Source organism: Physcomitrium patens, chromosome 4 (genome assembly GCF_059467195.1).
Source record: "Physcomitrium patens ecotype Gransden chromosome 4, ASM5946719v1, whole genome shotgun sequence".
NCBI classification, from domain to species: domain Eukaryota; kingdom Viridiplantae; phylum Streptophyta; class Bryopsida; order Funariales; family Funariaceae; genus Physcomitrium; species Physcomitrium patens.
Genome location: NC_143413.1, coordinates 12,016,760 through 12,084,619, shown reverse-complemented (window position 1 = coordinate 12,084,619; position 67,860 = coordinate 12,016,760). Strand labels below are relative to the sequence as shown.

The 67,860-nt window shown below is 37.0% G+C and overlaps 8 protein-coding genes and 1 long non-coding RNA gene across 37 annotated transcripts; 5 read left to right on the top strand and 4 right to left on the bottom strand.

The window, feature by feature from the left end:
• The first annotated feature begins 14,164 nt into the window (after positions 1–14,164).
• On the top strand, positions 14,165–18,297 carry LOC112281781 (protein NCA1). 6 transcript variants are annotated; one of them, XM_024518657.2, is made up of 8 exons: positions 14,165–14,298; positions 15,249–15,805; positions 16,256–16,484; positions 16,673–16,818; positions 17,039–17,126; positions 17,307–17,453; positions 17,690–17,845; positions 18,048–18,297. In XM_024518657.2, the coding sequence occupies exons 2-8, from the start codon at positions 15,306–15,308 to the stop codon at positions 18,099–18,101; spliced, it is 1,320 nt and encodes a 439-aa protein (XP_024374425.1). In that variant the 5' UTR covers positions 14,165–14,298; positions 15,249–15,305; the 3' UTR covers positions 18,102–18,297. The 6 variants fall into 6 exon arrangements, with proteins under 6 accessions (XP_024374425.1, XP_024374430.1, XP_024374426.1 ...); XM_024518662.3 differs by having other exon boundaries at positions 14,199–14,270; XM_024518658.3 differs by lacking the exon at positions 14,165–14,298 and adding an exon at positions 14,435–14,557.
• A 3,122-nt stretch (positions 18,298–21,419) lies between these two features.
• On the top strand, positions 21,420–26,500 carry LOC112281847 (uncharacterized). 6 transcript variants are annotated; one of them, XM_024518792.3, is made up of 14 exons: positions 21,420–21,641; positions 21,877–22,131; positions 22,399–22,618; positions 22,815–22,891; positions 23,057–23,266; positions 23,382–23,606; positions 23,768–23,850; positions 24,048–24,148; positions 24,295–24,418; positions 24,584–24,738; positions 24,887–25,293; positions 25,505–25,729; positions 25,915–26,142; positions 26,295–26,500. In XM_024518792.3, exons 2-14 carry the CDS (start codon positions 21,967–21,969, stop codon positions 26,403–26,405), a joined length of 2,331 nt encoding a protein of 776 aa, XP_024374560.1. In that variant the 5' UTR covers positions 21,420–21,641; positions 21,877–21,966; the 3' UTR covers positions 26,406–26,500. The 6 variants fall into 6 exon arrangements, with proteins under 6 accessions (XP_024374560.1, XP_090105899.1, XP_090105900.1 ...); XM_024518793.3 differs by having other exon boundaries at positions 21,424–22,131; positions 24,887–25,023; positions 25,123–25,293; XM_090249773.1 differs by having other exon boundaries at positions 21,420–22,131.
• Positions 26,501–29,918: 3,418 nt separating this feature from the next.
• LOC112281126 (chlorophyll a-b binding protein, chloroplastic) lies at positions 29,919–31,174 on the top strand. The gene is made up of 2 exons (XM_024517327.3): positions 29,919–30,126; positions 30,379–31,174. The coding sequence occupies exons 1-2, from the start codon at positions 29,975–29,977 to the stop codon at positions 31,028–31,030; spliced, it is 804 nt and encodes a 267-aa protein (XP_024373095.1). The 5' UTR covers positions 29,919–29,974; the 3' UTR covers positions 31,031–31,174.
• A 1,599-nt stretch (positions 31,175–32,773) lies between these two features.
• LOC112281124 (transcription factor SRM1) lies at positions 32,774–35,176 on the bottom strand. 4 transcript variants are annotated; one of them, XM_024517324.2, is made up of 4 exons: positions 34,885–35,176; positions 34,040–34,581; positions 33,011–33,462; positions 32,774–32,897 (listed from the first exon to the last, which is right to left on the bottom strand). In XM_024517324.2, exons 2-4 carry the CDS (start codon positions 34,492–34,494, stop codon positions 32,881–32,883), a joined length of 924 nt encoding a protein of 307 aa, XP_024373092.1. In that variant the 5' UTR covers positions 34,495–34,581; positions 34,885–35,176; the 3' UTR covers positions 32,774–32,880. The 4 variants fall into 4 exon arrangements, with proteins under 4 accessions (XP_024373092.1, XP_090105909.1, XP_024373094.1 ...); XM_090249783.1 differs by having other exon boundaries at positions 32,774–32,894; XM_024517326.3 differs by having other exon boundaries at positions 32,774–32,894; positions 34,040–34,557; positions 34,885–35,122.
• Positions 35,177–36,821: 1,645 nt separating this feature from the next.
• LOC112281123 (uncharacterized) lies at positions 36,822–39,772 on the top strand. 2 transcript variants are annotated; one of them, XM_024517322.3, is made up of 3 exons: positions 36,822–37,081; positions 37,434–38,433; positions 39,077–39,772. In XM_024517322.3, the coding sequence occupies exons 2-3, from the start codon at positions 37,528–37,530 to the stop codon at positions 39,359–39,361; spliced, it is 1,191 nt and encodes a 396-aa protein (XP_024373090.1). In that variant the 5' UTR covers positions 36,822–37,081; positions 37,434–37,527; the 3' UTR covers positions 39,362–39,772. The 2 variants fall into 2 exon arrangements, with proteins under 2 accessions (XP_024373090.1, XP_024373089.1); XM_024517321.3 differs by having other exon boundaries at positions 38,912–39,772.
• Positions 39,773–39,994: 222 nt separating this feature from the next.
• Positions 39,995–46,356, bottom strand: LOC112281121 (uncharacterized). Of its 3 annotated transcripts, none has more exons than XM_024517320.3 (7): positions 46,217–46,356; positions 42,876–44,973; positions 42,523–42,742; positions 41,835–42,413; positions 40,967–41,687; positions 40,763–40,844; positions 39,995–40,648 (listed from the first exon to the last, which is right to left on the bottom strand). In XM_024517320.3, the coding sequence occupies exons 2-7, from the start codon at positions 44,955–44,957 to the stop codon at positions 40,517–40,519; spliced, it is 3,816 nt and encodes a 1,271-aa protein (XP_024373088.1). In that variant the 5' UTR covers positions 44,958–44,973; positions 46,217–46,356; the 3' UTR covers positions 39,995–40,516. The 3 variants fall into 3 exon arrangements, with proteins under 3 accessions (XP_024373088.1, XP_024373086.1, XP_024373087.1); XM_024517318.3 differs by having other exon boundaries at positions 46,094–46,234; XM_024517319.3 differs by lacking the exon at positions 46,217–46,356 and adding an exon at positions 45,414–45,554.
• A 2,704-nt stretch (positions 46,357–49,060) lies between these two features.
• LOC112281243 (UDP-N-acetylglucosamine pyrophosphorylase) lies at positions 49,061–53,125 on the bottom strand. 4 transcript variants are annotated; one of them, XM_073533175.2, is made up of 7 exons: positions 53,014–53,125; positions 51,945–52,168; positions 51,352–51,661; positions 50,975–51,094; positions 50,650–50,829; positions 49,907–50,371; positions 49,061–49,738 (listed from the first exon to the last, which is right to left on the bottom strand). In XM_073533175.2, the coding sequence occupies exons 2-7, from the start codon at positions 52,133–52,135 to the stop codon at positions 49,499–49,501; spliced, it is 1,506 nt and encodes a 501-aa protein (XP_073389276.1). In that variant the 5' UTR covers positions 52,136–52,168; positions 53,014–53,125; the 3' UTR covers positions 49,061–49,498. The 4 variants fall into 4 exon arrangements, with proteins under 4 accessions (XP_073389276.1, XP_024373295.1, XP_024373293.1 ...); XM_024517527.3 differs by lacking the exon at positions 53,014–53,125 and adding an exon at positions 52,361–52,693; XM_024517525.3 differs by lacking the exon at positions 53,014–53,125 and adding an exon at positions 52,382–52,565.
• On the top strand, positions 52,982–57,160 carry LOC112281244 (CAAX prenyl protease 2). Of its 6 annotated transcripts, none has more exons than XR_016502623.1 (10): positions 53,136–53,271; positions 53,624–53,847; positions 54,018–54,086; positions 54,372–54,572; positions 54,767–54,878; positions 55,153–55,224; positions 55,548–55,610; positions 55,773–55,865; positions 56,013–56,435; positions 56,594–57,160. XR_016502623.1 is itself a non-coding variant. In XM_024517533.2 (9 exons), exons 1-9 carry the CDS (start codon positions 53,092–53,094, stop codon positions 56,102–56,104), a joined length of 975 nt encoding a protein of 324 aa, XP_024373301.1. In that variant the 5' UTR covers positions 52,982–53,091; the 3' UTR covers positions 56,105–56,448. The 6 variants fall into 6 exon arrangements, 4 of the variants coding, with proteins under 4 accessions (XP_024373301.1, XP_024373300.1, XP_024373297.1 ...); XR_002969565.3 differs by having other exon boundaries at positions 53,143–53,271; positions 55,989–56,435; XM_024517533.2 differs by lacking the exons at positions 53,136–53,271; positions 56,594–57,160 and adding an exon at positions 52,982–53,122 and having other exon boundaries at positions 54,378–54,572; positions 55,989–56,448.
• A 2,645-nt stretch (positions 57,161–59,805) lies between these two features.
• Positions 59,806–62,594, bottom strand: LOC149989400 (uncharacterized). 5 transcript variants are annotated; one of them, XR_016502625.1, is made up of 3 exons: positions 62,269–62,594; positions 60,652–60,750; positions 59,806–60,415 (listed from the first exon to the last, which is right to left on the bottom strand). It is a non-coding gene; the product is annotated as an uncharacterized LOC149989400 (long non-coding RNA). The 5 variants fall into 5 exon arrangements; XR_016502628.1 differs by having other exon boundaries at positions 62,352–62,594; XR_016502624.1 differs by having other exon boundaries at positions 60,232–60,415; positions 60,728–60,750.
• Positions 62,595–67,860: the final 5,266 nt, after the last annotated feature.

Here is a 67,860-nt window from a genome sequence, read left to right as displayed (position 1 = left end):
TTATATTTGTGGTAGTAGATCATTTTATCAAGATGGCTTATTTTGTATCATGTACAAAATCTATCACATGTGAAGAAACAGCTAAGTTTTTTCTTAACAATATCTATCGGTATCAGAGATTACTTAAAGTTATTATATCAAAGAGGAGAACTCAATTTGTATTAAGATTTTAGAGAATCCTTTTCAAGATTTTAAAGGTGGATATAAAGCTCTTTTTAATTTTTTATCCTCAAAGTAATAGGCAAATAGAACAGATGAATCAAGTTTTGGAGCAATACTTGAAGTGTACTATTCATTATTATGAAGATAATTGTACAACTCTTTTACTATTAACAAAGTTTGCATACAATAATTTGATATATTCTTTCACTTAACAAACACCTTTCTTTGCCAAATATGATTATCATCTATGACTTGATACTTTTGACTTTTTAAAAGTTAATAATCTTCTAGCAGAAGATTTGTCAAATTATTTGTCAAAGCTACATGCAAAAATGAAGGCGTAGTTAAAAAAAGCTCAAAAACAATAAAAAAATTAATGTAGATGCCTATCCCAAGAAACAACCACAATTCAATGTAGGTGATAAGGTATAATTAGTTTCTTATAATATCAAGACTACTTATCATTGTGACAAGTTAGACTATACTAAACTTGGACCTTTTCCTATTACTCAATAAGTCAATCTTATTGCTTATTGATTATATCTACCAAAGTTTATGAAGATCCACCTTGTATTTTACATATCTCTTCTTGAGCCATATAAGATAGTGAATATCTCAGAAAAAAGGCAAATGCTACTTCTTCCTATAGAAGTGGATAATAATCAAGAGTTCGAAGTAGAAGAAGTCTTAGATTCAAGGTGGTATCAAAATAGGTCAGAATATCTTGTTCATTAGCATGGATATGATATTAGTAAATGTACATGGAAGTTAGCAATGAATCTTACAAATGCAGCAAAGAGAATAAAAGCTTTTAATCAACAACATTAATTAAAACCAAGATAGAAAATAATAAATCTTTTCTATAAAAAAAATAAGATCAAAGGAAGATAATACTATGCCTTCTATCTTTCTTTGTAGCTTCTTTGTATTTAAAGAGATGGAAAACAAACAAGTAGCAAATTCAACTCAAGAGCTTTCATTTGCGGACTTACAAGACGAGATATTATGATTGTCACAACCTTCAAGGTGATAAAATTAAGATAAAGATTCTTAAGAATAATATATCCTTCTTTATATAAATAGTGAGATACATCATGTTTAATATCATAACCTTAGAAGAGACTCTTGATATTTGGTGATTTTATTACAGATAGAAACAACTGTTGACAGTGTTCTAAATATTTTAATTGAAGGAAGTTACGAAGGCCTCAATAACAATCAAATAACAAGGTGGTCTTCTCATCCTAATGTAAGATATTATTGATGTTTGAGAGGGCCTATCAATTATCTTTGAAGAGAATAAAGATCAGAGTATGTGGCAAATACAATTTATTGCATCTTGAATTTCTTTAACATATGAAGACCGCTCCTTGTAGAACTCATCTCTAGAAGAGGAGATAATGTCATAGAGATACATAGGTATTCTAATAAATATCTATATGATTAAGTAGGAGTGGATAAAAATAGATAAAAATAGGTTAATTTCATAAGACCTTTTAGAGAAGCTTTCTAAAAGCTTCATAGATGTTGTTTTGACTTTATATATATTTGTAGTTGATTGATAAGTTAGAAACTTAGTCAACAAGTTAACCATGTATTGATAGCTTGCAAAATAAGTTAACTATGTGGCGCACAAATAGAAAACTTAACTTGCAAGTTAACATACGTATCTTGCAAAGTCAACATATTTTAGAGGTCCTATAGGATATCACTACGTAGCTCTTAGTTAAGAGTATATATGAAGGAAAGAGTGAAGCCTTCTTTACTCTTGTCAATGTTTTTTGAGTCCTAAGTCTTGTTTTAAGATTTTCTAAACTTCTTGTTTTTGGCAATAGTCATTTTAGTTCAATATTATATCATCTTTCAGTGACTTTTTAGTTTCTTTCAGTGACATAAGAGTATATTGAGGATTTTATTTCTTTAAGATTCACATCTTTAATAATCTATGTGTCAAATTTTTCACATATATCTGTCTATTTTACTCTTAATAAGTACAATTCTCAATGATTATGGTTTTTTATATATATTTTATTTTTATTTTTATTTTTGTTTTTGTTTTTATTTTTATTTTATTTTATTTTTTACTAGGTTATGTAATAGGACATCTACTTTACTATATGAGCATTTGTCCACTCTACCACTCATTGTCAAATATAAAAGTATTTTATTTCTAAATACAAAACTATTGAGAATTTATTTTTTGTGCCACATTTGAATGGACAATCTATGGATTGTCTACAAATTTGAATATAAAACTATAATATCAATAGGCATATTTTGATATTTTATAGTATAGATTATCTAAATAAGAGGATAACAAATGAGTTGTTGAAAACTTTTCATATTTCGAATTATGATTGCTAAAAAGATCAAAGAAGTAATTCCAAAAACTTTTAGACAAGATTTGGATATTCTAATACTTATCATAGATGTGACATAGAAGCAAGAATGAAAAAATGGAGGAGCAACGCAAGGTCAAGAAAGAAGTAAGATTCTCTTCAATTTATGAGCTGCTAATGTTCTAATAAGATTTAATTTGTTCAAAATGACTCAAAAATAGTTCACTTTTGATGAAAAATTGGAATCAAAGTTTTGAGGTGGGAAGAGAAGAAGTGGAATCTATTTATGAATAACTGTTTGTATCTTTATTATGTGGTGATTTATGTAGGGAGTTGAGGTCTTTTTTAAACTCTATGATAATCTCAATAATTAATTTATATTTGGAGTACTAAATTAGAAGATCTCATCTAGTTTTGTATTTTAAGAATTAAAAAAGTTACAAAGAATTAAATATCAAATTTAAGGATTGTGATAAGAAAACACAAGCATAAGTATTTGCTATAAAAGATAGTATTTATAGTAATTAAAGATAATATTTGTAATATTTTTAGTATTTTTATAATTTTATATTTATAGTTTTATAAAAAATAGAATTTTATAAGAAATAAAATTATTTTATTATATTAATATTTTTATTTTTATAATTAAATTTTTAATTTTTATATTTTTTATATTATATTTTTTATATCATTTTTCATATTGTATCTTCATAGTAAATAAAATTCTTATACAGCAAAGTTTTATTGGAATTTTGAAAGTATTGTCAACTGCAATAAGAATTGCTATATAAAAATTTAATTGTAAGAATTTCATTTCCTACTTTTAAGTGAAATTTTTTATATTCAACTTCATATGTATAAATATATATGTATATTTATTTTTATATATAATAAAAAATATTAATATATTTTTTAATAATATAAAATTAAATATTTATCATTTTATTCATTCATTTTGGTTTGTAGAATATAATATTTTGAAAAAATTGAGCTTTTTGTTGTAACAAATTATTATAAAAATACATATAATCATGATTAATAGAGATGCATAGATGTAGAATATTTTTATTTAAACATAATGGCATTATAATTTGACTAATTAAATTATATGCATACATTTTTATTTTACATGTATTATATGATTTTACTAAAATACTTGAATAACAAGGTTTTATTGTAATTTTATGGAAGTACAATTTTGATGCTTATAAGCTCTTTTCAATTGTCTGGTGGAACATGTGCTATTGTAAATGGTCCAACTTTAATAATGAATTAAAGAAAAATTACTCAACAATAACGCGAGTAATATAAGATAGTACAAAGAAAAGATAAAATAATTACAAGTGTTGAAGCTATACATAATCTAAGCAAAATAAATATTTTGTGTCATCATTGTAATGCATTGCATTGGTGTGACAAATGTTTAGTTCAATCACAAAGAAAATTTCCATTATTTGGACAATATTGTTGTCAAAAAAATATTTCTCTACCATCTCTATCTTCTCCATTTTAGCTTTTGAGATGCTTATTTGAGGATCAAGATGCACAAATAAAAGAATTTTGAAAAAATATCCATTAATATAATGTTGTACATGCATTTATATCCTTATGTTCCAATATTAATTGATTAGTGCTTAAGAAAAATGCTCTATATGATTTTAGAATAAATAGAGAGTTACACCATTTGGTGAGAGCATTATTGCAAGGATGTATCAACCTAACTTATATATAATTCTATATCCATGACATATCATATGTACAAGATATAAGAATGAAACATACAAGAATAATTGTAGTTTATCAAGTGAATGAAATGGACCAGACAAACTCAAAAATCTTAGATCTTTCTAATCCAAAACAACATAAATTCCATCACAATATAGGTTGGAGAAAAATACAACTAAAAATAAAAATGAAATGGAGCTGAATAGTAAAATTTACTAAAAAAAAGATTCCAAAGTCATGTATGACTAGATGTCCAAATAGCCCTACCAGTCCTGTTTATATTTTTTTCAATTAACTTGGAACTTTCTACAATGTTCTTAATAGTGGATCACATCTAGATAATTGTCTTAAGTCCTTTTTAGAATGTTCTATAGTAGGTCCTACCTAGATAAGTGCCTTAAGCTCTTTTAGAATGTTCTATGGTAGATTCTACATAGTCCTTTAATCTAGCCTCAATTCTAAAACTTCTATAAACTTTTCAAATATAGCTCCAATTATCTATTTCTATATTTCAATAATACAATTAACTTATTTATATCATGTTATAGTCAAATTATATAAAAAATAGAAAATTTTTTGAAAAAAAAAAATTTACTTATTGGATTATATAAAAAAATACATAAAATACTATCTCAAGCATGGAATAAAGGAGCAGAGGAAGTGAATCTTGTAATTTCTTTGTACTTCATAAATAAAAAGAATAAATATAAATATAATCTTTTTACTACTTTTAAAGAAACTGCTATTATATTATCTAGAGATGGATTTCAATCTAATGGACTTCTTGATATTATTATTTGCCTATGTAATAATAGACTATTGGAAAGGATTTATCAAGTTTATCCTACTTATTTGCCTCATCAATATATTTTCTTTTTCTATATAAAATCTTTGGATGGCATCTTGGCTTGAGGATGTAAAATGTAATGATAGATATTATTGAAGAAAGAAAAGGTGCTAAATAAGAAGATTGGAGAAGCAAAAATCTTACATAAATGGATTATTTATCTTATTGATGTTTTTTAAGCCCAATCAATTATTTTACAATTTTACATAGAAGAAAGCTATTGCAAGAATTTAAAATTAAAAGATGTGTAGCAATTAAGTAATCAAGTTTGAGATATTTATATTATAATCAAAAAAATCTATGTACTAATTTATATCAAAGATTAGTAGATGCTATCTACCAATCTTTAATACAAATTAAGCATCATCAAAATATTTGGATTAAAAAAAGAAGATATGAATTGAATAATTTATGATGCAGAAACTTACTTCCATTATCACATATTGGAAGTATAAGACATATGATAGAAATACTTCAAGATTCTATGGAAATTATAAGGTTTTATTAGCATCTTGATATTTTTATGACAATGACAATAAATCTGAGATGGTCCAAAATCCAAAATGAATTACTTTTGGAACAACAAGTAAGTGATCAATTAGATTTAGTCCTCATATATTTGAGCTAAAGAGACATATAATTATGGAAGATGTAAAGAAAGGAGTTGTCTTTAGTTATATTGCACATATTTATACCATTGAATTTAAAAAGAGAAGTCTATTTCATGTACATATTTTAATTTTTTTTATAGAGAAAACAAAATTAGATTCATTGGAAATGTGGATTGTATGATTTTTACATCAAAATTGGATAAAAACAACAATCAAGAGTTATTTGATGTTATTCTATAATATATAGAATATAAAATCCTAAAATACCTTGTATAAAAGATGATTATTGTATAAAGAGATATCTAAAGATATTTGTGGCAAAAATAACAATGGATGTTGATGGACATCTTCAACATTAACAAAAAAAAATGATAGAAGAATATTTGAGGTTTGAAGAATGATTATTGACAATAGGGATGTTATTCTATTTTGTCCAAAATTATCTTGAATGTACAATCATTATATAAATGTTGAGGTATGTGCATCTATTTGTGTTGTCAAGTATTTCTACAAATATATCTATAAGGGCTATAATTACATTACAATGCAATTCAAAAATTAATAAGATAAGATCAAATAATACTTGAATACAAGATACATTAAAGCTCCAGAGGTGGCTTGGAGATTTTTTGGCATGCAGATCCATGAAGAAATGCCAAATATTATTTGTTTGGCTGTTTATCTTCCAAAAATATATCAAGTGATATACAATCCAAATGACAAGGTAGTTGCAATTTTACAACATACCTTAAGACAAAACAAAATATTAACTTTATTTTTTGATGTAAGTACAACAATAGTAGTGGTAAGACAAAATATATATCAACAATTTTTACAACATTTTATTTGCCATAAGACAAAGAAGACATAGACATTAAAAAATACAGATTTGCTATTGAAAGATTATATTTTGCAAATCCGCCAATGAGAGAAAGATATTACTTCAAGCTTTTGATAATCCATGTTAGAGGTGTACAATCATTTGAGCATTTAAAGATTATTCTTCAAATTTTCCATCCAACATTTAAAAGTGCATATAAAGCTTTAAGATTACTTGAAGATGATGGAGAGTGGCAACAAGCTTTGGAGGAGGCATCACGAATATAAACTAGATCTCAATTTAGGGCATTGTTTGTTGTTCTATTACTACATAAAAAATTTCTAAATCTATTAAAGCTATAAAAAAATATTTTAAAAAAAATCTTTGATGAATTCAATGTCTATTTGTAACAAAAATATGAAATTAGCAATCCAATGTAAGAACATATTAAGAATTTTGGACTTTTCTTATTAGATAAGTTTTTGCAAGACTCTAATAAAATGATTATATACCTTCTTCTAATACCATTACTAAGAAATAATTGAAATACAACAGTTAATGAAAACTAGTTTATTTTTGAAGAAAGAGCATAGAACATTGAATAATTAAAAGTAAATTTAGAGTAGAATATTCTACAATTGAATCTTGAACAAAAAAAGGCACATGATGATATTATAGCCTCTATAATAAAAGAATATAGATGTATGTTTTTTCTAAATAGACTTGCAAGTATTCATAAGACATTTGTTTATATCTCTTTAGCAATTAAAATTTGATTGATGCAAAAGATTGTCATATGTATTGTATCACCAGAAATTATTTTACTAATACTTAAGAAAAGAAGGACCATCCATTCTATATTTAAGATTCTATTCAATTATAATAAAGACTCTTTTAGTTCAATTACTAAATTTTTTGACCATATTGAGTTTATTTGCCAAATTTTGTATATTATTTGAGATGAACTTTTGATCCAACATTGTTATTGTCTTAAGATAGGTGATTATTTATTTAAAAAATTCGTGATATTATTTACTTATTTTAAGGAGCTACAATAGTCTTTTATTATAAAAAGAATTCAAGAAGAAATTATAGGAGCATCTTTTCAATGTTTTCAAATAAAAATCCATATATTTAAAATAAATAAATAAATAAATAAATAATGATGTTGAATTTATGAATACTTTAAATAGTTATCAAGTTTATTAATTGACTTCTTCAAGTATAAAATACACATACAAGTTGTACATAATAATGGTGGTACATTTGAATTCTTTATGATTACATTATTATTGACTAATATTTCTATTTACTATTTGACAGATTAGATAGAATATAGACTTATTATCCAATAATATAGTTATGTTTTTTGATCATATGATTATTAATCAATAATTAATATCTTTAATTGATGTTATTTATCTAAGGCTTCTAAGAGATGATGTAGCAAATAATGTCTTTTTAAGAGATATCATCATTTTTTTCATATGGAATAAAAATGTAAAAGATGTTAATGAAAATATTTTGGCCATATTTCTTGAAGAAGAATAAAAATATCTAAGTTCTAATAAAATTGTTGTCAAAGATGGTATCGACAATAATAATATTTATCTAGCTAAATTCATCGAGTCATTTAATCTATCTAAAATAGCTAAATCAAAGCTTTGTCTTAAGACTAAGACTCCAATGATGCTATTAAAAAATATTCTTCCTTACTAAGAACTTTTGAATAGAATCCAATTGGTCATTACATAACTAATCAATTTAGTTTGTGAAGCAAGAATTCTTGAAGGCTAATTTGCAGAAAACTTAGTATTAATTCTACAAATTATATTAACTTCTACAACAAAAAAAACTTTTGTTTATTCTAAAAAGAAAGAAAATTTTTATATGACTTGAATTTGTAATATAAATAAATAAATTTTAAAAATAAAATCAATGAATCATATTGGTTTGGATCTACAATAATTTTTTTTTTTCATGGCCAATTTTATATAGTATTTTCTTGATGCACTTCTTTTAGTTCTACCAAGATTTTTTTTTCAAAAAAAAAATAATTTAAATTCTACATTGAATGTTTTTTCAAATTTTTTAATTAATTTGATATTAATAATTTATTTTTTGAATTTTTTTATTTTATTTATCCATAATTCCAAAATTTGACTTCAGTACATCTTTCAATATCTCAATATCTATGCTTTTTTAATATAACTTATTATTTTTTTATATTTTTATAAGTAATTTCTTGAGCAAATTAATTAATTTTTTGCATATTATTTCTAACAACAATATAAGTTTAGCCATCTCACTTTGTGGCTAAAATTTTGATTGTGTATATTATTTATTTTTTTAAAAAAAAATAGAATTTATTTTTTATTTCACAAATATATCTTTTAAAAAAATCTTTATTTGAATCACACTTTTCATAACAATGACATAGATTCATCTTGTCCATTATATAAGATTTTTCAAGAGATAAACATCTAAGACAAAATATGGTTTTTATTTGTTTCATGCATCCTTCTTTGATTTCATCAAAAAAATTAACTTTGTCTAGAATTCAAAGACATTTTATTGTTGATAGTATCAAAAGATTTTATTGTCTTAAATTGTTGGTGACAATATCAAAGAAATAAGAAGAAAATTAAACAAGAAAAAAGTACAATAATATTTTGATTTATTTTCAATGTCAAGTGTATTGTATGTTACAATTTAGATGAGAGTTTATATGCAATTTGATTACTGGTAGGTGATGATGAATCTATGCTTTAATATTACTTATTAAGAATTTGCCTATATGATTGCTTATTATATATTTTATATGTGGGATTTCAGAGGCACAAAAATAAAAGTATTTAAAAAGTGCCAAAGAAAATGGTTGTATACAAAAGTAACAGCTAGTGATACAAATTAAGTGCAAAATCAATTTGATGTTCATTGATTTGTTGCAAAAACCAAGTTGGTAATTATAGAGACCTATCACTTAAATTTAGAATAATTATAAGGTAGCCAAAAGTTTTATGTTGTTTTTGTGTTGTAATACAACTATATGGTGTAAGATAATAATATGGATCTTATTATTGAAGAGCCAAGTTAAAAGATAAAGTAAAAAAAATATGGATAAAAGATAGGAAGGTAATAAAACTTTAGTAGTAATGCTGTCTTTTTAAAAAAGTGACTTATACTTACTTTGTAAGGCCATAAATAAGCCAAAATAAGATAGATTAGAAAAATAAAAGATATATGCATATGTAAGAAGAAGTTAAGAGTTGGTTTTAAAAAAATATTACCTAGAAAAAAATAGATATTGATACCTAGAGAAGGCCAGTTGTGAACCTAGGCTGAAAACAGACCTTGAGGCACAAAACTGAGTCCCAACGATGATTCAAGGGTTCTTTTATTGATTGAAGAGTAACATTTGAGAGGAGACTTGATAAGGTCTCTACAAGCATTGATTTGGAGGGTTTTGAGTAGATAATGACTTTATAAGAGCTTTGCAAAGTCGATGTTGTTTTCAATAACTTTGATTTTTGGAAAATAAAATAGGGTTGATATTTTGAGCAATTTCAAAAGTTTGGTATTAGATCTACAAGTGAAATTTTTTTGGGTTTGTGGATGTAGTTGTGCTTAATATGTGCTATGAATTTGGGTTTGATTGAATAGTTAGATTGAAATGCATGAAGGTTTTTGTGGATTATGGTCTCAAAATTTAAGGTTTTGAGGACCAGTAAGGTTTTTTTAGATATTTGTCAATCCACTAGTTGGATTAGAGTAAAATTTGTTTATAAAAGTAGTAGAATATATTTTCTATACATATAAGAAATTTGAAAATAATCGAATATTTTGAAAGGGAGATTTTGGCACTAGGATTTCATCATTTAGATTTGAGTAGGAGGATAGTTGATACTTCAGCAGATTTTAGGATTGATCTTCTTTTTAGTGAGTTCAATCTTCTTCAAAAAAATTTGTATTTATTGTCAACTTAATTATTAAGATTTGGTTTAAGGTTAGAATTAGGGTTTTAGATTTGATTTAAGGTTTAATTTGGATTAGAGTTTGATTTAGGTTAGGATTTGATTAGGTTTGTTTAGGATTTGATTAGAGTTTGGTTAAGATTTGTTTAAGATTTGATTAGGATTTGATTAGGATTTGATTAGGGTTAACTCAAGTTTGTCTAGGATTTGAATAGGATTTATTTAGGATTTGATTAGAATTTTTTAAGAGTTGATTAAGATTTGACCAAGGTTTGATTAAGTTTTGATTAAGATTTAATTAAGATTTTTTATTTTAATTTTTTATTAAGATTTCTATTTTAGTATATATATTTTTTGAATTTCTATATTATTTCTTTATAATTTCTTTAAAGGATCTTTAAGAATTTTTTGTGTTTCTTGTATAATTCTTTTGAAATTTTAATTAAATTTGATTGATGTTTGATTATATTTATTAATCTTTAATTATAATTTATTTAAAAATCTATTAGAGTTGTTAGGACTTGTTGTTACAATTTTCCTTTTATCTTCCACAATTAAGTGCTCGATACATTCTCAAGTCAAACTACATGTAATACAATATTGCTTACTAAATTGCTTGCAATTTTACAAAAATTTTGCTTTTCATTACTTGATATTATTTAATATTTTTTTATTTGATATTTATTTTTTATAAACCTTTAACCTTAAATTGTAACTTTCATATACAAAGAATTTTGAGAACAATTTATAGAAGATAATATAATTGCTATTATATTTGTTAATCGAAATCGAGAGAACTCATAGGCTTTGCTACTTTCAATTTCAATTACTCATCTTAAGATTCTTCATCCCATTTATCACACCAATGCCTTGATCTTTTATGACTTTTGTCATTTGAACACTATTGAAGAATAAAAATTTGTGGATTTGAATGACACTTTGAACATTATGGATTTTATTTTCAACTTGTATAATAGAAGTTTTTGGTATAAATTATTTGATGACTTTGCATTTAATCACTCGATTGCTTAATATTTAATCACAATAGGTTGGATCTTTTGATTTATTTTTTATGTCTTGCAATAATTTCATGGTTTTAATATTGATTTGTATAGTTATCTAGTTCTACTTTGTTTTATAAGTTTTATCATTAACTTTGTATTTATAAAGAATTATTGTGTAAAGCCATATATCTCTCAAGTTTATTCTAAACATATGGATTATAGCTAAATCTATTTTTTCCTACATATTTCTTTTATCAAGTCCTATGTAGTTCCTACATATTATAAAAAGTGCTTGCACCAAGTATTTTGAGGTAATGTGAAAGTCACACCACTTTCTTTTGATTTTTATCTGATTACAAGTTGCAAAAGTATTCTGTTGCAAAGTACATTTAAGATTTAGAATTTGAATAATCAAGAATTGTATTAGAAAAGATGTATTTGCTGTTGTTTTGGTTGAAGAATAGTGACAATTTGTGAATATAGCTTTGTACTCACCATTATTTTTCTCAAGATCAATTGGAGTCAACTAAAGTTAAATTATAATAGATTTATGGTCATAATTTGTGATTGTTAAAATCTAGCATAATAAGATTTAGTGAATATGGAAGAGGAGCTCAATAGAGGCACTAAATTAGAAATTAGTACAAGAGATCTTAGAGAAGTTTATTAAATCTTTGTACTAGTAAGATGGTATGATGGTTGTAGATATTTTTTTTTTATAAATGAGAAGTTGAATGCAATAAGCGCTTATTGTAGAAATGTTGATCTATTGTGCCTAGGTAAGACATTAAGCAAAGAAGAGAAATCAAAAAAGACACAATAGTTGGTTTTTCTGAGGATTTGACATTAAAATTGAGAAAGATGATAATTTGAGCTTTTAATCGATGCTTTCTTTTGATTTGACATTCATGAGCAATTTTATATAATTTTATATTCATTTACATTTTAGCAAATTAACAACTAGCATATTAGCATAGCTATTTTTTTGTTTTTTTTCTTTCTTTCTTATTTCTAAAATGAGTAATTTTTTAAAGTTAAAATACTTCTTTTAAGTCAAATTTTTTGTGACAATGGTACATATTAAGCTAGTTTTTTTATATAAAACAACTCAAGGAATAAACCAATGGAATAAACTAAAAGAAACAAAAAAATATCTTTGATTGGTTGCATAGCTCACTATTTTATCAAAAATAAAGAAAAAGTGAAGTAATAATTTAATTTTTGATCAATCAAAGATCAAAATTTGCATATTATTGCTACAAATTGCTAAATATAGCATTGCAAGATTACTGGGTATGGAGTTCATGAGCTCCCAATCAAGGTTGTGAAAAGTAGTGCTATCTTTTAGAACTATTATATAAAATTATATTTTATATTTTAAATATTTGATTTTTTATGTAGCCAATAACATGAGCTATTTGATGTATATTTAAAATATAAGGATATGATGTATAAATTTGATCCTTTTTGTAACCAATGGCATAGGTTTGTACTAATATAGTAAGTATAGAAAGAGTAATGGTCTTATAACTAAAACCATTTGAATTCTTCTATTTTTTTTTATTATTTTATTATTTTTTTGAAAAAAATATTAGATTTTATTATTGATGGTTATGGTCGTAACATGTGTTGTCAAGAACAAAATGCTTAACATGGTTTTTTAATCATATATAAAAATTTTTATAAAAGAAATACTTTGACATTATAATAATTTGATTACAAATGATGTGATTTAGTACATACTTTATCTACTAAAGTTTAAATATCATGTATTACATAAATGCAAAAAAACTATTCTTTGATTTTGAATGATTTATGTAAGTATTTATTTAACTCATTATTGAACTAATACATGATTTTTTTATGAATTATATATATAAAACAAGTTATATAACTATTGTATTATATTTAAAATATATATATATTTTTTATTAAAATGTAAAATTTTATTCATCTTAAGAATTAACATCTTACAGTAAATATTTATATATATATATATATATATATATATATAAAATACTTTCATAAAAAGCAAAAATGTATAAAATGTCATAATCTTCATTTATATTTATACACTATAAATAATTAATATTGGAATTAATTAATTAATTATTAATGATTTTTAATATGACTATTACTACAACTAAAAAAAATATTTCAACATTCACTCATGATTTATAAGGTTACAACAAGTTATAGAAGAATTATAAAGAAATTAGTATTATGTGTGTATGTTTACATATATATGTATATGTATGTATAGGAGAATGTTAAATAGACTCATACTTTTACTAAATTGACCCAACTATCATAAATAAATAAAATGACCTCTAAATTCAATTCTCCACTATTGTATCCAAAACCAATGAAAACCAACCACATTCATCATGATTATTTTATGCTTCATCATGGGTAGGTTGATTTAGTAAAAAATTGGGTCTATTTAACATTCCCCACTATGGATATATATATATATATAACACCCAAATATACTATTCCCATGAATGAGAAATAAGGCAAGTAGTGAAAGAAGAAGAAGTGACTAACTATTCCGGTGTGAGTGGGTGAAACTGAAGCCCAACTACTTCGGGTCAAGATGCTTCCAGACACTCACTGCACTGACTGACAATGCACACGACACACTACTGACGCCGTCAGACGCTGGCTCACCATCCCCTTCCCGTCAGCGTCAGCGTCAGCGTCTCCCTCGCCCCTCTCCTCTCGCCATACCCACCGACGTCTCTCACTTGTGACTGAGTTTGCAGTCTCTCATTATCTATCCACACATGTCTGTCTCCCCTCAACCCCAATATCTGGTGCGCAGATTTTTTTTTGTTTATTGTTATTATTATTATTATTTTACAAAATTCCTTGAAATTTTTCTCTTCGATGCTTGTGATGATTTCCTTATATCTTGCGGTGAGGTGAAGACTTGGAAGTCATTCGCGATTCACGCCAAATGCACTTTGCGCCGCATCTGTAGTGTGTTCGTAGTTTTCGTTCCCTTGACAGTGAATCCAGGTCGTTTTGCGGTCCGCGAGTCGTTTGATGCCGGAATTTGAAACAGTTGGATTGGTGCGGGTACTGCCTAGCCCTGGTTGTGCGTAGGAGCATTTGGTGCGCTTGTTTGCTCGCTTGAAAGTCTGTGAGTTGTGTTTTCCTGGGGCTTGTCGAATTTTAAGTTACTGCTTTGCGGTTTGAATGTTTTGTACAACCTGTCGGAAGGCTTAGCTTTGCCAGTTGGTGTAAACGACATTCCTTCTCGCTCTGGTTGTGTGCCAGTTTGTGAGCATTTTGCTTTTTAAATATTTCTGCGAGACAGAATATTGAAGTTGTTGGAATTGAATTGAAATGTTGGGAAGCATTTTTTTGAGTATGTCTGTCACAATCGTTTTTGAGTGTGATGGAAGGTATAGGGTGGTTATTAGAACGGGCCGTTTGTATTTATTTGCCTATAGGCTTTTGAGTTATGCAAAGTGCGGGGAATCTTTTTCTGAAGATTGGCAATATGGAAGGAATTTTTTAAAAAAATGAGAGATTAAAGTAAAGGATAAAATCATGTAGATCGGATTTGGGCTTGTGGTGGTTGTGTGTTTGCGACGTTGGTTTAAAGTGTATTTCGAACAAGGGGGAAATGAATCTTGGTGTCGTGTAGTAAATAATAGTGAAGCTGCTCCTCTGCAGTATTGATGGTTCTATTGACGTGATGTTAGAGACCAGATAATTGTATAGAGGTTCTTATGCTGTGGGGTTTCGAATTGTCAAGGTTTTAGCGTCCAACTTGTGAAGACTTCATAGAGCGGCTTCTCTCGAGACAGTAGACATGGCCTGTCCTTTCGCGATATTAAGCATCAATGGCGAAGGATCAAAATGTCCTGTAGGCAAGGTGGGGGAGAAACCTAAGGAAGAAGTGACTGCTAAGTCTGTAGACGAGACTGCTGGTGAGCAATGCGAACGTAAGAACGGAGGTGAGAAAACTGGTGGAGGCAAATGTCCTTTCGGGTTCGACAAGAAAGCTTCAACGATGGAAGTTTGTGAGGCGAAAGGTGATGCCCATGCTGAAGCAAAGAAGAGCGATAATATATCAGGGCAGTGTCCCTTTGGCTATGGAAAATCAGAAGGAAGCAAGGAAAGCCATGAAAATGGAGTTGATGAACAGGGAAAGGAAAGGAAAGATGAGAATACTGAGGCGTCAGCTGGGGGTAAATGCCCCCTTGGTTATGATTCTGTCTCTTTTAAAATTGGACCCTTCAGCTGCGTATTATGCCGAGCTCTTCTGCATGATAGTAGCCGGTGTGTTCCATGCCGTCATATCTTCTGCAGGTTTGTGGCATTACTTTGCTCTTATATCTCTCTCTTCTTCTTTCTGCATCTTCCCCATTTTGTCATGCTTCTGTAATATTTTAAGTTGATAGATCCGTTGGTTGTAAGTGTTTCCACGAACTCTTGCCTTTTCTTTTTCAGTGTAAAAAGCTTATGACGTCTTATTTGATGCCTCACCTTGATGATGCCTTTGCACAATTTTGGGTAGATTGAAAATTGTTTAAGCTTGATCAGACTATGATGTTGATGAATATGAGACCCGGTGCTTTGAAAAGATAGTGAGCAAGTTTCAGAGTTTGCAGCATTTTAGACGTTAGTGTTTGTATCATACTTCTGAGTAATGACTCAGCGATCCCCTTCAGACGGGTATTGAGACGTTGTAAGATGTATATTGCTGTAGCTAGGCATTTCACTAATTTTTCATTCAATTTGCTCTTTACTGTGTTGCAGAGGATGTATATCACGCTTTCAGGACTGTCCCTTGTGCGGGCTTGACATAGAAAATATTGAGTCTGATCCTGAAATGCAAGGGTTAGTTGATCGTTTTATTGAGGGACATGCACGAATAAAAAGGCCCACTGTCCAGTCTGGTGCAGAAGAGGCATCTGCTGGAAGGGACATCAAGTATGAGGATATTTCAGTAGAACGGGGAAGTTTCCTAGTACAACAAGCCATGAGGGTGAGGGTCTCATTCTCAGTTTCAGGATTATGGTTTGTTTCTGTCTTCATTCTTTATTCTTTTTGATATCATTACTCAGCTTAGGATTGATTACCTATGTAGCTCATGATGAGTATTTCAGAACATGCAATTAATTGCTTTTTTTCTGTTTAGAGAAACGTATGAATCGCAAATGTTATTGTATGCAGGCATTCCAGGGGAATAATTTGGAGAGTGCGAAGGCAAGGCTGGGTTTATGTATAGAGGATAGTCGTGAGGAGATGTCACGGTCTGGTGCTACGTCTACAAATTGCTCTCAATTGGGTGCATTACTTGGAATGCTGGGTGACTGCTGGTAATTGCTGTGCTTGATTTTTTGCTCTCTCGAAGTTTAGCTTTTCTGGTTTTGTCTCTAGTTTTTTCTAAAATGTATGCTGTTCAAAATATCCAAGCACATTAACGAAATATTTATTTACACGTTGTAGGCTCTAGCAACTGTGAATGTCCTACGAATTTCCTTGGTTCCTTCTTCTGGAAAGTTGAACAAAACTCTGATTTCAATGCTGGATGTGCAGCGGGGCCATGAAAGATGTCGATGGAGCTATTGCAAGTTATGAGGAAAGTGTTGAGCTTCTGACGAAGCTGCCTGACAGGGACATTGAGGTACTTATATTAATAACTACTTTGTATTGCCAACTTTGTCCTTCGTTAGGCAGGGTTAATGCTAGACAATCTTCTATTGGGATTCCAGACCCTCCAATGTTAAGAATAATAGACATGAAGCGCTGTTTATACCTATGATTGACATTTATTCTAAGTCGAGCGTGAGAAACTTGGGCTCAGGTGGTGCATGCACTATCGGTCTCACTGAATAAACTGGGCGACCTGAAGTATTACGCGCAAGAATTGAAAGCTGCTCGAGCTTTCTATGCACGGGCCCTCAATGTTCGACTCGAAGCCACCTCAGATTTCACTACTCTGTCTTCACAGGCAAGACCTCAGAGCTCCTCTTGTTAGCATTTATGATAAGCTTCTATTGCCGGATTATTTTGTTGTTTTGACACATGTGTTTTTTACTATTCTTCAGAGTGACCTGGTTCAGTCATTCATAATATCCTCTATGGTACGTTCAAGTGGGTTCTTTTGTGGGAGTTTGCAAGCTGACTAGATGTGTAGTTTTAGTTGAGCAGCGAATAACCTTTTGTTTGTTTTCTTTTGTGCACTAGGTTCTGGATGTGGCCGTTTCGTTAGCTAAAGTTGCAGATGTGGATGTTGCATTGGGCAATGAAAGTGCTGCATCAGAGGGCTTTCAAGACGCTCTTAAAAAGCTCCAAAATCTATTGCCTCCTAAAACCGCTGACGCTGCTTCGCTTGAGAAAAAGGTGTGTTTCTTTCTTCTTCTTTTTTTTCCTAATATCACTTATTTGCTAGTAGTTGTGTATTCAGTTTATTTACATCTTTATTTATTGCCAATACATGTCGGGTTGATCATAATGTCTACAGTCAACAGGGGACCATCGTGTGACTACTTCAGTGACTCTTATTGACTACCCATTTTAATATTTTACGTTTTGCAATTTGCAGCGATTGTCAGTGATGACCTTTCTTCAGAATCAGCTCACCGACTCTGCATCATAGTTGACATTAACGTAGACATGTAAGCTGCATTGAAGGTGGCAAATCTCTACATTTTCCTTTTGTAAGACAGCGGATGGTACAGGTTGCGGAAGTTACCGACTGTCGTGGCGTTGTAGAAGCATGTTCATGTTATTGAGACGCACACTGTATTAAATGTAAATTTCGACGTTGGATTTTTTGAAGTTTTTTCAACCTACATTAATTGCAATGGCGACTATATCAACTGCCATTGGGATGGTGCACCTGAATCAAATCCTTTTGTTGTAAATAATGCAACAAATATATGCCTGTAGAAATTTGAGAAAGACATACTTTTTTTCAAATTAACTTAGGAATGCACGTCGAAAACAATGTCCCTCAAAGCAATTCACATTCAAGTAAGAGTTTCTCAAGGATTTGAAATTTGAACGTGTGAGTGTGGCTATTAATGACAAGCCTTTTGTTTTCTCAACTTTCTTCAAGCTCCATTGCAAATTCATTCTTCAATGATTATGAGGTTTGATTGTAGGTAGTTTCTTAATATAATGATTTGGATATTTATTTCTTAACAAAATGTCTTAGACAAGTTTATAAATGTGTTCATTATATGTATGTAAATCAATTATTAATTTATTTAACTTCAATCAATTACATTTTGAAACAACTACACACTTTGAATACAATTATATTTTTGCTAAAAGGCTTCAAATTTTACAATAAAATAATGTCATGTATATAGTTATTGTACATAATTTATAAGAATTGCAAAGTGTAAAAATTTGTATTATTTGCATGTCACAAATGTATTGCATACATATTTGCATATTGCATTCTAAAATTTGTAATATTTGCATTTTAAAAGATTTTATTTGCATTCTAAATTTTTATCTTATAATTATATTTTAAAGTTTGTTAATATTTCTTATTAGATGGTGAAAAATTACAAAATATAGAAGAAAAAAATTAAAATTTTTAATTTTAATTTTTTTTGACAATAGTATATGTATGCATTTTATTATTACTTAACAATCATAACTGAAACTTTATCTTATTTTTAAAAAAAGTTTGCTATGTTTATCTATTATTATCATTTTAAGTACTTTACTTTGTTGTGTAAATAGTTACTAAGCATTTAGATTTTTTTTTTTTTTAAATAGGAGAGAAAGTGATTTTTTTCTTTAAATTTAAAATTTTATTATATCTAAAAATAATAAAATAAATCCTGTCAAATTTTATTAGGTGTAATAGAGATGTTATTGCAAGGACTTAAATGAACAATTTTCACAATACTATTTCTTTTTCTTTTTCTTTTTCTTGTTTCATAAAATAAGCTTATTTCAAAGATAAAAGATATATTTTTTATGTATTTAAAATTAAAATGCATCAATAGGAATTAACAATCATGACTAAAATTTTGCCAATCCTTATATTTGTATAGCACACTATCGAGTGGCTATTGACATGATGAAATTTTATCACTATATTTAGTTTAATAAAATAATATGTATTAAAAATTTAAAACAAAGATAATCCTAAGGAAACTAATGAAAGTTTTAATTTGCCCGTGTGTTGAGTGCACTTTAAAAAATAAATTCATAGACATGAATTCAAGATTGTATGCATTTCACGAGGACTTTTGCATGTATATGTAAGAGATTTTTCTGTGCAAACGTAATCTACCATGAAATCTTTACAATGCCAATAATTTTTCAATGTAAAAGAAGACTTTGTTTGCTTAATAGCTTAATAATAAACATACAGATAATGTCCTTTGAACTCATAGAGAAAGTTATATAATTGATATTTATATTGGATATTAAAAGATGGTGTTAAAAAAAATTGATCATGACAAAAATAATTGTTAAATATATTATGAAGGATCAATAAATAATTTTGGCATTTTTTTATTCAAATCAAGCTTCTTTAGGCTCTTTGGATTAACAAATAAAATTGAGTTGTTTATATGCATTTTTAGAGAAAAAAAATCCTGTAGTTTCAAATTTAAAGGTATTATTATTTTTATTTTTATTTTTTTGTAACAATGTACTCATACATTGTATATTTATTATCAAATTTATATGTCACAGCTATGTCTTCTGTTTAATACAATCCAACTCAAAAATGCAAATGGATTGACATAGGTGAGAACAAACATTAAACAAATTGGCTTCAATAAGTAATAGAATTTTAAGGCCAATCAATCTTTTGAAGTAAAGATTTTGTATTTTACAAAATCGATTAAAATATGCATATTTTTTGATAATTAAAGAATATGGTTGTACAATATATTTAAATCAATTTAAAATTTGAGCTTCCAAATTTTCTTATTAATTGTGTCTTTAATTGGATTTTTATAATAAATTTTAAATTTTAAATTACAAATCAAATTTATTTAAATACTATATATATTATACATAAATAGAAAAAGATATAAAGATATTTAAGTTTTAAAGCATAAATCAAAATAATTATTACAAAAATTAAAATTAAAATAACATAATTTTATTTTCTTTGTTTGTTTTAAAATAGCTATTTGACTATCTTAGTAGATTTAACATATTATATCATTGTCATAATTTACTAATTTTTTGTCCAAAGATAAGTATTTATATTATTATGTCATGTTGTGTTTTATTAATAGAACAATTGGATAACCCCTTTATAGGCATAACTTATTGTTCATCAAGACTTAAAGTATATCCATGCACATAAACCAATGTGTTTGCATACAAAGTTATAAAACTTATTTGTTGCAAAGTTCTATTATTTAAATCCTATTTCATAACAATGTAAGTTTTTTATTTATTTATTTTTATAATGGATAATAAACAAAATGATTGTTTTTCTAATACACTATTAAATCTTAAAATTAAGATACACATGATTTTAATGATCTTAAAATAAAATAAAATAAAAATTGTCACAAATTCATGTTGCATTTAGACTTGTAGTAAGAAAATTGCTTGATACATTTCATGCCTTCTTCTCCGTTTTTGTAAGAATTTCTTTCTTAACCAAGTGAAAAACCTGATATAATGTTTATACCAAGCACATAAAAACTTTTATTTCTATATGTATGTATATATAAATATATATTCACATAGAAACCCCTACAGTGCTCCTTCTAAACTTGTGACAACAAGCATTTTCCACCATCACAACCATTTACCAAAGGTATCGTTCTGTGTGACCTTGATTTGATTTGCAACTCTGAAAGAGGTTGCTTGGTGCGTGGGATCATCTCCATATATGTGTGTTATTGCACGTGAACTTCGCAATGCAACAACGACAAAGCTAAAAAGAGCTTGTCAGACGAGCTGCCACAGAAAGTATAAACAAGTTATTAGGGGATTGGTGGTGCAGGTTTCGGGTCGTGACAAGCTGCGAAACCGCGCCGACATTAGGCACGTTTATTGGATGTGTGCTTGCTGATGAGCGTCGTCGTCGTTGTCGTCTCGGAGAGTGTGTGAGGATGGATCCATCCTCAGCTGTGAGTGAGTGAGTGAGTGCTGAGATGCCGCAAGAGAAGGAATAATAAAGCCTCGGCATGGGAATCCAGAGGTTGTTGTTGTCAACGCTCTTTTCTAACTAGTGGGATCTCACATCCGCCGCATCCCTCTTGTCCACACCTCTTCATTCCAGTCACTGGACGAAACCAGGGAGCTTGGGATTGTCTGTTTGGTGTTGTCTACTTTAGCCGATGTTTTTTCGTGAGTTGCCCAATTGTGGGTGTCGGTAGCTTTGATCGAGATTGTGAGTTCCAGGTCAAGTGAAGACATTGCGGCGTTGTGTGCAGTGCCCACAAGCGCTACTTTCGCAGACGAGAGTCAAAGGTGGGATCCGAATCGGTTGTTCCCGAGAGGAAGACAGAGAAGTCAAGGGTACAATGCTGTGTTGTCTGAGCAGAAGCTCGGTTACGCGGGTGGCAGTCCTGCTTGTGATCGTGGTTTGTGGTGGTGGCGGCGTTGCAGCTGGAGCTTCAGAAACTGGTGGGCAACCGGTCATTTATTACAATGACGTTGCCTCCCTTGTGGCCTCCAGACCTGAGCTGGTAGTGCCCTGTCAGACCTTGATGAAAAAGGACTAGTCTTTCTGATCATTTATTTTTCGAAAAAAGTACTGTCTATTGCAATTCCTCAGGTCAGGGTACGTGGACAATTGTCATCTAACATTGCCAGAATGTTGTCTAAATTTCAGTATTTCACTGCTTTCGTTTAGGAGAAAGATAAAAACCGCCATGGCCTTTGTTGGGTGATTAGGGTTCCATCATCTCTTCAAATTCTTAGAATCTATTACATTTGAAACATGGCATGAGCAGTCTATTTTCAACTCAGCTCTTGGGAAGGCAGAGCTCAAGAAGACGTTGGGCCAAAGAAACAAATCATTCACAGTTTTTGCACCAAGTAACAAAGCTGTTGAGAAAGCTCTTAAGAACCGTTGCTTGATATGCGTGAATGATGATCTTGAAGCAAAGTTTTGCACCTCTATCACTGATCTTCTGTCCTCTGCAAATCTGCAAACTATTCTCCTGAATTCTAGTAAGTCTCTTTCGGGGCATGTACAGTCCACTTGACATGCCCTCTTTGAAAGATAAACATAATACCCTCTATTTTCTTTTCTGAAGTGTTCTATAAGTCATATCTACTCCTATTGTTAATAACATCACTCTTCTAGTTGTACAGATGTTAAGACAGTATTAGCAGTAATTTGATCACGTTGGTTGTGGTGGCATAGTGGTCAAGGGGTTATTCCGGGCAGAAGACTTAAATGATGGAGAGATGCTTCATTTCCCTGGCAGCTTAGTGAAGGAGGTAACATCAAATCATGTCTTGTTCTGAATCTATTTCAAGAACCTCGCTTGAACTTTGCCTTGGGGCGGTTCAGATGATTTCCTTTGAGCTCTTAGAGCGTAATTTCATCTCTACACACTTCCCTCTCATCTCCAGATTAGGGTACATTCATTTGTGAAATTGCAGGTACACAAGACTGAAACCAGGACTTACATTGGTAGTGCTTTCGTGTCTACTGCGGACATTTTAGCTGGAAATGGGGTTGTACACATAGTTGACAACATGCTGGGCGGCACAGATTTTCAGAAGGTGAATGGATCTGTTGTTTCAATCAATGCCACAACAATTCGTCTCGCCACCCAAGCTATTGGTGCCGATTTTTTCGATGAAGACCAGGTACGTACTTCTACTTGGAAAAAACACGTAACCTTTTATCCAAGTAGTTGCTGAATATGCCTACCTCACCTATTTCCTTACTTGTGATTTTGTTGTTTACCGACCTACATTGCAGCTCGAGGAGATGGCGATTGGCGTCAAAACACTAAATATTCCAGGGTTTAATGCCATTAGAGAGTTGGTGGCCACCTCTAATGGGGGTCTGAGGCATCATGTGCCACTCGTGTTTGATTCAGATTTTAGCAGAGAAGAGACGAGCAAGCCAGATGAAAAATTCAAGTACCCAGCCCTGGAGGATGTGCAGCGTCCCAAGAGCGATGAAGACCTCGCTTTCATGAGTGTAAGATGCTGCAAGATGTTATGGTTTTGGTAATATTTGAAAGTATGCTTGTGCAAACAGCCAGTTCATCCAAGGCCCCTGGATCGATGACATATGTTAAGTGTGTTGTCACAGCCGCTATATGATGAGATTGGGCGCTAATCTGCTGATTTACACTACAGGTGCTTCAACTGGGTTCTTTGATTAAATCAAAAAAAGTTACATCGGTGGAGCTTGTAAAGCTTTACATTGCACGACTGAAGAAGTAAAGACAATTACTTGTTTATGGCATGTGCCCTTAAATCCACCAGCTGCATTATTGGTGTCGCAGTTAGATTTTCCTCCAGATTATTTTCTTACATGTACTGAGAATAAACAATAGGTTTTATCATAGTTTTCTCCTCAATGGACTGATCGAAATGTCATCTCAATTGCGAATAATCTTTTGGTTTTCTTCTGCAGGGTGGATTATGTCTTGAAAGCAGTGGTGACCTTTACGGAGGAGCTTGCCCTTGAACAAGCTGTTGCAGCTGATAGACTACTCACCAAAGGGGTTTATTTAGGTGATCTGTCTTTATCCCATCTAAGAAGTCCCGTGCATTTGATGGCGAATTATCAGACAGGCGTCACTTTACTTCTTTACCGTTCTTTGATTGCTGTTGCTGGTCTAAAGCTGTAACGTGTATATATAATTTTGAACTGTTTACAGGACCATTGCACGGAATACCATATGGGCTGAAGGACCTCTTTGCTGTTCCTGGCTACAGAACCACATGGGGTTCTAATCTTTTCAAGAATCAAGTAATCAACAAGGAAAGTTGGGTGTACCAGAAGTAAGTAAGCTTAACATTGATTGAGAAGATATCTTGCAGTCGAGATCTCTTTTCTATCGCACTTTCGTTCGAATCAGTGTGTAATTGCTTTTACAAGCTCAGAACTTAATTGATGAAGTTACTACCGTAGCCTGTTGTTGATACCAGTACTCCTGTGCATGGTAGGCTGAAAGCGGCTGGTGCAGTATTGATAGCGAAGCTTGCTGCGGGGTCGTTGGCCTGGGATGATGTCTGGTTCGGAGGCCAAACAAAGAATCCATGGAATATTTATGAAGGCAGCACTGGATCTTCTGCAGGGCCAGCTGCTAGCACATGCGCAGGTCTGTGCAAGGTCAAAATGTTGCGACGCCCATACGAGCTGCATCGCATATGGCGATTCTAAATATCATAATCATGCTGAAATGGCTGACCATGTTACTCGTAGGGTAATTTTCACTTAATAGAGTATGGATCTGTTGATTGTTACAGGAAACGTTCCTTTTGCAATTGGGACCGAGACAGTAGGATCTATCACGCTTCCATCTTCTCGCACGGGCATCACTGGGTTGCGCCCTACATTCGGGATGGTGGGAAGGTCGTGGGCTATGAGCTTATCGGAGAGCCTGGTACTTGCATTACTGAACTGTTGTCGTTGTTTAATTTGTTGTAGATTTAATTTCCAAACCCGAGACATGACATGTTTAGCCTTGTCTCAATTGTCACAGGATAAAGTCGGCCCCCTCTGCCGATATGCAGCCGATTGCGCTTTAGTGCTGGATGCAATCAGGGGCAAAGATCCAAGGGACTGGTCATCAAAGAATATTCATCTGGAAGACCCGTTCTCTGTTGATATCACCAAACTGACGGTGGGGTACCTCCCGGATGCAGATATGGGGGTAAATCCCTTGACTGTTGACCTCTGTTGCAACTAGCAAGATTTTCTGGTCTTAAAAGTTTGGGTTATGGTCATAATGTATTGAAAATTCAGTGTTTTTAAAATTATGATTGGAGGGCTCAGGAATATCACGGACTATAGTTGCAGTTTGAGTAAGCAGCTTGAGTTTTCATATGTAACTGAACTTGGGTTCGTGTTGTTACAACATGAAGGTGGTGAAAGCTTTGGCAGGCCTAAAGGTCAAGATGGTACCGTTCAAGCTGAACTATACTGTACCCTCAGCAGAGTTCATAATGAACGTTACAATGGGCGTAGACGTATTGTCACATTTCGACAATTGGCAACGAGCAGGTCTAGATGTTGGATACGAGGATCAGACTGCTTGGCCGGTTGAGCTGCGGCGTGCACGCCTGATTTCAGCTGTGGACTATGTTCAAGTTACATCTCTGGAAAATCTGCACTCGTTAAATTTAGAGTTAGATTGCAAGTTTAGTTACGTTGATATGATGTAATTTATTTATTTGAGCAGGCACAATACATGCAGAGGTCAGCAGTTCTGTAGAAGTACATAAAATGTGTGCATGCTGACCATTATGCGACTATTGCTGTTTGGAACAAGCAGGCACAACGAGCTCGTGGGTTATTGGCCACGGAAGTGAGGCACGTCATCGAGAGTCAGAAAGTAGATGCATTTATTGGGAATTCTACAGATTGGGAGAGAGTCTGTGTGGGCAATCTCGTGGGTATGCCAGTGATTGTGATCCCTACTGGCTTTAAGAAGATCAATGGTACTCGGCGATGTACTACTGTCCAAACTGGCATTTACGCTGCTCCTTATCAGGATGGAACGGTGTGCACATCTCTTCAGAACAGAACCTGGCTAGTATTTTTATATTCTCTATTTTCTTCATAAGGACGCTACTCGTTCTCTTCAGCAGAAAGCATCGTTGTAGCCGGGGATACAAAAATGAGGCTTAACAGTTTGGTTTGTTGTGGCAACAGGTATTAGCTCTGGCAATGGCCTATCAGGCGGTTACTAGTCACCATCTTCAGCGTCCTCCTGTTGACAACCTTGGCCCTGACGAAGACTCCTCTCTCAAACAATTTTTTTAATTACATATGATTACTAGTTATCAGTGGGTTTGAAGTGAACTCTTTCATTCCTGGTCATCACTGCAAATTCAATGAAAAAACCACTTGATAGACCACCATCCTTGAGCTTGACACCACTTTGCTTTTTGCTGTTATACCAACCAGAATTCAACTGAGCAAACTGGTATCTTCTTCCACTTTTGTTTCTCATGATTTCCAGTGATACCTAGCATAACCTCGATATAAAGCGAAGATCAGCTCTTGTACGTTATGACCCTGCAGCAATATGTGCCAATGCGACCCACGTTGATTGCTATTGCGTACTGAGTGGAGAGCAATATTTCTGCAGAGGTGATCATTTTGGTTTGCTATGAATATTTCCACGTTGGATGACTCAGCTTAAACGTCACCTTCACCACCACGTTAATTATAGAAATTAACACGAGGCCTTGGAGGTCTCTATCCTATTCTATCCTGCGTCGTTCTCCAATTCACTGTGAGTCCGAAATCCCTCCAGCAGCTGCAGTATGTGCATTACTTTGCATTTAGAACTTAGGAATGACTCGCTGCATTCCAGACATTTACGCTCTGATGAAAGTCTATGACAGCCATAAATCTTCCTGTTCAGAATATAATATTCACTTTCTTCAGCTCCCTGACTCCCACTGTGACTGCTCACGCGATGAAACTGTCATGTCAGCTTTTTGTGTTGTGGCCACATGCAGTGGATTGCATGCAGATAGAAACAATCATAGTATTCTAGGAATGCTTCATGTAACCAGACCACTGAATTAGGTCACAACAAAAAAGGTAGTACCTTGGGTAATTGATCACTTTTGGTGTACTAAAGAATTAAGTATGATCACAACCCAATTAATGATCAATCTATCTTGCCACATAGATGTATCAATTTATCGATTTATTGATTGCTTAACTTATTTATTATTAATGTAATTTATCAATTGTTTGATTAATGAATAGATTGGTTAGCTTTATCTTATTTTGCAATTTTAAAGATATCAAAGTTATATCACTCTTGTTCCAAAGTTACCTACATTATATGTAGTCATAGTTTGATTGCAATATGCTTTTTTGTTCAATTAAATCTTTGTAAGAATTTCTAGTTCTTGGATCGAGCAGAAGCATAATTTTATTGGATTGGTTCTTCTTATTGGAGTGGTACTTTTCTAGCGTTAATGTCATTATCTTTTTTACAATCTTTACTGTGAGTAGAGAAATTTCAGTACTTTTATTTTTTACAAGCACTACAAATATTTGCACTATATGCTAAGATTGTTGATAAATCAACAAACTCATAGATACTAAAATATACAATTGCTTTTTAGCCAATATTTTATAATTATGTGAATTATGGAATATATATTTTTGGAATTTTTAATTTTTTAAAACCATATAAGTTATATTTAGAATAGTTAGTCAATCATGATTTCTATGTGATTATAAAGAGCATCATTTACATGTTTGAACTACAAAAAAATATCAATTTTAAAAATATTAAATTTTATTAAATTGTAATATTATAAATAGTATGCTTGGATGATTTGGAATATTTCTTTGCATAATTGCAAACTTGAAAAAATTCTCCTATATTCCAACAAATCTAAAAGTTTATTTATTTAATTAATTTTTATTATTGATGTCTCTTTTTTGTTTGGAACTTTTGCATCAATAATATTGTACTGGATTATGTGGCAAATGTAGTAAATAAAACTAATTTTCATTAAAATTTGCAATCAATTCATTCTTCAGCTTTCTTCAAACTAGTGGAAATCCATGCCATTAAGCATGCAAGAGCTGTAAAGTAATTTGTTGTACAAATAGTAAATTGAAGGTTTTTTTTGCAAGTTATACAAGACTTTCTGCTAGTTAACAATTTCGTTGATTTTGGCCAATAAGAAGACTTCTTTACATCTATGCTTAAAGCTAAGCATCCTTATTATATAGATGCAAAGCATTGATGCTTGATTTTTTTGAGCTTCTATCAACTATGTTCTTTTAAGATTTTTGCAAACAAATTAAACTCCTTCAAAATAATATCAATAAGTTATGATGTGGTAAATAAGTTGTGAAAAACATTAAAAAATATATATATTAAAATTCCAGCATGATATTGTTTAATGTCTAATTATTATCAATCTCAGACATTATTATTTAAAATTTTATCTTATAAAATATTAGATGATTTTAAATCTAAAGTAATCTAGGCTCATTGGTAAAATTGACTCCATAATGGCCTCGAAAAAATCACATTGTGTAAGTGTTTTGGTGCAAGACTTTGTAAACACATTATTATTGACTAAGCTAAAGCTTGTTTGATGGCTAAACTTTTTTTTTTCTTTTTCTTTTTCTTTTTTTTTTATCTCAATGTCATTCTTCAGCTTAGTCAAATACCATGACTAGCAGCCAAAGCTGATCACGACAAAAGGTCAAAGAGGGGCTGGTTTTCAAAATCCAATTACACTCTTTCATCACAAATAATAATGACAACATGGTACTGAGTTTCCAATCATTCTACAAGGTGTAGTGCAAGAGCACAATTAGTTGAAATATAAAATGATTCCAGTCATGAGTAGTTCAAGAGTATAACTCAAATGGATTAAGAAGTTTTCTTGTTAGAGACTCACAATTTCCTGTGAAGGCAGACAACCCATTTTTATAACTTAAGCATTTCAGCATATATCCAATAGGTGTAAAAATGGAAAAAAAAAAAAAAAAAAAAAAGATCCCCATGTAGGGCAATAGAAGTCAAGAGGATTCCAAGTGTTTTTATATAATTAGGCCTAAAAATGGAATTTATATAAATGTTTTAGATGAAGATTTTCTTCAACCCATTTTGGACACATGGATCTACCTAATTCCAATGGGTGGTAGGTTACAAAACCAAGAATCCAATTTTTACAAAACCATGATGTGTGGCACCTATTAATGCTATCAAGAGAAATGTGACACCCAATTATACCATTATTCCACCCAAACCAATCAATAATTGCAACCTATTGATAATTCGCACATATCCAATCTAAGTACAATGATTTTTATTTATTGCTCCTAGTTTAACATCATTTTAACCAACCCCCACTTATTTCCAATCAATGCATGTCAAACGTAGTGGCTGGACTAACAAAAATAGCCCATCCTTAATGTTGAAAATCGGAGGTGGTTGACAATGGGTTGGCTACCTTAAACACTGAAAGAAACATGCAGAAGACTGAGTTTTTATGAGGAGACATAAGTGTGTACTGCGGAGGAAGAGTGAGCCACAGAAGCATTGGTCAGGACCGATTTCCACGACGATGGATTTTGCAGTGGGTGGTGGTCCAGCAAGATGTGAGGGATGACCCACTTACTCCCAACTCAATCCAGCGTCTCCGTGATATCCAACTGGAGCTTCACCTTATCCAATCACACCCCAGGCTGCGATTCTGTGCCTACGCCATCTGCCACTGCTGCTCTCAGTCCTACTCTTGCTTATAATCTCCTCTCTTCCTCTCTCTACTAATCAAGCTGTTTCTTTGCGTTCACGTTCATCGTTGCCTTCCCTTGCTTGTCTAGACACATCTGCTGCAGCCATGGCCGCTGCTACCGCTATGCACTCCACAGCCTTGGCTGGACAGTCTCTGCTCAAGCCCGTGAACGAGCTCTCCCGCAAGGTGGGCAATGTCGAGGCCCGTGTCTCCATGAGGAAGTCCGCCAGCAAGTCCGCTGCCAGCGACAGCATCTGGTATGTATTCTCTTTGTTGGAGTTTAGTGCAGATGCGTCGATGTATCGTTGATTTAAATGTGTTTGACTGCTGCGATGTTTGTGTTTATAATGACCTTTGTAATGCTGTGATTCGAACGAACTGCCTGTAGAGCCTTTCACGACGGTGTTGTCTACTGGTGTATGGTTTAACTCTTACAATGTTGTATTAGGGAGGTGGTGTTGTGACCTCACTACCATTTCCTTATCCTCGTTACGCGCATGGTTATGTAGGTATGGCGCAGACCGACCCAAATACTTGGGCCCCTTCTCTGGCGAAACCCCCTCTTACTTGAACGGTGAGTTCGCTGGTGACTACGGCTGGGACACCGCTGGACTCTCTTCCGACCCCGAGACCTTTGCCCGCAACAGGGAGCTCGAGGTTATCCACGCTCGCTGGGCCATGCTCGGAGCTCTCGGTTGTGTGACCCCTGAGCTTTTGGCCAAGAGCGGTGTGAAGTTCGGTGAGGCCGTATGGTTCAAGGCCGGAGCCCAGATCTTCAGTGAGGGAGGCCTGGACTACTTGGGCAATCCCAGCCTTGTGCACGCACAGAGCATCTTGGCTATCTGGGCCTCCCAGGTTATCCTTATGGGAGCCGTCGAGGGCTACCGTGTTGCCGGTGGACCTTTGGGTGATGTGACCGACCCCATCTACCCCGGAGGCTCCTTCGACCCCTTGGGTCTGGCTGATGACCCCGACACCTTCGCTGAGTTGAAGGTGAAGGAGATCAAGAACGGTCGACTTGCCATGTTCTCCATGTTCGGTTTCTTCGTCCAAGCTATTGTCACCGGAAAGGGACCACTGGAGAACTTGAACGACCACCTTGCTGACCCAGTTGCCAACAACGCGTGGGCTTACGCCACCAACTTCGTTCCCGGCAACTAGATTGAGAATTTGGTGAAATGACATTCATTGATAGGACGCCTTGGAACTGCATAATCCTGCCTCTGGGATTAAATTTTGTAAACACCCGGCTGTTATCATATATATATATATATATATATATATATATTTCAGAATGACTTTTAACTTCCGAGTCACTATTTGGTTTCATTGAGTGAGTTGCATAATGGACACTAACCCAGCTATACAGTATGATAAAACGTGTAGCATATGCACTCAAACCAACAACGGTGTCCCCAACAAGCGCAATCCGGTTTTTCTTACACAAACTGCCATTCTTCACACACGCTACTAAGCCTACCCATTAACACGCTTACTTATAAATACGTACTGACCTCGCTCCTGACAAATTGACCATGTTCATGTATTGGTGAATCCTCTCTGGAACAAACTAGAATGTTATCAACAATTCAATATCAAAACAGCACAGTAAATGTCTTAATACACATATTTGTTGATAACTTGTGTATACATTCAGATAATGCCTAGCGAGCATTACCGAAATAGCTAGGACGAAATATTGTATCCGCAGCGACGCTTCTGAGATAATCGTGGCTATGAAATTTTTTAAGGCAATGCGATACCATTCAGGTTGTTGACGTCTCCCTACACTTCTCTTGTATTGTGATTGTGTATAATGTCTACACACATTCTTCTCCTACATGTTTGGGTGTTGATTCATGCGTGGACTGTTAGCACCCTAGAACTGGGTCCAGCAGTCCGCTCTTGATTTTAAACATAGAGGGCTATTGCAATCAAGAAAATTGTCATTTTGATCACTCTGCCTTTTTGTAACTGAAATTTTTTATGAGTTAACAAAACGTAGTGAGATTCAGTTTTCTAAATATCCAGCCACTTCGAACCCAGAAGTTCAAGGTATGCTCGATGATTCTTTGGTAATCCACGGGAGCAGTTGATTCATGCATTCAAAAGGAAACAAAACAAGAAAAGAGCGATCTTGAATTCCCACATTGACATGTGGTTGATCCTACGTAGATTCTTTACTGGTCAGATTTGTTCTAACTTTAATCAGAGTTGGCATCTTCACAGCCATGGAGTCTTTATGCCTATCTAGAAGTCCATTTTGATTGGTCATGGTCCTAAAGGCTTTTGAAGGTTTTTCTCTTGGTGAAGAAAAATTGGCTCTAGAAAGTAGTAACATTTGAAATTGTTCTTTCATTTTAAACTAAATTAGACAAGACTTTTTAAATTCTTGTGAAAACCACTTTTAAAACAAATTTAAAGGACAACATTATTCATGCTGTGTCAAAAAAAGCACATTTTACCATGTTTTTCCCCTATTGTCGGCTGATTTTGGTAAGTAAAAAACCAACTGGATACCAATGGCCAGATTTCACATGGTGGCATGATTCGCAATATTTGAGCATGAAAAGGTCGAATGACATGGGGAAAGCGGTATCGGCGTGTAAGACAAATTGTCCATGTAAGGACACAAAAAATGCCGAAAGGCAGTGTCATATCGTGTTAGCTGCTTTCCCTGGAAGCGTATACCTCGAGTTCTCGGTAAATAAACAAAAGGAAAGGAAAACAGAGACAAGCGTCTCGAAACATTGGTACAAAGTTTTGAAGGTAATGAACCAAAGCTGAATATACATCAGGTATTAGGAGTTGTTCTGTCGGATGAAATTGTTCCTCTAACATATTGCTGCTCAGTCGTATCTTTCGTCTCCAATACAAGAGTTCCAAAGAAACTTTACTTCGATGTAAGAACTGCTGGCTAGATTTTATTGCAATTGAAAAAAATATATTTTACAAGGCAGCCTTCCTTAACTGCCTACAGCAAACCAACCCGCAACTTCCAGTGCTCTGCTTCATGGGCCACAAACTGCTGTACAAATACAAACATGAGCACACTATGTGTTTTTAATCCCAATTCACAACAAGGGCTGCACTAACATAATTTTGGGAGCACTGAACTAAAGCCTTATCAATGATGCATACCTGGCTGTGACATTGGATAAGACATGTGGGGTGCCATGCCGATCTGTTGACCAGGCATCACAGGCCTTGGTAGATGTCCCCTGGAACCATACGAGACGTGCCCTGGGGGTGGAAGCATGACGGGAGCACCAACAGCCGGTGGTTGCCCAATCATTTGCTGCCTGGGGTATATTCCTGATTGCATCCCCCCTTGAATTGGTTGTCCTGCAGCAGAGCCAGGTCCAGGTTGCCCAGTGATTGGGCCTTGGCCTTGTTGGGCGGCATCTCCATTATTCACACTTGTGATATCATGGATACTGGATCTTCGCTTATCTTTGTTGATAGAGTTTAACCTAATGAAGTATTTCTGAGCGTGGCTTGCTACCTGTGTGGGAGTTCTTGAAATAACAAAATTTCGAGATATACTACGCCAGTCACCCTTCCCAAATTTGGCCAACCCTAACAAAAAGAGCCTGCAAAGGAAAAAGCAATTGCATCACATCTTTCAGAATTGGATCCATCAATTCACATGGTATAAAGTGGCCTAAACACGAGGACGAACTTTCAGAAGATGCTCAAAATGGAACGAAGACATCAGAAGAGCTAATTCAATAGTAGCACCAGTACTCGAATTCAGTAATCGTATTAGTTAACTCGTTACATAAATCGTTCTGATTACATTATGTCATACAACACTTGTACTTTATGATTATTGTTACTCATAAACCACTCTTAGTAATTCCTGCCACAACCCTTCCCTGTACAATAGAGCAACAAGTTTCTGAAGTTTCTCAAGATGTGCCAGGAACATGGACTCCATCCAATAGATCGAAGTCCTTCTCCACATTATTCTCAGAACACATTTCATAACACATGCAGCCTAAAAACTAAGAAGCGTCATCGCTATGTGAAAGGATGCTTGCAACATAAAGCAGTATCAGAAGAAAAAATTACGTACACTAGAATCTCTGTGAAAAGGGACAGCCGATAGTCACATAAACAGAGGACGAGTAAAATGTATTGAAAGGTTGAAAGAAAAACAAATCCCACCTGTGTTCCTCCTCTGACCAAGGAATGCCCTTTCTCCGCTCCTGATCGGAAGTTTTAGATGACACGCCCTTCCCACCCGACGCAGCATTTCCATTTCCATTTGCATTGCCATTTGTGTTCACGTTAGGTCCTGATACTTGCGCTGAAAATGATGCACCCTTTTTCACACCTGGACTGTCAGATGCTGCACCTTCTTCAGATAGCGAGAGGGACGAAAATCTGTAACTAGGAAGAGCAATCCGTCCTGAATCTATTAAATTAATGTCTTCTTGCAATATTTCATAGTGCCTCTTAACTTCAGCTGCGTCCTTCCCAGTCACCTGTGAAGCAATCTCCTCCCATCGATTCGGCGTGTCCTCGCCATAGGTATTAAGTGCATTTTCGAACTCTTTGTCTTGTTCACGTGTCCAAACTGAGCCAGAAGCAGTAGTAAGAGAGGATTGAGAATCCGCCATCCTTGGTCAGCACGCTCCTTGCTTCAAATCAACAAAACTAAGCTTACGTCGAACTCGCAAGACCTGTAGCCACAGCCTCACACCGAACTACTTGCTCATTAAATCTCAGTATTCAATTATCGTCCTCTCAAAAAGAAAACCGCCCAAAGAATAAGAATGCAAACAGAGCAAACTTGAATCATTTGCCAAATGCGTAAACCAACTAAAACGACTCAAGAGCAGGCCATTCACGTTCGAGACATTTCCTTCCATCTTAATTGACTTCACAAGCCTCAACCAAAACCTTCTGCCTTAATTTCAATTATCCGTGCCGAAATTTGAACACAGTCCAAGTAAACATTCTCCGATAAATGTAAACGATAAAATTTATAAACCAAAATCCCCTCTCACCTTGCGCGAAACACAGTATCGACCCTGGTCAACACGCACTCCGTTATTTCCACCCCCTTCGCCCTCTCGGAAGCCCGTGGGCTCAGTTCCCGACGCTAACAGGCAACATAGCTGAAGCCAAATGAAAACTACCCAAAAATGGCTTCGCGAAATACCGGAGACACTGCCAATCCGGCTCGGCAGCGAAATTGAGCCTGCTGACAAAACTCCGCAAACTGCAACAACTCACATCAAAGCTAGAAAACGCCACTCCGACAGCTTCACACTTCAAACCCTAAAAATCATCATCAACATCGTTTCTTCACAGTCTCCCACATAAAGCACCGCACCCCCGAGAAAAATAACGAAAAAAAAAAAGAAAAAAAAAGAAAAAAGAAGTACAAAATAAACAAATCTCCAGCTGCACCTTCACTCACAATCCTTTCCAAACCAGAAGACGAGTATCCCGTTCATACCCTTTCTGATACCCTGAGACATCCGGATGTAAACCAAGTCACTCAACTTTAAATCTAAAGTTACCTAAAGTTTGGACAAAAGTTTTCGACTCCTTTTTCTTTCCTCTCATGGCTGCTCAAACCCTGTCATTTGATTAATGTTGCATTTTTAAGTTAAAGGAACCGCTATTTTAAACACATTCTATAGTTTTAGATAATTTTCACGAACATATAATTGACTATGTGCATTCAAAATAGAAGTAATCTTCTCTTTGGATAATATGCTTTTTTGAGAATGTGAAGTACTGAATAATATTCCAATGGAAAATATTTTTTTTTTCGTTTGCTCTTGGAATAGTTGTACATCATTCGCAGGTTGTGTTTGACTTTTATTAACTATGAGTTCCAAAGTAAGACTAGGTAATAGATTTTGGAAGCTTTGATGCATCATTCATGAAGAACAAACCCACAATTTCGTTAATTAGGCTCCTAAAGATATTTATCATAATCATGATAATAATCGTTGTAATAAAATAAAAAATTATAACTTTAAATCTTGAAGTTGATCTCCTGTTCATGAATTTCTGAACAACTTTTGATATCTCCATGTGAAAGTCTTGTTATTCCTGTCATGTTTCAAAAACCAACTTTTCTAATTTGAAGACAAGATTCTATTTGATAAAAACAAAAGAAAAATAAAGTTTTAGATAATGAAAGGGCTTCTTGAATAATTCCTATTACTTCTTTTCTGTTTGTCTTCAAAATTTTAAAAAGTAAATCGTTCTTTTATTACACATATATCTTTACATTTCTAATTTAATCTCTCTCTCTCTCTCTCTCTCTCTCTCTCTCTCTCTCTTTCTATATATATATATATATATATATATACTACTTGTGTGTGTCTGTATAATAGTAGTTATAAATACTTTAATTTGAATGAATAGAAAAAATCGAACTTGATTTTACACATAATTTTCTTACTCACCTGCAATGAACCCATCTTACTCCCAACAACTATACGCACACAATGAAAATGGGAAAATCTCAGAATTTGAAAGTTCTTTATGAAATTACAACAACACATTTTCTACAAATTTTTTCAGTGCCGACAAGCTCTCTTTGCATCTTCGTGAGCACCATGGAAAAATGCAAACCAAACTTCATTCTAAAAATGGTGAGAAAGTTATCACAGCTTCCTGTCATTTCAGTGGTGATAGACCAGGTTGCCCTAACCCCGTGGGTTCGGTCGTGTGCAAAGGTGAGCTCAAATGGACGACGTGGCGCACAACTGGAGCCCACGTAGGAGCAATTCGCAGTCCACGTAGGTTAATTCTCATTGGATCAGAAGGCCCCCAGGACGTCACCAGCGGCTAGATCTTGCGGTGTCGCGTCGACGCTGCCCGGCGAACGGGGAGCCCCGTTTCCTTCAGCATTGGACCGTGATTCCACACCCTGCTGAATCAAAATCTTTTTAGAGCTAATTTTCGGCTCGCAGAATTCTTCTGCGCTGTCGCAGCTGATGCCCTGATTGGGGTTTTCTCGAATCGGTTTGTCTTTTCCTCAAAGCTCTCAGACGTGGAAGCAGCAGTGATTCCCGTGGAATAGCTGATGAGTGTGAGGTATTGGTGGGGTTTTGTTGGCAGCGATCTGGTATCTGTGAGGTGAAGAGGTTGAGAAGTTTAGGAAGTATCGAGTAGCAAAGAAGCAGATGGCGGGTTGAGGAGGTTTGTTTGTGCGGCATCGCTGTCGTGGTTGTTTTCCTGGTGAGAAGATTTTTTTGCAGCGGAATGTGATGAGAAGTTTGTTTCCAGAGCTTTTTCTTCTTGGATTAGTGTCTTATGTGGTTATTGACGATTTTGAGGCTTTGACGTAGGTTCTTTTTGTTTTTCTTTCTAAAGAGGAATCAGAATTCTTTTGAATTTCAAGTCTTTGCATCCAAAATTGTTTTTTAGGTCCTCTTTGGACTGTCATTACCGCTGCGCATTGTGAAGTATCTCGTCTTGATTGTTTTTCTCTTCGTATATCATCCTCTATCGCTTGGCTTCTGGCATAGAGTTCGGTTAATTTGTATCACTTTTAATTTAATTTTACGAAACTCGATTGTCGGTTTTGCAGGGTGAAGAGAAGAGTTTAAGGTTCAAGGTTTCAGCTAGTAGGGCTTACATCGGAGGATATAGTTCAAGTTGTTTTCGGTGTATGTAGTTTCTTGATGACTAAGATGGCATTGCGAAGCTGGGTGCTGTTTGTAGCTTTGCTACTCAGTTGTCTGGTTATGATCTCAGTAAAGGCAGATAATGACGGTTTGCCAAGTCGGGAAGAGCTCGACACTAAATACTTGTTGACAAATCAGATTGTAGAGCTTAGAACACAGATAGAGGAACTAACAACGGCCTCGAAGACCCACGCAGCTTCCTTGAAGAGGAAAGACAAGAAGATTCGTACATTAGAGAAGGAGCTTCAACGATCTCAGAACGAAAAAAGTGCAGCCATTGTCGACTTGGAGGCAGAGCTCGCGGAGGCGAAGAAAACGATTTCTGACTTTAATCTCCAGGTATCTCAACTAGAGCAAGAACTCGTACGCATCAAGGCAGAATACTCTGCCATCGTGAAGCGTGCCGAGCTCGCCGAAGCCAAAGCAGATTCGTTTGAGCTTGAGGCCAGCGAGAAGCTGAAACTCGTAGAGGTCGTCAAGGAATACAAAATCCAGTTGGAGAAAGCAGAGTCAGATCTTCGAATTGCCAAATCCGGCAAGCTCAAGGCACAGAAAGAGTTGGCCGCTAAAGCTCGTGAGATGGCCCAGAGTGCCAATGCCTGGTTACCTCCCTGGTTAGCAATTCAGGCTTCTAAGATGCGATCGCACATGATCTCGAGCTGGGCAATCTATGGTGCGCCACTGATGGAAAGTCTCCAGCGTCTAGCAACTTTAAAAGCAGCACAATTTCGAAAATTCTCCAAGCCCTACATGCGAAGTTTCAACAAAAATGTGCGACCTGTGGTGCGTTCTCAATGGAAGAAAACCAAGACTATAATTGTTCCTCAATATCAGAGAATCAAAAAGTTAGTGTTGCAGTATCTTGCAGCTGGCAAGAAGTACTTGTCACCCCATCTATCCAAGGTATGGTTTTTCACTTACCGAGTTTGAATTATTTGCACACTCCGCTCTAGTTAGAATCACTGTAAACTTTGAATGATCTGGATGCAACATCTATCAGATGCTTCATCTTCAAAAGAGTGACATGCAATTTAGAAGCTTATATTGTTTACCCTCAAGGGTGAAGAACAACCGATTGCTTGCAACTAGTTGGATTAATCGTACGTCTCCCTTGCCTTTCTTGTCAGATTCAAAGCCTTTCAGACCTTCGTTCTAGTTGGTCCTAGATTTCATCAGTCGAAATTCGGTTCGGTTAATTTCCATCATTACTGGTGGAACATTTACTATGTGCTCAGTGAGCGGAATCATCGGGTTCAGGAAATAATAACAGCTACTATGTAACAGTTATTTATTTATTTATTTATTTATTTTTTTGGAGACCAAAAGCTACAGACGTTGTTACATTTATAAACGTAGTGTTTTGTCTATCCATGTGACTCAGGTACAGGAGAGTGTAGACACATATGTCCAGACAGTGAGAGTTGAGAGCCGTCCTTATCTGGAGCAGGCAGCTAGTTTTCTAAGCCCCCACTTTGAGAAAGCAAACATCATGGCTGAACCTTATGTAAAGCATGCGAGTGATCACTATCAGAGTGTGATGACGCAGGCTTCGACTTTTCATGAGCAGCTTCAAGATTCAGTCAAGGGGACCATGCGTAAAAATGAATTGCTGTCTCGCTGGGCCACCAAAGAACTTATCTGGTATCTTGCTTCTGCATTACTTGCCCTTCCTCTTTTCGCTTCTCTTCTGGTGTTCTCTTCCGTTTTTGGAACCAAGAAGCCCATCAAGCGACAACGGCGAAGCGCAAGCGCTGGTCAGAGTAGTACGCCGTCTGCCATCAAGAAGCCTCGTCGTCCAAGATCAGCAGCTGATATCAAGCAGGGGAAATGATTTCGATGCCTTGCTTCATGTACCAAAAACCAATCAGCGTAATGAATGTAGTTGCCGTGTGGGAATTCGGTTTTTTGACAACAGGTTTATGATTCCTTCACACGAATGCTAGGTCTAGGTCAACACTTTAGGGGATTTAGAATGGAGACTTTTTTTTAAATGAGCAACCACTGAGCTTAGTCTACTAGGTTTCATACCGCATGTCGATCTTATCAAGTGATGTGCTCACTATCAGAATACTAAATGATTAACATGCTGAGATCACGACAGCGATGGACCCGGAAATTAACTTAGGGAACTGTATCTGTGTGGAGGATATGTCCAACTGTGTTTCAGAGCATGTAGTTATGTGGATTTCAACCATGGGGAAATGTGCTGAAAAAGGTTGACTTGAACCTTTGCCGTTGCTTACATTCTCCACCAGCCCTGACAGATCTGCATGAATTGCTGTTTGTGTTGATAATCAGAGCTGCAAAGCTTAAAACGTTTGAATACCAGGCTCTGAAATCTGTGGACTTGCTCAGTTCGCTCATGAACGCTAATGAGTAACCGTTGATGTCATGAAATAGAGGTACAGGGTTTTGCATCCATTAGTTCGCAGCAGGGCTCACGAGTGTGATGCACATGATTGAATAGTTCTGCAAGTTAAGTATTCGCCAAAACTCATTATACCAAGTGAGACTGCACATTGAAGAATTCAACGAAGAAGATGCTCAACGCTAAAATCTTCTGACCACTCTTCATTACCATTGATGAATCTAGAGCTAGCTATGGAATTGGTTTCTCCTTATGGGAAGCCTTGTTCTAAAAGAATATCTCCACTACACAACCCTGCGGTCTACTACATAATCCACCTACTTGCAACTACACTAATCCGAGCTCCACTGCTCTTATTTTATCGGCTCTTTAAGAATGATCTATGTCTGCCAGTTTTACTAATATACATACGACTTCACCCACCAATATTGACGTGGAAGCTGAATGCTGTGCACTCTTCCCGATCCACGAATCGGAGCAATTCAATTGGTCGGATGAGCTTTGCGACGCCCAGTTGACTCCTCTCTCGCTGTCAAGTCGTGGACAACCGCTAAAGCAGCGATTCTATTGGTGCAGAAGACCGATAAATTGTCTGAAATATGAAGAAACAGCAGCAACTTAGGCGACAGAAACAGGCGTTGTTGAAGTTGGCGTTGCATTCCTTCCTATTCTGGAGTCTCTACAAGGTACCATTTTGAGAAACAGTGCAGCCCCTGAAGCCTTGTGCATGCTCCTCAACCATGTCTTCCGCTGATCGACCACAACCCAGACTAATTAGAAATGCCTCACAAAATACATCAGGAAGACGTCTGGGGTTCCCAACATCACCAAATTGTCCTGAAGAGCTTGAGACTAAGGACGCACCATTAAAAAGTCCGATTGGGATGTCTCCCTTTCCCAGCAAAGGGAGCTTTCACTTGGAAGTCCACGCTGAAATCCCGAAATCCTGTTTCCAGACACACAGTACATGACGTGAGCAAAAACCTGACCTCATGCAAAGATTCTCAAAGTATTCCTAACATGCCCTCTTGTATGAAAGTTGAAGCCGGAAAGAATTTGTGTTCTTACAAGCTGTTTCTGTGATCAATGGTTGCCATCAAGGCAGGATTGTTCCGATACTGCGCCGCTCGCTGCTTCAAGATTTTTTGCCTGGCCATTTGGAGGTCCTCGATCTCACTTTGAGGCTCCTCCATCATGCAACTCAACGGCTTCTTTTCATTCGATTTGGTTTCAATCGATCCTCTCCTGGAATCCCACACCTCGCCACCGAAACTGCTGGAGCTTTGCTGATAATCCATTCCTATGTCCAGACTGACTTGCTGTGCATGTTTGGCAGCGCCAACCCGCTTCACCCTCCGTCTCCATCTTGGTGGAAGCCGGCGAGAAGTGATGCCGTTTGACTCCGAACTCTCTTCCGCAGCCCCTAGCTCCGTGTCCATGATCTCCGCATCGCAACGGTGCTTTCGGGCTCTGGCATGTCGTCTTCGACGGCTCCGTTGCGGCATTCTCTGCTCATCTTGCAAGTAGACGTCCGCATTCGTGCTTTCGTTCACAATCCCCTTGTCCTTAAGCTGAGTTGATGGACCAAACTCCATGTCAACCATCATCTCGCCAATGCGTGGAACGTCGGGGTCCTCGGGCACAACTTCCCTCAAGGCGATTCTGAGCTCGACAGGAGTGTTGTTGAGCAGTTCTTGGAATGCAATGCAAATGCTCCGCCATGACCGCTCGGCTTTGTGCTTGTTACGTCCATGGTCGAAATCCAGTTGAACAACAGCGCGTGATCCATCTGAAATCATCGCGGCGCATATGTGCCAAATACGACATCATAATCAAGAGGCAAACTCTCGTATCAAAATCCCAAACATCACAGAATTAATCCCACAAAAACAAGATCCACATGACACTCGAGAACACAGAATGAATGAATGCCTACCAACGGAGATGCCAGCTGCCACTAGTTGCCCATGGATCTGAAGAAGATGTTTCAAACTCCTATTTGTTATCTTTCGAATAGCTCGCTTCCACAGCTCATCCAACTCTTTGTCTCCAAATATCTGATACTCCAGGAAAGCCTCGGGTGAAGGTCTGGCTTCTGTAAGCTCTTCAACACTGCCCAGAGAAGTCCGCTGTACAGTGGCCCACGTTTCCTCCAATTTCTGCTCAGACAACGACGTCGCAGTCTCCACTTCTAAAGTGGGGTCCTTCCCATTTTCTACGTACACTTGTAGCGCTCGCCCTTTTGAGGTAGACTCTGGAGAATTGGCCTGATTTAGTTCGTCTACAAGTGGATGCTGCTCCCCTGAGACAGAGACATCGGAAGATGATGCGGTTACAACGCGATTTGGAGCTACATTCATGTTGAAGTCGGAAGGAGGAAGCGATCGATCTGGAGCAAATTGTAGAAGCGCAGCAGTCAGCCACGTCGCCGGATCCGTGGACACGCGCAACTGCTTTTCTGATTTCGAGAGAATTTTGAGCGCTCTCCGGAGCCCGTGATGTTCTCCCTGAACAGCTGCAAAGTGAGAGATCCCAGCTAATAAGAACTGAGATGTAGACAAGACTATTATCAGTGTAGTGCATGAGACGAAGTGGCAAAGACAAAGCTCACGAAGAACACGCACAGAAACTTCGACTGAAGAATCCCTCCTTCCGTGCTCCACGGTGGACGTCAAAACTACCAGCGAGAATATCAGTGATCAGAGAACCTAGCTGCGACACCACCGTCAAAGGCTCAATGCCAGAAATGAGCACTTCTCGAATTGTCCGAACAGTGCGCACAGTATCGGCCGAAAGAGCATAGTCCAACAGTTCCAAAGTCTTGTTGTCCGGAAGCAAGCCCACCTAATGAATTCCGAATGCAGATAACAATCAAGCATTAGCGCTCAATTCTGAAATTGGAACAATGAAGAATGTTCACCACAAGGTCTCAAAGGAAGAATTACAGAAAAAGAATGAAGGTTGCAGGATAGCGTACAAGCTCTCTAACTGAAGCGATTGAAACGTTCTTGTCCAAAAGACAGAGCTGGTCAAGAAAGATTTCGGCGTCACGAAGCGACCCATCTGATCTCGTTGCAATTAGCGCCAATGCGTCCGCCTCGACGCGCAAATCCTCTTTGGCTGCCAGGAACTGCAGTCGTTTCACAATGTCAGGTTCCTTCAGTTTGAAAAATTGGAACTTCTGACACCGGGATATGGCGGTCGGCGGGATGCGCTCTGCGTGAGTGGTGATGAGAATGAAGACCACATTGCGAGGCGGCTCTTCCAACAGCTTGAGAAATGCATTCCAAATATCAGAGCTCAACAAATCACACCCTTCCACGATGAAGATTTTGTACTGCGCATGTGGCGTGAAGCTCCCCATCAAAGCTCGCATGCTCGCCATGTCCATATTCGAGGCTGCGTCGATCTGTCGCACGTCCGCGCTCCGGTTGAGCGCAATTGTCCCACATTCTCGACAAATCCCACATGGTCGCCTCGCATAATCCGGCGACAAGCAATTCAGCCCTGCTGCGAAAACTCTCGCAGCGGAGGTCTTCCCCGTACCCCGAGGGCCCATGAACATATACACCGGTGCCGCTTTCCTTTTCGCTACCGCAGTTGACAGGGATTTCACCACCACATTTTGACCAACAATCTCATTGAAATTCTTCGGCCTGTACTTCTGATTGAACGTTCGAGTCAATTCGAGGTGGTTGGTGGAACCAGTCTCAACAAGTACATCATTGACAGCATTGTGAAGCGACGCCTTGCGTTTTCCCCCACCTTTCAGATTCCGCGGAGGCTCCTGAGGCATTCCCGTCTCCACATAATATCCTCCCGGGTCACTGTCGTGTGCATCCTCGCCAATCATAAGCGGCAATGCATTAGCATCTGAGTCTAGAGAGGAGATCGACTGCACCGGAGGATGTTGTTCCGTCAGTAAGTCGCCTTGAAGGAGCTTCGATTCCGGAAGCGTGCACGTCAATCCTGTTAGATCCAGGAAAGTCTTGCCACCGTGCTTGTGGATCCGGGACCAGTCCCAAATTCCGCAGCCATTTTGCTCCGGGAGGTCGGAAACGGCGAGATCATCGTTAAGTATGATAGTCGCAGGCATCTCTCTGAGCCGCGCGGATGAATTTCCGCTACGAGGACGTTCGATGCTGTCACCCCTTTCTTTCGCGCGCATACTTGCAGGTTTCTCACAGCCATGGCGACTTTGAGACTTTCTTTTCGGCTGCTCTTTGCCGCGGGACAGCATGGCTCTGTGAAGAGGGGATGCTTCGTGAGCACGGGACATTTCCATCTGCGTAGGGTTGAGCCCCTCCTCGTCGCTCTCAAAAAAGCTCTCCAACTCAAAATTGTTCCGACGCTCCTCATCCTGCACCATGGCCAACATATTGAGCGCGCTCCGGTCACTTCCTTTTAGATGATTTCCCAGGAGCTGCGAGAGGGAGTTGACCCTCCTCGTGAGCTCTTCTCGTCGAGCAGATTCCCGTTCATACCTACCACTTGCCTTTTCTTCAGAGTTTCGATTTGCATCTCTCCGCCCCCGTTCCTTCAATTGCTTGATCAGTCCCTCTTTCCGCAATTCGCCGGAGACGGTGGTACTGGATCCCTCAAAAGCTGATTCAATTCGTTTGATTCTTTCTCTGACGTCCACGTTCATGTACTCCATCGCAGAATCACTCAAATTTCTACCGTCACCTTCACCACTATCCTTCTCGGACTTCATCTTCTTGAACCCTCTGGGCTTCTGTAGCTTGTCTATCCTGAGGCTTTTGGACTCTCCTCGCCGTTGTGATAGTCTTCGAGCTCCGATGTTGCTGTCATGACTCGTGGAGGATATTGATGAAAACTTAGCGAGTTTTCCAGAGATCTCACTGGCCAGCGCTTGAGCATCTTCGTGAGGATCACTGATGAAAGTTTTTGTGTTGACCTTTTCACTGCGGCCAGCTGAGCTAAGGCCAGAGGTGACAGAGTAGCTTGCTCCAGGGTCTTGCAGGGTGCGAATCTTCTGTGAAGCTGATACCTCCCTCATGAGAGGAACCTGGAATTGCGTTCGCCGAGCCTCCAACATCAGACTCCTTGCGGCTCTGGAGGAGCACACGTAGTGCAGTTAGCCTTACATAAACGCACGAGTTCATCTCACCATAATGCCTACAACTTCCTCGCCTTTTGCATAACCCTAGCAACCGGGAGACATACAGAAACAATTCCACAGTCAAAAGTTACACTGCGCAGAGCATCTACACCATTACGAGTGTTAACTCACGATTTTCAAATGTTACAGAGGTTCTCCTGGACAATGACGCCACTATACTGGCTCATCATCCTCTCAGCATTGTATGATCAAAACGGTGTATGCCAAAATTGGGTTTTAAATAAAGACCACCGAGACTCCCAATGGCAGAGTATGAAAATAATACCAGCAGGATCTTGAGGACGACAATCACTGTGTCTGCACCTATAACGAGAGCCGAAAGCAAAAACCAGCATCACAAAATGCGCTGAAAATCTCGAGAATTAGCCTTACCATCATTGGCGAAAGCCCTAAACAGAAATGGTGGCGGCATTAGTTGGCAAAGTTCACAAGCTACATCCGGAGGCTCAATTATGCACCTAATTTTCAAGGACTTCAACCTCGAACAACAGCCCGAGACCATCTCAAGCGACATCGTGGGAGTTACGCGAAGCTGAATCCGAGCACGCAGTGTAAAATAAGCATCGCTGAACTGGCTTGAATATCAGGTCCAAAGAGGAAAGTTACGCTTCAAAGCGGAGGGTCTATGTCTCTCCTGGGTTAGAAGAAGTCAAAAAGATCATTCAAGCACAAGCTGCGCCAATCAATCCGCTGGACTTATGAGGCACCCTGCAACGGTCGAATTCACCGAAAACATTCAACCTCCACAGAGCACAACTGCGCTGCAAATGGGCTTCAACCACTCAGCAAAACGGTGATTCAACCCTGCCCTTACTTCTATTCGTCACCTTGGTCTCTCATGGACGAAATCCTACACGTTAGAGACTGCAAATCGCCGACAGCTATCAATGTAAGAGGTGATTCTAGAAATTCGGCGGAAATTTATTCCAACTAAGAGGCCATAACGTTTGTCCAGGGGTAATCTACAATCCGAAAGCACATCGTTGCAACTTGATTCAATTAAGTTTATCATATGGCACAGATACGTCATTGCTATGATTCCAAGAAATTACCGAAAGCGGGTGGGCTAGAGTTGGAGTCGATCGATTCCGCCAGCGTCAGGAGGGGAGACAGCTGCGATTCGACATGCAATGCTCAAGCACCGGCCATGCATCCACCTCAATAATGCACGTTACCTTCAACTCACTTTCCTCAATCTCCGTTCCAACGCCACCCTTCATCCACCGAATCGGAGACGCGGCGCCCCTTAACAACCAGACGTTTTGACATACACCCCACACGGATTCAGCCTAGCGTAACCTCGTCCCACCGGATGTCGAACCCAGCACTGAGACAGACGACGACTACGACAACGAGTCACTTCACCACTGCCGACTGTGCACTTGTCCTTCCAAGGATCCAACGCTAGCTACGTAACCTGCTCGTGAGGAGCACAGGCCGGTGCAACCAACCCACCGACAAAATCTAACTACCCTCCGCCTAATTACTCTTGTGACTCGCCACTCTAACGTTGATTCAAGCCCCGCCTCATGAGATTGACTGCGGCCAAAACTCGCCATTCCGGGTCGATAAAAAAAACACGCGCCAAGGGACATCGACATCGACATGCATCGAGAGTCCAGGCCTCATTTACTGACACACCTCCAAAGTGCCCACTGACGCACGGATAATTTATATTTTCGGAACGACTTTCATCCACAACGATGCGGTAAAACTGAAGGTTTGCTGCGCTGCCGGACACGAGGCACAAGGACGGCGAGGAGTCGCATGATCGGCCTGAGTGTGTCAGAGAGATGCTCCACACGATTCCACCGCAGTCCGCAGAGTCCTTCTCCGATTTAAAAACTTGATGCGGATGCGGGCCCCGCGTCGGCCCTCGAACTGGTAACGGTTAACTATGGTCGCTTGGGGCTTTTCTCGGCCGTGCTTTCGGGAGCTGCAGTTGTTGCCTCGAACGCTCGCATTAACTCAATCTGGAAAAGTCTTGACCTGCTTCTTACGCTAGGCAAGGGGGTAGTAGCAGTGGGACGCCATAGCCCGAGGACTTGGAACCGCGGTTTGCATTATGAGCACTTCAAGGCCCGTCAACAATTCCATCGTCCACGCCGGTAAACATTGTTTTCCCACACCAGGATGGGTGCCTCGTTGCGGTGAGCACTCCGGCCCCATTGCAACCATTCCTTCGTTCCCCGACCTTGCTCGTCACCACATTGCCTCTCCCATTGATGCAGCGCTGCTCAAACACGTGCACCACTCCCTCCCCATATCCATATCGATGTTGTCCGAATAGATCAGAGCCGCAGTGCTGGCGTGCTGTTGGATCTCCTCTCGCGAGTTCAGTCTTGTGATTCGGGTCATGTGCCAACCGACATGCGGCATTCTGGTTTCATCAGTTCCCCACCCTTCGAATCTGACGATTTGTCTGTCAATCAGTCGATCGGTCACGGACTCTTCCTTCGTTGGGGCCACTTACTGCGCCGAAACTAACTAACGTGGATGTGCATCCATCTCTCTGTCGATCTTCACAGTTTTGTCGTGGGATTTGCAGGATCCCGCGTATGTGAACCCAATTGTGGGCAAGTAATCGAAGCTTGCAATCTTCACCGTTTCAGGTCCATTTCTATAGACCATGGCTCTTGTGACTACAAACAATGGAAGAGTGAAATCACATTCACTGCGCACTCTAATATCCCATAACATCGGAAAAGAAAACTAAAAAAAACATTAAAACGGACATTGGAAGTGCGTATGATTAAATCATATCATGCATTACATACAACAACGTGAAACACGCAAGAGGCTATCTTACGGACCATAAATCAAAATAAAGAACAATTTGTTATATGAGAAGTTTTGAAATGTTTATAGTGCTTGATGGACTCTTTCATAATTCCTTTAAATAATAAATAAATAAATAAATAATATATATATATAGTTTTTACTAATTAATTAATTAATTAGGATTCCTATTATATTAGTAATATTTGGAACAAAAAACAATTATGCTACTTACCAACAACAACAAACTAAACTATGATTTTAATAATAATAGAGAGAAAAATAAGACATAACTGTGATAAAACAAAACCAAAAGTGACTGCTTTTTTCCAAAGCATAAAGGTGCACACCACTAACTCATGAACATATTGTTTGACTTGAAGCCATCGATTTGGTCTCAGATTTTGGGGTCAAAGCCCAAGAAAAATGCCTTTGTCTCTCTCTCTTTCTCACATCTAAGTTGTTTCTATTAAACTACCAGCTCAGCATGAAAATCTGTTGAAAAGCATGGAAAATCCAACCCTCCCTTCTTCTCAAAGGAATCAGCTCCTGCATGGACACATACACTGTTGTATGCGTTTTTTGGGTCCTTGCAATTTTGCCGATTCTAGATTCTAAGTCATGTGTCCTGGTTGCTTCATTCATGGATTTTCGCAGTCCACGCACGAGTTCTACGGTTCTTCTACGTGGACTCATGATCCGGATTTCACACATTTTTGCAGCTTTGTGAAGCATACAATAATAAGACAGCAATAGTCCGTCTTACACTTTCAGGAGTAGAAAATGAGCAAGCAGGAGTCTGTACAGTTATGTAGTCAATTCTAGTCGTTGTGATTGATGCAGTTGTTTCGTACTGAAAGGAGTGAAGTCTGACTCTCGTCTTTGACCTGTGGGTCACAAACCTCGCGTCAAAGTTTTGGTGCCTTCATACTGGCTACTCAAAACAGTATGGTTGGGGTGTTCACCAAAAGTGGATAAGAGATTGACCAGAAACTTGTGCGACCATGTCCAAGGACATCAATGGGTACTGGTGTCAATATACATCATTTTGAACGAGAGAGTAGACCCGACATCACATGGACAACGATCCGCATGCTCGGTCTAGTACATCAGAACCCTGGATGCTGCTGAAAACATGATCAACCGCGGTTGAGCATGCTTGCTGCAGCAACACGTTTAAGATTTCTGCAGGTTCACAGTGAGCCACGTTCATCAAGTACAGAATGAGAACTCAGCAGTGGTTGAATCAAAATACTCAGTTATACTGAAGCAGTCATGTCAGATGTCTTCTACCAACAATTCAACGTACGCAAAGTTTTTGAAATCCTCAATATGTAGACTTAATAGCTACGTATCTAGAGTCTGACCAGTAGTCCACAACACTCGTTTTTCTTCCAAGTTTTCAAGGCATCGTTGCTGCCTAACGACTAATACTAGCCTAAATCATGACTTGCCGATCTTCAAGGCCAAGAGAATCTGCCCGAACTAATCCTTTCAGATGCCAGCACGTGACAGACAAAAAAGGTACCACTTCACAATCCGAAATGAGGAAGCCAATCATAGTCGCTGGAATCGACTCCGACAATACGCGGTGAAGTCATTTCACTTTATCATCCTGCAATCCTCCAGACTTCGAGAAGTCCCTACTTCACGAAATTGGGCCAACTCAAAGGAATAGATTATTCAATGCTAAGATTCACAAGGTCTGAAGTTGCGCTCTCAGTGGCGCCTCCAGCATACGCTTTGAGAAGCGCGAACCCCTTGCTCACTGCACCTATTTCTGGTGTTAAAGCGCTCACTCGTTGTTTGAGTGCCAAGAGAAGTTCAGTAGCAGTGGCTACTGTGTCTGCAATACCTGGACCGACAGCATTCTTGATAGGTGCAAATTCCTCCTCACGGCTCACCTCTAAGAGTGCAACCTTTACACACAGACATTAAATTCACACCCGCAAGTCAAATTCCACCTACCCGACATGCAGCGAGAGGGTTGAGAAGTACGAAGTATGCAAAGAAAATTCTTGTATGAACATCAGAGAGAGAGAGAGAGAGAGAGAGAGTAATTCAGAGGCACGGAGAAGCTGGCTCACCTTCTCCGAGTCGCAGCTTTGAAATGAATCAAAGATAAACTGCTCAAGTTTAATTCCATTCGGCCTCGCTGGATTGACCGTCTCCCAAATACCAGACGTTTTTCGCATGTGTGGGATCCGCTTCACAGCAGGATGAAACTCCAGCTGGGAATCCAAATCTGTCAATTTTTCTAAATAATGCACGGAGAACATATTGATGCAAATATGGGCTGCTCGAAATTGGAGTTGTCCGGAGTTATCTTTAGCCGTGGTCAGTGATTCTGGCATTTCGCTGTATTCTAGGACTCCGTACCGCTCACATTTGAGGTTTGAGGCTCCTTCCTGATGAAGGCAAACCACCCCAACTGACTCTTTCGCGTGGATCTTGGAGACCACCTTCACACCCACTTCTGCTTGACGCCGATGGATAAAACCATAGAACACTGGATCTGCAACTCTTACCAAAGCGTTATCAACTGCGTACACCTGCGTGGGCATCAAGGTTTGCCGTTGGCTATATGAAACACGATTCTGCTAGCAAGATCCTCATTGATAAATAAAAGTGTCGAATATAAATGCACGAACCGTATGGAATGACTGAATCAGTGCAAAATGCATTCCAGCCACTAACATGAAGAATGCTTAAACAAGTTTGTCGCAATGCTAGAATAATATAGTTTAAAAATATAACAATTATTTTAATACGAAATGAGATGCTGTATCAGCTGTATTAGAAACGGCAAGATATTCAGTCATGTGAAAACCTGCACATATTTCACCCCTTGGCTGGATAACTTCTTGATGAAGCCAGCTGTGCGGAGATCAGAAAAAAGAGCCCCATTTCCAGCTGGAGCCATGGCCACCTTCCATGGTGCCTCCATGAGCATGGCATGGCCTTCATCGAGATCCACACATGGAAGACTACTCTGCTTCAGAAACCAAACCTGCAAGAGCCCAGAAAGAACTGAACATAAAACGGCAACTAATAGGATCCAGGATGCCCAACATTAAAGGAAGTCAAATTGGAAACTTTCCAAACACTCTGATAACTTATACCATAGTGTGCGCGGGGATAGAAGTTCAGCTTGCCTGCGACTTCTCAAGCCCAAAGAAGTTCTTCTCCTCAAAAAAAGTCCGCGTAGCTAAATCCGTGGCATCACTGGTCATGACTAGCCAAGGAATTCGACGCTTGATGGTGTCATCCGTAACCTTCACAGTGGCACACAACCCTGTTGGTATGTCAACATCTCTGAAGAATCACTCGCATTGCTTCATACAGGATGTGAAGTTTTTGATGGGAGCTTCGTCAAGTTGATTGACATCGAATCGCATAATTGTTGCAATCTAACATCGGAACTTCAAGGCCTTTCAATCGACGAGCTGAGCACAGTGAAAGCAAGCTGTCGCCTACTTGTGACGAATTTTCAAATATTAGACACCATGGAAAAGGTAGACAAGGTACGCACAAAGGCAGCAAGCTCTTCTACGAGAAGCAAACGCTCGGCTTGAAGCTGAAATAACGACTTAGGCTCTGGAACGCTGAGCTCCAGCATGCCCTTCGCCACCGGTGCACCAGGGCCAAGACGAGTCCCTTGTCCTCCAGCCAAAACCAGAACTGCCACTTCGCCATCAGCTACAAGCCGCAATCCCTCACTCCACCATCTTGCAGTGTCGTCTTTCTCATTCGAAGTGTCCCCCGAGCTGCTGATCCATTCATGCAAACCCTCCCACTTCGCTTGTGGAAAAGGTTTTGGAGGAATAGGCTGTTTATCCAATCTGGCGACGGGCAAGAGAGTCTAGACAATGAGGACATAAAGTTTGATGACATTTGCGGAGTACTTACGCGAAATTTACACTGAATCATAAAGCTTCCCTTCATTGACAACTCCAAAACAAACGAAATGATTCAGAGCGCCGAATCCAAGCACAATACTCTGAAAATAGATTTAAGTTTGCATATCCAAAGGCCTAGTGAAGTGCGGACAAAGAATCCGATAAAGCGCACCAATGTAACAATATACGTAAGCAGGATACCCGAAATGGAAGATCTATAACTAACCGGTTTTTATTGCCTTTGAGAGTTCTAACCACATCGGCGAGGGCACGGCGGAAGAGAGGAAGATCGATGCTGGAGACCTGATCAACCAGAGATTGCCGTTGAGAGGAGTCCCCTGAAGAAAGCCCCGCCAAAACATGCTCCTGCCCTAGATCCGCTAACTGCGACCGCAGAGCTGCAATTTTGTGCTCCATCTCGTACGCCACTCCGCACAGCAGGCGCTTGCCCTGTAACGCACCCTCAAAACTCGAAACAAACACTAAGAATTCAAGTCCAACGCAAGTTCGCAGTGCACGTCAATTCTCAATCACACAATTCTCGACATAAGTCACTATCGAAATTAGCAGAAACGCACCCTATTGGGCACCCACATAACGCAAAGAAATCAACGAATTTGCGCATAGCGCCAGGGACTCCACCTAGTGTCGGGGATCACTTGCCCGATTACTGTCACATGAGACTTGGGAGCGTGCCATTGCGGCAAGGGTTCCCCTTCAGGACGGAGTTTCAGGAGGATCTGAGACACACCCCTAATTAGGGCTAGTGCAAGCATCTGATGCGTGGGACCTAGTGGTGTCAAATGAACTCACATCACCATAATTTTCAAAAGTCCATGCGATTAATTCTCACGACCAACTAAAATTAAAATTTAGAAACAGCTCTTAGATGGTGTCGGCCTTCGGATCTCGCCCTGGGGACCCTTCGTTACCAAGGAGAATTCTCTGCAGCTGTCCCTCCAGCGGCACAAGTGCATCCGAGATGTGCATTTGCAAAATTAAGTTTTCATAATCATGGGGAAATCCAACGAATAATAATCCAGCTCGTCTCATCTTTCCTACTTTGCGCGGACCCTAAAAATTTCTCCACCCCTCTCCACATGCCACCTCCTCATCGAGAAGATGCTTCAACGTAAATTGATCCGTTGGATCTCTGACACTGTAAATCCTAGTCTAGATCGCACGAGGCCTTCCTCGCACACTTTCACGTTGGTGTGATGAAGTGACATGGATGATTTCTACACGAAACGATTGGCAATGGGCGTGTTCCGTAGGTGACGAGATGCTCATCATACCTCGACGATGGAAATGTTGTATGATTGATTCTCCGTGGTAACCCGTTTCAGAATCTTTGCGGGAAAGCCTCACGATACATGATGTGTATCGACGTGTGCAGAACCATGGGTACATAACTTATATTGGGTCTTTTTCTGCGATGCGTATTTGTGTCATGTAGGTAATGGGGATTGAGGTCAAAGCTTGTGGCGATGTGGCAGTCACTCCATCGTCTCTTTCCGATGGTTTCTCCAATTCTGTCAATTCGAGGCTACCAGGTTTAGTGGAAATGTTGGTTTTTCTAGTCTGACCGTTTAGATTTTATTGCTCTGCAGATTGACGTTGTTTTTTTCGGACTTAGGTTTTATGGATAGTTTTAGGTTTCCAATTGAGCACATTGGGTAGTCAATCCTTAGTAGCTAATTTTGTGTCTCTCATCTCTGTCATGGAGCTCAATTGTAATAGCAGAGTCGAAACCTCATGAGAACCATGAGGTTGCAGTTGTTATACTACGTCCATGCTATAAGTGATCCCATGTGAAGATTTTGAAGCTTTCCCCGTCCCTCGAATGTTCATGAGCAAAAATTGGCAGCACTAATCTCCAGCTGAGACCACTCTACATTATTCCAGGGGCTAAAGCCATGGCAGCTAATCCCAGTTTTTCATCCGGTACTGCCATATTAGCGTGCGCGGCGATGGCAGTGCTCTACGTGGGCATGCTTTACACCCCCAGCCTTTTGTTTCGCCTGCCACCTGCACGAACCATCAACGAGCATTACATTCGGCGGTTTACGTGCTCGGTTGTTGCCTCCGTCCTCGCCTCTGGACTCTGCTTCTGGCTTTTAGGTTCACCTGTAAGTGATCTCTTCACCTGTTTTGCAAGTGAGTAAGCAATGAGTAATTAGGAGCGTGAAACCCACGCACATTATTAGTAGGCTGTGTGGGATGTATTACTGATAATGTAATTATTTCACAGTGTCTTGAATCTTAATTTTTGAATAATCCGCATGTCTGACGTTTCCAGATTGATATGCTCCGAAATGGTGACCTACCAGCAGCACTCGCCGTACTTGGCATTCGAAGAGACCATGTCGTATGTGTTACTATTCCGACACCCTCCTGCTCCGTCTAATTCTCCTCTTCAAAGCTGAAGATAATGATAATTTCCAAGCAGAACTCTCTAAAGCTGCAATATATGTGCAAGCATCAATTTGTCAGATATCAGTGTTATTATGAACCTTGATAGAAGCAGAGCTTCAAAACATAGCTATTGATGCTCTTTGATTCCTCTGGTTGTGCTTGAGGTTGATGAGCTATATTGTGAAATGATTTCGTTTTCTTTGCACGCTCTCTCTCGTGCCCAACATTCGTTTCTTAGTGGCAGGCAACACTCTATCCCCTACTCTTGACTGCTCTGCTATACCTTGGCCCCCTGGTCATGACAGCTCTGAACACAGACGAGAGGCTTGAAGATGAGGCGAAAGTAGAGATGGGGTTTATTCAAGGCCTCTTTACCAGGACGAGAGATAATGTAATTTCCTTGACTACCGACATATTTGCATGGCGCAACTACATTGTGGTAAGATACCAATCTGCCAGTTTGTGAAATGTGTCGTTGACTTGCGCAAACTAGTCTAATTTAGGTTGTTCGGGTTCTTGTTGTAACTTGTCAGATGTTAGGTATCCTTCATTACTAATATATGGTTTGTTGATGCTTAGTGGTTGATGATACTGCTCCATTGTGTTCACCTTTCATTAGACTGCTTGGAACAGGGGCCACTTACTGAGGAGTGGGTGTTCCGAGCTTGCATGGTCCCAGTATTATTGTGTGCGGGCTATTCTCAACTCAAAGTCATGCTTCTGTGTCCACTGTATTTTGGCCTTGGTAAGATTAAACTCTTTATGTTCTTCATTTTGAAGAATAGATAGCCTTGTTGCAAACTAATTCTTCTTGGCCTATGGCCATATGCAAGCTCGATGCTGGAAAACAATGGAAAGCGACGATTGAATAATTCTGCCTTCGATCGATCAAGACGTTTTGGATGATTTCCTTTCTCCTACTCTCAGTAGCCCTTTCCGGCTAGCTTAATTCCTTTGGGCTTCATGAGAACATACAAGTTTTCATATGTCTTGATGTTTTTTCTTGTCCTTCCTTGCAGCTCACCTGAATCATTACTGGGAGACGGTGTATCCCGAGAATCGAAATCACAAAATTGCGGCACTCATTACAGGTATCCTTTTATGAAAGTTTGTGTACATTCGGACAGGCACAAACGAGGCGACGTTCATCTGGTTGTTTTTCTGTACTTGATAACAGGTAGCAGGACGTGTCTTTATCTCAGCTACTACTGATGCGTATCAATAAAGTAATCAAGCGATCGCTCTATGAACGCATTACTTGATAGTCTTGCTTGTAGAGATTATGCCTGAGTTTCAAGCAAGCTGCAACAGTAATATTTGTCTAATCAAAGCATGGTAAACCATCTCAAGCTTTTACTTAATATTATAACATACTTATGCCCTAACGAATGGAATCTACTTTTTCACCGCGCAGGTTTTAGGTTTGCATACACCACTATTTTTGGTTGGTACGCAGCCTTTCTTTATCTTCGAACAGGTATGTTTATTCCAGCGTTCAGAATTCCACTTTGGCTAAATGCTGCAGTGAAACTGTGTGTATTTAGTGGACATAAATCATATATTTTGATACGTATGTGAAGGTTGGTTAATTTGAAGTTGATTTACTTTCAAATGATGAGAACGTTTGGGTGGCATGTAGGACATCTGGTAGCTCCCTTGGTGGCTCATATATTCTGCAACGTAATGGGTTTGCCAGCTGTTGGTGATGCCCTCGAATCGCCGTATAACAAAGGTGCTTTATCATTGGAGTAACAGTTGTCATAACTTGCATTGTACGGATGCAAAAAGGTGGTTAGATTCCTTTGTATTGACTATGTCATCTCATACAGCTTATGATTGTTGGTGTAATGTGCAGTGATAGGATTGACATTTCTTGTAGGTTTGGGGAGCTTCATTTGTCTTTTAAATCCAGCCACATCACCAGCCCTGTATGGTTACATGCCCGGTCAGTGTTTACCCACTGCTTCATGACAGTGCGGAAAGCCTGATCTATGCGGCTTTTCAATGTTGACTTTTTAGCTGAATAGTGTGTTCCGAATTTTTCAATGCTAGTACAGTAGATTATACAACAGCATAATCCGCATTGTCAGGCGTGGCGCTGATTGGCATAAGCGTTAGAAGCAATGCCAAATGTTTCAGAACTTGCACCATCGCCAGAAGTGGACATCGTTTGAGAGAACGTGCCATACCTCTGAAAAGCCTCTTTTCATCAGCATGCAATTGTTCTAGAAGTTGTAGGTCGTCAGATCTGTCCACCGATTACAGAATATACTTACACCATTTCATTGCGACTTGATGGAAGGTCTGTTTCTAAATTCCTATGTCCTGATTTTGCGTCTTGCTAACAGATGAAAAATCTAGCTGGGTATTATTATGTTTGTTGCTACGTAGGATCCCGAGAGACATCTGTAAACTAGGTGGGGCCGCTTGAATCTCACATAAACTTGTGTTTGCTAGCAGGGGTGTCAGCACTGTGAAGCTTTCCGGGCGATCTTCGTCCTACTGCCTTAACAGTTGCCTTAACACTCACGTTGTTCTGATCAGTTTGTAGAAACTGAGATTAGCACTCGTATCAGACATGGAAAACGTAAGCTGCAGGACTGGATATTCCATTGTGTCAACCAGTTGCATATGTATTTTGCGGACTGGAGTTTGGTTGTAGAGATCCTGTTGCTGCGATTCTGTGTTTCATGCTAGTGATCAAGAAATGGGTTCGTTCTGGTCATTGAATCTAAAATTGAGGAAGCTCTGTGCACAACACTCCACGACGATTCTTCCAGACTTCCGAAATTTCAATACGGTGAACATTCAGAGCCTAACTTTTCCTACCGGAGTTGAAACGAAGTTCACCTTCTGGAGTGTTATTGGTCAGAAGCTACGCATGTTCGATGTCTGAACACTGTAATAGATTTTACATGCCATTGCTGTGTTGGCTACTAACTAGTTGAAAGCTCACGCTTTGTGAATGCATTGGATTTTAACATTGTACCTGAATACCAATAAAGTTGCACCTTCAAGCTCTTCTCATTCTAGACTATCCGACATAAGACGAGCCATACGGCTGCACTTGATAGTGTTTTATTGCGAGTAAGTCAAAATGATGAATAAAGTCAGACTTTTCTGTGCGTATTTCCACAAGGTTTGTAGTACTTCGGAGACGATACTTCACAAACCAATTTTTCAAATTTCCTTAAAGAAATAAATTCATTGTTGCACACATGTGAGATGAATAAGATGGACTCTACAATTAAGAACGACTCATTCCAAGATTGACAAGTAAATAGTTAATGGTAATCGTTAACTTTACAAATTTGACAACGTGAAATAAGAAATTAATTAAAAATAAAACGGTGATGAAGTTTTCTGGAGTACATTTACATATGAAATAATTTCAGTTTATATCTATTTTAATTTCTGTTCTGGTTTCTTTTCTTTTCTTTTTCTTTTTTGAAAGTCTGACACCATTGATATGACATCCACAAAATGTATGAATGTTGTGTATGTAATGTTTTTATCTTACTTATTTTTTAATCAAGAAAATCATCTTAATTCTTTATGTAAGTATGTCAAACAGTAAAAGAAATAATTATGTGTGTAATCTGAGTCTTTTCTTTGTTGGCCACAGTTGATTTTCGTAGAACAACTATAACTCTTTCTTTTGAAAATCATTTCCAGTATGATTCACAAGTGATCAAAATTGACAAATAGAATTTTTGTGCAAACTTGACAACTCAACAGAAATAATTCAACGAGAACAAAGTCCATTGTAAACCCTCTTGGCAGAGTTAATGCTCGTGCGATTTGTGGAGTCCAGTTACATCCAAGCTTCAAGGCACAAACATTCATGAAATTATGTTTTCTACCTGAAAATTTATTCCATTGTTAGGAACAGAGATACAACAGTGTGGTGGTCAAAGTTTGAGATTCCACTTTCAATCAGACAGAGTCTCTGTCCTAAAGGGGATTACAGCTCTGAGATATTGATATGCAGGCGTTCAGCAAGTTTATCTTCTTCGCTAGGAAGCATTCGTTTTTTCTATGGAGTAGAAGTAAATTCATGTCGTCACACAATGTAACTAATTCTACTCGCGCCAGCTCTGATGTCTAGATAAATCAAGGAACATCATCACTAGAAAAGGAACATTCAGAAACCTCGAAGGTACGACAAAAACTTTGTAGAGACGATAATCTTTTGGCACCGAGCATTTCACCTGCTCGAAGTATTTCAGGAAGTATTTTGAAAAGTTGCAGTAACTGGGACATATTCCGATTGCTTTCTGGATAAATTATTATCATACTAAATGAAATAGAATTTCAATTGATCAGACAGATTTGGTACCCACATGGTCAGGGTTAAAGAAGAAGTCAGAGTAAGACGAGAGACAGGTAGCATTTGCACGTTCCGAGTACTTTCTATGCTTTTAGTGCTTAGAAATCATGAGGTATTCTTTGAGAATAATGCATGGACATGGTTTCGAACCTCTTTCCACCCAGTTCACGAGTCAACTACATTTGGAAAACATACTTACCATGACTAAAATTGCCATAAATTTTCCTAAAGCTCCGGCGGTTCTTTGATTCCGTGTAATTTTCAAGGACCGCGCTTTGAAACCATTTGTTCAAATACGGGACTACAACTCTGATATGAACATTACCTGAAGAGATCGCCTGATCGACGTACTGCACGTATATTCAGAACTGTGTTGGTGACGGAGTGAGATGTCTGCGTTTTTGTGACATGAGACGCTGAGAGTGCCCATCACGACCCGTCAACATAACCTGGAATGTTGGCAGGTTGTGATGGACATTCCCAATGCCACCGCCGGATTGTATCTGATCATCACATCCTGGTCCTCCGCAACATTACTTGCTCCTTCCAATTACTGGTAATGCTCTGGCGCAGATCTCATAATTCCGCAGCACCCTCAGCTGTCCACCTTCCGTAGAATAAGAAGATGTGTCGACCGCTCATTGCCTCGCACATTCTGTGAATTATCTGACTGATTAAGGCTAGTAAAACATCAACCTAACGTCGGGTCCCTTGCACCCAAGGACACATACTAAGTTGATAAGTGACAAGGAGTGAAAGATACAACAAAAGGTTTTGGGTCTAGAGCAGTAGTTTAGAAACCCAGATGATGCTAAAAACTTGATGATGTTGGAGGTGAACAACGTGGTCAGACTCAAGTAGGATTAACCAGAGGAAGGCCATTCATGAGATATGGCTGTCGACCAACGACATCACCGATAAGTTCCACAACCTGCACACACACCACATGACTAAACCACTTGAAACAAAAAGCTGGTACCTTCGAGAACCCTCAAGCCCGTTACTTACTGAAGACCGAGGTTGCTGGGTTGCACAACCAACAACTGTTGTAGTATGTGCAACAAACCCTCGGTTGATCCGCATGAAGTGTTATGATCCACCCATGTACAAACTGATCCACAGCAGATGTCGAATGTCATGAATCAATGCTGTTTGTAGTGGATAGAGCCCGCTCTTAAACAGAATTCCAAATCGACCCAGGACGTGGGTCACACAAGTCAGCGGATGATCATTCAGATGCATACAGAAACTCTCGCACGTCCACAGTCAAAATTAAGCTGGCTGCAGGCAAGGGAGAAAATCCACAGAATACACGCAGCACAGTGGTGAGGAAGACTTGAAAAACAGTGATCAGAACTGAGAACTTCATTCTTAAGTTCTGAGGAGGGGCAGGGGGAGCTGCCGGTAGTGCAGCAGCACGCAATGCCATTCCCCAGTGGAAGGGTGGAAGAGAAAGGACTGGGTGAGCAGGTTTATATCCATCCGAGGGAGCGCAAGCGTCGCCTCAATCATCTTCGAAAAGATGGAGCTCTGAGAGAGCCAGCAGAAGCAGTACTTGTCACAGGCCTCGCGAAATAAATGTGTCTGTAAAAATCTGCTGGAATTCTCATAAAGACGATCTTCTGTTTGCTTGACTTTAAACTCATCAACTCGCTCCAGTGCTTAATTTTGTTGCTAAGGTCAAAAGACTTGCGAGAGTCATGCCCCTCACGAACAAAGAATATGCCCATAGGTTATACAGCGTAGTCTCCAGAGTGGCACAGTGAGAATTGTAAGGACTCTCCACGTGGAAGTAAATCAGAGAAGATTATTATGCAGAAAGAGACAAACCAGAAGGCACCAGAGAGAAAAATTGGGTATTCAGAGGGAGATTTGAGCCCCAGGCTGCAGTTAAGTCTTCGTGACCAGAATGCTAGTTTCTCGTTGGACGGTCATCTTGTGCATGTACAGTCCTGCCACAACAGTCAGTGGTGAGTCTCAAAGCGAAAGACAAACACACCAGGTTTTCTATAGATTATCTATATTGAAAGAAAACCTCTTAACACAGTTAATTCTCTGTAAACTCCAGGACCAAAATGCTGGTTCTGATAGCTGCTGCTGCGGCAACGTAGGGAATGCAACGGTTTCAAACTCAATATAAACATTAATTGCCAGCAAATGCAGGGTGCAGATAGTTGGCAGTAGATACACTAGTGTGGATCCCTGGTTAGTGTTGCAAAGCTAGTAGCTATTGGATCATCTGGTGAGATGGGTGGAATATGCACCTCCCAGGAAGCAGAGAATTCATCTGCGGGGGAATCAAACCAAATCACATCAGCCTTAAATCAAGAGGGCCCAATGGCTTGCAAGGGCTCAAGGTGGGTCTACATTCAACATGTCGGACTTGGCAACTGACCAATCAGACCACCTACTATGCAGGCTAACACACTTAGCATTTAACTCCAACCATGTTCTCTGGAATCGTGTCTCATAACTGCCTACTTGCCTGAAATGAACAAGCTCTTGAAGCTTCAAACTACTTTTCATGGTGTTTCATGCATCCAACATCAAAATCGGGATAACAATTAATGCAGATTTCCTGCAATCTACTAGCACTGGGGAGGTCAATAAGGGTCTTTCTCTAGCTGTGATGTCCTTTGCTACTGACACTTGAACATTCCACTTCTTGATTATTGGTTTCAAAGTAAAAACTTAAAAAACAATGCCTGAGAACAAGTGGAAGGGTGGCACTACTGTTGCTTTAATCATTCTGCTGACAGTACCACAGCCACTCCCAGAAATTCTGAGATAGCATTGAAGGAGAGACCATAACAACACCATCAGCCTGAACTCTTATAAAATACCCCTGCTTGTAAAGGCAAAGCCATGTGATTTAAATGCTGTCCATCTAGCCACACCACATCAGAACTTCATTAGACCATTGCCCACATGTAGCATTGCCAGCAGGAGATTAACATCACATGTCTGAATCTATCACCTCTGCAACCAGTGTACAATTAGCATGTATCAGGAAATAAAATCCAGTGTTGGGCTTGAGTGTGTGTGTGGATCTCTCTTTCCATATGTTATGTATGTATGGTGATGTCATTTGCTACATTTTTTTCATTAATATCCATATTAAACTCAGAGTCAAAGAGATGAGATTTGAAGTGTTTGAAATATCAATAATAGGCTAGCCAAACCCACTGACAAAGAAATTGGTTATTATGTGCCATAAAGCTGTTAGTTTACACATTGTCTAGTATGAAGACATCCCAAGAGCTCAGACACTACAGCTATAGTGTCAGTTATTTTCTGAAAAGGATCACCTAGTGGATTCCTAGATGGACAAATTAGATTAGACCGATCAGGACTGGCTACCATCTACTGCAAGAGGTCAAGAATTTGCAAATTGTAGAGAAAGAACTCATGAAATTCACAAAATACTTGTAAACCACTGGACCTTCCATGACTCCACTGTCCCAGAGATGAGAACAAAAACTAAACTGAATACCAAGAAGAAAAAGGGAGAAAAAACATGGAATAAAAACTGAAGCATAACTTCAACCTGCACCACAACATAAAACCCCAGCTCTTCACACAAACCCCACAAGATAACCACCCTCCCCTCCCCAGCAGCAAGTTCTTAAAATCATGTAAGTCTAGTCAATGAGGCCTGATAGACTGCAATGCATTGACAATGACCAGGTCGCCGATCGGATCTAACCACGTTGGAAAGCCTAGAGACACTCACACACACGCACACACAGCCAACTCAAGCCCTCTGCTATCCCACCGAATCACAGAAGAGCATGTGCCGAATGACCTGATCAATATGAGGAGCTTGGAACACAGCCTCATCCAGGAACCAAGTTCCGGCAGCAACGAGACAAAGAGGTAGATGAATACCAACATGGAGAGGCACAGACAGCGAGCCAGCGAGCAACCGAGACAGACAGACAGACGACACAGATGATGAGGGAATAAAGGCGAGCTCAACGAGGCTGAGAGTGCACATGTCTATGTGTTTGTCTGTGAGTCTATCTATCTGTGTGGGTGAGTGAGTATGTGTGTAAGTGTGTGTGAGTTCCAAGGAGGGGAATCCTGAGATGGAGGGAGAAAGGGGGGAGGGTTTGCTTGTATTTAGGGGAGGGATGCGGAGGGGATGATACCTTCCGGCTCTTGCTCAAAATCTCCACAAAATCCTCTCCAGCATGGGGACCACCCCAATGCTCTTGTTGTTTATTCGATTCTCTAATCCTGCAGCAGGCTCAGCTTCTCCTCATCAAGCAATCACAAAGCTCCTTACACACACACACACACTTACTCTCTCTCTCTCTCTCTCTCTCTCTCTCACCCCTGTAGCCTGGCAAGTCCCTAAAGTCTGGTTTTTTTTTTATTCTTTTGTGACTGCACAACAAAATACGGATGCTTGTGGGGCCTGCATGAGCTCCTGCTACGAAAAAAAACGAGATTGGGCGATTGATCTCAGAGCACAAAATCAATCGGCACAAGTTGCCAAAGCACCCACATTCGTATTGGAATTGGCGATGCTTTTTTGGGGCGTTGTGGTGGTGTCCGTGATGCGTAGACAGCTAGCTAGCCTCATGCAAAGCTCATTTTTTTTTCTTTCCCTTCATTTTTTTGCAACGTTGTGCGTGCTGCTGCTGCTGCTGCATCTTAGTCTTCGTCTTCGTCTTCCTCTTCCTTCATTTGATATTCCATTGCACATGGATGATCTGTTCAAGATCACGCGCATTCCGTGGTCTCCTCCACCTACCAAACATGACTCTTTCTATTTCTCTTTCTATTTCTCTTTCTTTCCCTTGTTTTTTTTAGTTTTGTTTTGTTTTCCCACAATTGCCTTTGCTCCAGGCTTTCTAGTGACCACCCCAGCTTCCCAGCCCCCTCCTCTCTCATGAAGCCCCTGCCTCTTGCCATCACCACCCATGCCCCCATTCCTTTCCTGCAACTGCCTTGGGGCTTAGGAAAAAAGAACAAAACTGCACAAAAAACATATAAAAACAAATAAAAAGATAAAAGATAAACATAATTCTGCTGCTCTCTTCCATGGTACCACTATTCCCTTCCCCTTCATCTCATGTGGATGCAGTTTTGGCATGTCTTCTAAACCTGTCTTGGGTAGCCTCCGGGATGGTCACACATGCCTACTCCTCATTCCAATACTAAAAATATACACTCATACATACATACAAATAAACAATCATAGCAACACAAAAAGAGTTGGAAAACTGTAACAAAAAACAAAACTCTTTCTTTCTTGCTGTGCAGATTCTAGTGCCTCAAAATGCAGCTTTGATGCTGAAGAGGTAGAGCTTGAATTAGAATGATGCTGGTAAACCATGTGGGTTTGTTTCTTCATCTTCTTCTTCTGCACTGCTTATCATTCTTATATATTTATTTATTTATTTTATTGCAGTTTTGTTTTGTTTGACAAAGTCTGCCTTTACAATGTGTTATTTAAGGTGTTGGAGAATATCTTTCACCATGTGATTGCTTTCATAGGAACCAGTTTCAAAAAATACTGAAGGAATAAAAAGATGATAATATAGTTGGGAAAATTTATATAGGCTTGTGGTGACATTGAAACACCAAATATCATCTATATGTCTATGTATGTGTGTTTTATTTAAAGTGCCAACATATTGAGAAAGGAGTTTATTGAAAGAGAGGAAATTTAAATTCTTAATTCACATCTTCAATTGGATATTAATTTTTTTATTTCATGTGATGTATTTTTAAATTCTATATTAATATGTGAGGCCAATAAAATATGCTCAAACATGCAGTAATATGTTGTAATTTTTGTTGGAAAAATTTTTCAACTACCAAAAAGTATTCTATAACCTATACTTGACTATATTTATACACAAATCTAGAGTTTATTCAAATTACAACTCATTGTAAGTATAGTTTAAAATTATAGTTTTCTATTTCAAACATAAAGACACGAATTTGCAATAATTTGCACCTTTTCAGTAAAGAAATTTAAAAATAAAATATTTATTTCTAAAATTTATACTCATACTATACTTATAACACTCAAAATTTTATAACATCCATTTTTTTTTTAAACAATATCTAACATTGCATCAAATATTATCTTTTGATTCTTGATTTCAATAATCTTTTTATTTATACTCAGTATAGATTTAATTTCAAGAATTAACATATTTCTAGAAGTAAATTCACCCAAAAATAAATTTATGAAATTTCTGTTCAAAGCATATCTAATCAAATTGGAACAAAATATAGTCCTAAAAATAAACCAAATAAAAAACCAATATATATATATATATATATATATATTTTTGTTTCTATCTATTATCATCATCACTTACATTTGTGTATATTTTCAAAATTTTTGGATAGAAATTTGATTTTTAATTAAATGATTTTGATTATTATATATTTTGGGACTATATTTGATTTAATTTGATTTAGTTTTTTTTAATATTCAAAGAATATATAATCATTACATATAAAAATAAATCTTCTATTTTTATTATTTATGTATCTTGGACCAAAGCATGAATATATGTAATCAATATCAATAACAACAAGGACATAATATTGATACAAACAAGCTAAGATAATACTAACTTGATATCAAACAAACAAGTATAAAAAAAAATTCTTAAGAATAGGTGAAAGAAATAATTGATGAAAGTTTTGGTAACATCTGTCTTTTAAATGAAACTTTTAAAAAGGGATATTAGAAGGTTTTACACTTAAAATCTTAAAAGTATTATCTGAAAACTCTATCTAGTTGAAAGAAGTAAATGTAGATATTGTAAAATATATGTATTTGGTTTTTAATAATTTTTATTTGTGATTCTAAGATTTTTTGCATAGTTTTTATAGTATTTAAAAAACTAACTAATAAATTTAAGCCACTTAAAAATACATATTTATTTTGTCAAATATTTTCTAAATTTCATATATTTATTTTAGAAAATATTTAAGTTTTTGAGGTCATTAAATTATAAGCCACAAAGAATACTATCTCTCAAAATTTTATATAATTTGGTATAAGGCTAGCTATAAAAACCCTGAAATTCAAATCTTAAAACCAATAGAAATATTTAAAAGCATAAACAATTCTTAGATAGATAATAATACTACATTTTTGATTATTAATGTAAGTTTTTATATTAAGTAATAAGTCATGAAGTCCAATTCTATGTATAAATTTTTGTTATTTTCAAAAGAATCTTTATCATGTACATTATTTTTATATTTTTACAAGCTTTGCATAATATGACATATCTTGTCAAACGAAATTTGTATTTAAAACCTTCCCCAAAAATATATTATATAGTTTAGAAGAATCCAAAATTAATTATTTTATATTAGCAATAGATAACTTTAAAATTAATATTCTTATTTGCAATAAAATATCTTTGTCATATATAATAAAAATTCACAAGTAGTTTTAATTGTATAAACTACAATGCATGATATAATTCTTGTGGCAAAAAATACTATCATTTAACTAAAAGAATCATAATTAATTAAAAAACCAAAATTATATTAAATAATATTTTAAAAAATAAGATATATTTAGCTATAGATACATACAACTTTCTAATTTAAATATTAGATTTTAGAAAATATAATGTATCTTTATTATCTAAAATTGTATCAAATTTACTAAATATAGGCCTTGATTTTGGCTTATTAAGAAATATCTTTTGATTTTGAATTGTAATATAAGTGATTGAAATTAAATTTGTAATAAGGATTGTAATAAAAAAGATAAAAATATACAAACTATTCAATTTTTTTCTAATAAATTATTTAATTTCTCCCAAATTTGATAAGTATGCCTATAAAATTACTTTTTAAATAAAATACTATTAATACTATCATCCAATACAATTACCTATGCAATACTATGAGATAGTTAAGATTCACGTTTTAAAAGATTCCTATACATATGATTCTTGAAGATTAATATAATACAATGAACAAAAAAATATCTCCTCTTTTTGGCTCATGAACTAAAGTTTTTAGCTTTATATTGGTTGAAACATATATTAGGTGTGAGAGTAGATAGATGCATTGTTAACTAAAAAGATGTGGCATATTTCTATTCATAAAATAATTAAGTTTGGCAACAAGTTGTATTATCATTGTATATTGCATACAAATTTGGACATTATAGGAGATAAAAGAAAATTTTAATTATATAGTTTTAAAAAAGAATTAAAATATCTCACAAATTTTTATTTAATTAAAAAAAATAAAAATATAAGCATAAAAGAACCGTAAATAATAAATTAAAAATATAAATCTGATTTGGTAATTTTTTACCTTTTCATTTTATTTATTTTATATTGTATTCATATTCTAATATCCAAGTACTTTCAAAAAGATCTTAAAACAATCCAAACTATTTTTATTTATATTTATTTATTATTTATTATATCTCTTAAATTAATTTATTTGATTGTAAGTGCAAGATTACTTTCTTCAAAAATACTTGAGTGTCGTATTAAAATCCATACAAATTTTAAATTTATATATCTATAATTACTTCTTCTAAGACAACTTAATTTATTTACCTCTTTTAGATGCTATTTTAGATAATCTATCTAAAAATCTTTATTTTTTTCTTTGATTCCAAATTTTTAGTCATTTATATAAAGAGATCTTTTAAAAAACCTTCCATATCCATGACTTCTTTGTCTTTTAAAAAATATATAATTTAAAACTAATTATTTTCAAAATTAGTTAGAAGAATAGAAAATGGTGGTAAAAGATGTAGAACTTTAGAATTTAATTAGATGATAGTAGTTGGTTGTAGATATTACTATGTTTTTAATGAAAATAAATCAATTTTTCTAATTTTAATGCAATTTTGTTTTAAAAGTTTTACAGCAATGCTCAAAGAAAGGTTTCAATTGTTTTTACAAAAGACTACATTTATTAGAAAATATTTTAGTATTTTCAAAATTATAGTTAAGATTTGAAAATATCAACATATTAAAAAAAAGAAGTTATAACTTGAATATAGAAAAAATTAGATGTATTTTTTTACTTAAGGATATGCAATGAAATTGGCTTTTCTACAAATAGATAAGAGAATTAAACCATATTTAATATATTTGAAGAAAATAGAAAAAAATAATTGCATATACTGAAAAAATATATCTAAAATATGCTACCTTATAATTTTACAAGAAATTCTTTAAGGTAATTATTCTATACTTTCTATAGAAAATTATAATGTATTAAGATACAATTGGAGAAGAAATAGGATTTTTATCAAAGCATACTATAATTTCTTGATATATAGAGAAAAAAATCTATTTATAATAGCTCATAAGATAATTTATTTAAATTAAGTGAAATATTATAGTTAGAATCAGTTTTAAAATAAAAACATAAATGC

What these genes read in the sequence shown, in the direction of transcription:
- LOC112281126 (XM_024517327.3), top strand. Translation starts at nt 29,975, where the DNA reads ATGGCCGCTGCTACCGCTATGCACTCCACAGCCTTGGCTGGACAGTCT. An exon ending in GCTGCCAGCGACAGCATCTG is followed by an intron (nt 30,127 to 30,378) that starts GTATGTATTCTC and finishes ATGGTTATGTAG; the next exon opens with GTATGGCGCAGACCGACCCA.
- LOC112281847 (XM_024518792.3), top strand. Translation starts at nt 21,967, where the DNA reads ATGCTGTGTTGTCTGAGCAGAAGCTCGGTTACGCGGGTGGCAGTCCTG. An exon ending in TGGCCTCCAGACCTGAGCTG is followed by an intron (nt 22,132 to 22,398) that starts GTAGTGCCCTGT and finishes TGGCATGAGCAG; the next exon opens with TCTATTTTCAACTCAGCTCT. An exon ending in CTGGCAGCTTAGTGAAGGAG is followed by an intron (nt 22,892 to 23,056) that starts GTAACATCAAAT and finishes GTGAAATTGCAG; the next exon opens with GTACACAAGACTGAAACCAG.
- LOC112281121 (XM_024517320.3), bottom strand. Translation starts at nt 44,957, where the DNA reads ATGTTGGAGGCTCGGCGAACGCAATTCCAGGTTCCTCTCATGAGGGAG. An exon ending in ATTGATCACAGAAACAGCTT is followed by an intron (nt 40,845 to 40,966) that starts GTAAGAACACAA and finishes GTCTGGAAACAG; the next exon opens with GATTTCGGGATTTCAGCGTG. An exon ending in CCCAATCGGACTTTTTAATG is followed by an intron (nt 40,649 to 40,762) that starts GTGCGTCCTTAG and finishes GTGGTCGATCAG; the next exon opens with CGGAAGACATGGTTGAGGAG.
- LOC112281781 (XM_024518657.2), top strand. Translation starts at nt 15,306, where the DNA reads ATGGCCTGTCCTTTCGCGATATTAAGCATCAATGGCGAAGGATCAAAA. An exon ending in TGCCGTCATATCTTCTGCAG is followed by an intron (nt 15,806 to 16,255) that starts GTTTGTGGCATT and finishes ACTGTGTTGCAG; the next exon opens with AGGATGTATATCACGCTTTC. An exon ending in TGCCTGACAGGGACATTGAG is followed by an intron (nt 17,127 to 17,306) that starts GTACTTATATTA and finishes ACTTGGGCTCAG; the next exon opens with GTGGTGCATGCACTATCGGT.
- LOC112281244 (XM_024517528.3), top strand. Translation starts at nt 53,178, where the DNA reads ATGGGGATTGAGGTCAAAGCTTGTGGCGATGTGGCAGTCACTCCATCG. An exon ending in TGTCAATTCGAGGCTACCAG is followed by an intron (nt 53,272 to 53,623) that starts GTTTAGTGGAAA and finishes ACATTATTCCAG; the next exon opens with GGGCTAAAGCCATGGCAGCT. An exon ending in CTTTCTTTATCTTCGAACAG is followed by an intron (nt 55,611 to 55,772) that starts GTATGTTTATTC and finishes GGTGGCATGTAG; the next exon opens with GACATCTGGTAGCTCCCTTG.
- LOC112281243 (XM_024517525.3), bottom strand. Translation starts at nt 52,417, where the DNA reads ATGGCACGCTCCCAAGTCTCATGTGACAGTAATCGG. An exon ending in TAGAAGAGCTTGCTGCCTTT is followed by an intron (nt 51,095 to 51,351) that starts GTGCGTACCTTG and finishes GCCACTGTGAAG; the next exon opens with GTTACGGATGACACCATCAA. An exon ending in AAGGGGTGAAATATGTGCAG is followed by an intron (nt 50,372 to 50,649) that starts GTTTTCACATGA and finishes ATGCCCACGCAG; the next exon opens with GTGTACGCAGTTGATAACGC.
- LOC112281123 (XM_024517321.3), top strand. Translation starts at nt 37,528, where the DNA reads ATGACTAAGATGGCATTGCGAAGCTGGGTGCTGTTTGTAGCTTTGCTA. An exon ending in TGTCACCCCATCTATCCAAG is followed by an intron (nt 38,434 to 38,911) that starts GTATGGTTTTTC and finishes CATGTGACTCAG; the next exon opens with GTACAGGAGAGTGTAGACAC.
- LOC112281124 (XM_024517324.2), bottom strand. Translation starts at nt 34,494, where the DNA reads ATGGCGGATTCTCAATCCTCTCTTACTACTGCTTCTGGCTCAGTTTGG. An exon ending in TGGTCAGAGGAGGAACACAG is followed by an intron (nt 33,463 to 34,039) that starts GTGGGATTTGTT and finishes TTTCCTTTGCAG; the next exon opens with GCTCTTTTTGTTAGGGTTGG.